General features: G+C 34.5%; 2 protein-coding genes, 2 long non-coding RNA genes, 1 other non-coding gene and 2 pseudogenes across 5 annotated transcripts; 3 read left to right on the forward strand and 4 right to left on the reverse strand.

Annotated features, from left to right (window-relative positions):
* The first annotated feature begins 1,619 nt into the window (after positions 1 to 1,619).
* LOC132616300 (small nucleolar RNA R71) lies at positions 1,620 to 1,726 on the forward strand. Its single transcript, XR_009573091.1, has one exon. It is a non-coding gene; the product is annotated as a small nucleolar RNA R71 (small nucleolar RNA).
* Positions 1,727 to 11,163: 9,437 nt separating this feature from the next.
* LOC132613756 (disease resistance protein RPP13-like) lies at positions 11,164 to 14,167 on the reverse strand (annotated as a pseudogene).
* Positions 14,168 to 17,083: 2,916 nt separating this feature from the next.
* Positions 17,084 to 21,569, forward strand: LOC132613758 (uncharacterized). Its single transcript, XR_009572093.1, has 2 exons — positions 17,084 to 20,558; positions 21,289 to 21,569. It is a non-coding gene; the product is annotated as an uncharacterized LOC132613758 (long non-coding RNA).
* Positions 21,570 to 27,092: 5,523 nt separating this feature from the next.
* On the reverse strand, positions 27,093 to 30,943 carry LOC132613820 (tetraketide alpha-pyrone reductase 1-like). Its single transcript, XM_060328079.1, has 5 exons — positions 30,630 to 30,943; positions 29,482 to 29,654; positions 29,175 to 29,363; positions 28,263 to 28,618; positions 27,093 to 27,373 (listed from the first exon to the last, which is right to left on the reverse strand). Exons 1-5 carry the CDS (start codon positions 30,910 to 30,912, stop codon positions 27,232 to 27,234), a joined length of 1,143 nt encoding a protein of 380 aa, XP_060184062.1. The 5' UTR covers positions 30,913 to 30,943; the 3' UTR covers positions 27,093 to 27,231.
* Positions 30,944 to 32,456: 1,513 nt separating this feature from the next.
* Positions 32,457 to 37,555, reverse strand: LOC132615289 (mitochondrial intermembrane space import and assembly protein 40 homolog). The gene is made up of 4 exons (XM_060329853.1): positions 37,311 to 37,555; positions 33,776 to 33,810; positions 33,558 to 33,683; positions 32,457 to 32,921 (listed from the first exon to the last, which is right to left on the reverse strand). Exons 1-4 carry the CDS (start codon positions 37,399 to 37,401, stop codon positions 32,712 to 32,714), a joined length of 462 nt encoding a protein of 153 aa, XP_060185836.1. The 5' UTR covers positions 37,402 to 37,555; the 3' UTR covers positions 32,457 to 32,711.
* Positions 37,556 to 39,330: 1,775 nt separating this feature from the next.
* LOC132614931 (uncharacterized) lies at positions 39,331 to 40,732 on the forward strand. The gene is made up of 3 exons (XR_009572508.1): positions 39,331 to 39,503; positions 40,009 to 40,050; positions 40,215 to 40,732. It is a non-coding gene; the product is annotated as an uncharacterized LOC132614931 (long non-coding RNA).
* Positions 40,733 to 71,353: 30,621 nt separating this feature from the next.
* The window catches only part of LOC132615594 (FRIGIDA-like protein 3), a 6,493-nt pseudogene continuing 5,757 nt past the window's right edge, over positions 71,354 to 72,089 (reverse strand).

Consider the following 72,089-nt stretch of genomic DNA (forward strand, 5'->3'; position numbering starts at 1 on the left):
CCCGATTTGAACCAGCACATCATCAACTACCCCCACTGGCCTTTTTATCGATCTGTTAGCCATTTGCAACCTCATGGTAGTTGGCCTTGGCATAGCTAGCCCCAATCTTTTAAAAATTTCTGAGGGCATAAGATTTATGCTAGCCCCGTTATCACACAAAGCCCTGACAAAATTCTGTTGCCCTATGGTGCATGGAATTGTGAATGCTCCAGGATCTTCTCTCTTTTGCACCGTGGTCTTGGAAAGAATGGTACTAACGCGGTGAGTGATACCCACAGTGTCGTGTTTCAATGACTTTTTCTTCTTTGTTAAGAGATCCTTCAAATACTTAGCAAAGCTAGGCATTTCTTGGACAACGTCTATGAAAGGAATGTTCATCGTCAACTTCTTGAGTTGATCATAAAACCGCAAGCACTTCTCATCTTCTGTTTTTCTCACTAGCCTTTGAGGAAAAGGCGGTGAAGATTTGAATAATTGGCTCAAGGGGCGAAGAGCACCGGAAAGTTTTGCCTTCCCCTTTTCCTGGTTTTCCACCGGTGCCTTGGGGTTATCAAGATTCTTCTCCTCTTCCGCTATAACAGGGACTTCCTCCTCTGTTTATTCCTCTACAATATCCTCAGGTGTATCAGGCTGCGCTTCTTTTTCAACAATTGGTTCCTGATCAATCACCTTTTTTATTAGCACCTTAAAGTATTTTTCCACTTCTGGTGCTAATAGCAAGTACATTATCCACAGAGTTCACTCCACTACCTTTTGGATTTGGAACTGTATCACTCGGTAGTTGTCCCCGTTGAGGAGTATGCACTTCTCGGGAAAGGTCTCTGAATTGCACTTCAAGCTTCTGAATGGAAGCTGAATGCGATAGTTGGACTTGAGACATTCCCTTGATTGTGCTTTCTGTTCTGTCTTGATTCATCAGCATTTTCTGCATCATACTCTTCAGTTCCGCAGAATCATTAGACATGTTGCCATCAGAGTTATTAGCTGAATTATCTCTCCACGGTTGGGAATTGGATGCTTTCCCCCTAGGTGGAATGTAGGGGTTGGAGCTTTTGTTGCTATAATTATAGTTATTGTAATTCCCTTGATTGGGATTGCCCTGATCATTTCTTCCATAATTATTCCCTTGGAATTGTTGTTGAGGCTTTTGCCATGGGTGATTACCAGGACCTTGATAGTTTTGCCGTTGATAACCCCCTTGCGAGTTATTGACATAATTCGCATCCTCATATTGTGGCTGCCCCTCTAGATAAGTTTCGTCAGAGACTTGGTACATTCCGGGAGCATGAGGTGGCATCTCGTCGACAACATTCACACCTTTGACTTCTTTCTCCATAAGCCTTTTCGATAATAAATCCACGGTGGTTTGCAATTGAGCGAATGCATGATCTCGCTTATGATTTTCTTTGGCCACCGCAGTAGCAGAGGGACTACCATATTATAGGACTTCGCTATCACTCGAACGCCAGGCTTGATTGTGGGTAGTAAGCTTGTTGAGCAACCTGGTGATGTTGACAAAGGATTTGTCCATGAAGCATCCCCCAGCTGCAGTGTTGACAGCAATTTGATTCATGGTATCTATCCCCTTGTAGAACTTCTCGGTGAGGATTGCATCCGGAAATCCATGAGTTGGAGATTGAGCTAGATAATATTTGAAACGCTCCCATGCTGCATATAGCTGTTCCCCCGGAAGTTGTTTAAACCCAAAGATCTTGTCCCGAAGCTCAGCCTTTTTGCTTGGTGGGAACCATTTTTTCAAAAATATATTGGCCAACTCGTTCCAAGTGTGAATAGTATTGTTGGGTAGCTATTCATACCATTCCCTCTCTTGGCCAACCAAGGAATATTTGAAAACACGTAACCGCAGTGCATCAGCAGGAACAACACCTTGGGATTGTTGAGAGCATACATGCAGGAAGTTCCTCAAGTGTCGGAGTGGACAATCCTCCGAAAAATTACGGAAATAGCCTTCAAGTTTCAATAGCTGATAGATAGAACTATCAATTTTGAAATTTGCATTTCCCGTTCTAGGCGGAACTACAGCTGAAGCATAATCAGCTTCGTCGATGAATTCCGCAAATACATTCTCATCCTCTTCTTCTTCTGGTGCAGGATGGTTCACTTGGATTCCCCCTTGGTTTCCTTGATTGTGATTGTCTTTCTGCCATGTTAACCTGGTTCACTAAAACAGCAAACGAGGTGTGATGGAATATAAAAAGTTTTAAAGAATAGTACACAACAATTAGTAATTTCTAAATCGTATTCCCCGGCAACGGCGCCAAAATTTGATACGCTCAAATTACACCTATTAATGGCGTAAAGCGGACGTTGTCAAATATAGTAACCCAAACAAGGTTGGGGTCGAATCCCACAGGGAATATGGAGAGAAAAGGTTACTAATCGTATGCAATACTAGTCTTTAAAAACTTTAATTATATTCCTGATAGTTTGAATTGGTTGTTGAATAATGTAATTGAATACTGTGATTTGAAATATAATTAATGCGAGAGAGAGACTAAGATTGTGTTCCCCAATTTGTTTAGATATTATGCTTCAGGTTTCAATGTGATATACTTCTAATGGTTGTTCTATGAATATGCACTTGGTCTCTTAAGAACTTCTTAATGTTTTCCAACAGTTAAGTCGTATTTCCTCTTCATGATTCTTCCGAATGTAAAAGAGTTGCAATCAAAGAATGACCAAAAATGCCAATTTAGACTTGTTCTCATCCCTAAGTTAGTCTATTAAACGAGGGTTAACGCCTCGAGTCATTGTCATTCAATCTTACCAATACTAACTTTCTTTCCCAAGAAAAGTTAATATAATGGCTTAGGATAATGCTTGCAATCATCACCCAACACTAAATCACAAAAACTGAATGAATACCAACAACCATTATGCATATATCAATAATAGAAATCCATTCACATAATATCCATCATGGGACTCACAACCTTAGCTTTAAAATTAGCTACTCATAATTTTGGATAACAAAGAAAGCTTACAAGTAAACATAATGAACTTACAATGCAAATACAAGATGGAATGAGAGTGAAGTTGTTGCTTTAAATGCTCCAACCACTTCTAAGATTTAAGACCTAAGGTTTGTGCCTCCAAAACAAATTTGAATTATGAAATAAAAACCCTACTTTAAGTATTTATAGAGCCAAAAATCGCACCAAGTTTCTGGACAAAAATGCCCTTACGCCGCATTGTTACGGACCGTAACTCAGGTTACGGTCCGTCCTTCATTTCGTCATTTGTCCACTTGTTGTTACGGCCACCATGCGACGGACCGTAACCTGTGTTACGGTCCATCCTTCTGAAGCGTAACTTGTGACAATTACTTGGCAACTATCTGAAATTTTGGCTGGTGTTACGGTGCTATGTTACGGACCGTAACACGACATCGTAACACTAATGGTTTCAATGAAAACTTTCTGGAAATTTGGCTGATGTTACGGTGATATGTTACGGACCGTAACACCACATCGTAACACTGATATTTTCCATGAAACCTTCTGGAAATTTAGGTCATGTTACGGTTCAATGGTACGAACCGTAACATGAGTTACGGATCCCGTTACGGTCCGTAACATGAGTTGCGGACCGTCATTTAGCTCCAATTTGTCCGTTTTTCAGCATTTCATCTCATTTCCGATCCTTAGTTAACCAACCCTATAAAACACAAAAATAACATAAGAAACAATGTAAAAACACTTAAAAACAAGCAGCATTTCTAGTTACAAAGGCATAAAATGTGCCGAAATTCACGGCACATCAAAAACTTAACTAGAAAATCGAACATGGGGCTTGTGGAAAAATATACAATGTGTGGAACCAAGAGATATGTTGTACAATGGTCCACAACCTAAATTTGTTTGGACGTCTTGATATTTTCGTCCACATTTTTATACTGAATTTAAAATTATACGAACCGATAGTGAAAGTAAATATTTATGCGACTAGAAGTAAACCATACTATCTTGTCTCTTAAGAAAAAAGAAAAAAAAAGGGAAAAAAAAATATTATCTTGGCTCTTTCGTTCTTTTTTTTTTTTTTTTCCTTTTAATAGAAGTATTGTCTTGTTCTAATCAATCAATTTTTTATAAGTTTCTACACCAATTGATATTGTTATAGACATTTCTCTCTCCGCGGACAATTAAAATTAATAAATGTCTATGTTTTTTTTGTTCATTATTATAGGTAATGACAAAAATGAAAGCTAAGGGAAAGGTACATTAGACCTCCTCGATAGAAGGGGAGGTGGCCTGGGGGAGGGATTACATAAAGATGACATTGATGATGGAGTTGAGGCTAAACGTAAAGACCATCAGGAAATCATCGACCCGTTGGCATTGATCTAGTGATTTGTTGAGGATATAATTAAGTAAAGAAAAATATATTTTCTTTGATGGTTTACGCAATTAGATTAGAGAGTCACGTACTTTTACGTGGTACTCCATCGGTCCCAATTTATGTGGCACTTTTGGCTTTTTGAAATTCTATTTGACTAAACTTTGAAACTAAATTGGATTAGATTAACTCAATATTTTAACATTAAAATTTATATATTTGAAAAGTACTATAAGTTGCAACTTTTCTCATATCAATTTGGTGAAAATATACATCTTAAAATGTTGGTCAAAGTTCATGCAGTTTGAATCTCGAGAAGCGAAAAGTGCCACATAAATTGAAATAGAGGGAGTATTAGAGCAGGCAAAAGTCGTGAATTCAAGTCTCAGCACCACATATGAAATTCACATGCTTGACCCATGAAAAAAAAATCAAGCCCATACATGAGAGAGCGAGTTGAGAATATAATTAAGTAAATAAAAGTGTATTATCTGTAACAACTAAAACTTTTAAATGAGTCGGTTACAATTCTACATTGTCTTGATGGCCCTAGTTCTTGTATGTTGAGTCTCGTTTCATCAATCTCCTACCTCCAACACTTATATGTTACTATTTAACTAGGAACTTTTTCCGTCCTTAATACTTACTTATAACAAATAACATAACAAACAACTAGATGGGGGCAAATAGCTTCATCTGTTTTCTAATTAAGTTAGTTATTCTGCTTTCTCGGTTCAAGTTACTCCCTCTATCCTATATTTATGTGATACTTTTCGCTTATTGAATTGAAAGTTCTTGATTATGACCTTGAATTTGGACATAGAATATTTAAGTTTTTTTAAAATAAAATTACATATTTGGAAACTACGTAGAAAGTATTATAAGTCACAATAATTAACACTTCAAAATATTTAAAAGGAATATGAATGGTGGTGAAAGAAGTTTTTGTTTGACTCTCAAAAACCAAATACCGTCACATAAGTTGGAAGGAAAGAGTATGTTTTTTTTAAAATGAAACAAAACTCTCAAAATACAAAATAGCAACTTATGGGCGGAAATTAATTTTTGTAAACTTATCTTAACTTTTAACTTCATGTTAGTTGCTCCAATCACGCTTAGACATTTTCATTAATCATTAGCACTTAAATTTTTTTCTTCAAGAAACACATTTTGATTTGATAATATTATTAATTTTGATATATATTTTTTCAAAAAATAATTTTCACTTAATTATCCAAAAGTCTGGCCTAATGAAAACAAATTTGAGGGAATTGAGGGATCGTCTCTAGTAATGGAAGGTCTAGGCAGGCTACTTTATATTATTAAGCGCCCTGTCCTATTACCCCATAAACTATTTTCTTTCGTAATTTTTTGCACCATTATTGCTGACATGGAGGTTGTGTGAACACTATCTCAATTATATTGGAGGTTGCCTCCCAAGTCATCTCCCTTTTCCCTTTTAATTTAATTACCTTGGTCAAATAGGATCAAAACCTTTTCCAAATGTTAAAATCTAGAAAAACTAATTAGTTTTAAAAAAAATATATATATATGGTAAAAGTGTTTTTTTTAAATGTGAAAAAACTGGATTTTTTAAAAAAATATAGAAAAACTAATTATTTTTTAAAAATGTGGAAAAATCGTTTCTTTAAACTAAACCTGTAAAACTAGATTTTTTTTTCATATATTAAAAAAAAACAGTTTTCCATATTTTTCTTCAAAAAAAAAAGTCAGATTTAAAAAAGTCCGGATTTTCCATATTTTTTTTTAAAAAGTTCAATTTTCCATATTTTAAAAATACATATTTTTGAATTAAAAAAATTAAGTTTTTCATCTAAAAAAAAACAATTTAGAAATGTGAAATTCAGGGGTGTGGCGATGCGGAGGAAAGTGAGGTTGCTATGGTGGCCACTACTAGCCAACTTCCGGCGGTGGTGGTACAGGTTGGATTGAATTCTACGGTTGTGCCGCCTTTGGGCAGTCAGGTATTAACAGCCCCACGAGAACAGTCACAAAAGGGGGAAACTATGCAGAAGAAGTCAGATGCGCAAGAGACCATTGAGAAACCATGGATTTCCTTGTTTGAAGGTAATAAAATGGCCTCAAAGGGTATAGAACTACAATATGTGCCACCCACCCACAAAGATGGCGTAAAGATTGCACAATTGGACAAGGCCGAACTAGAAGAAGAGATGAAAATTTGGAAAGCTGCGCTGATCTTGTACGTTATTGGTGACTCTCCCACAATAGCTGCTGTCAACAGATTACTCAACTCTCTGCGTAAGTATGCTCATCCTCCAAAGGTGTATTATCATAATAAGGGTTATTTCATGATAAAATTTCACTCCATCGAAGAAAGGGATGATGTAATGATGATTGGCCCTCACATGCTTAGCAATAAGCCTGTTATTGTGAAACCATGGACTCCACGGTTTAATTTCAATGATGAAGTGATGAAGATGATTCCACTTTGGGTTAAGTTTCCCAATTTGCCTCTGGATTGTTGGGGTCCCAAAACGCTTAGTAGAATAACAAGTACTTTAGGTACTCCAGTTTGCGCCGATGACTGCACATCTAAACTAGAAAGGATATCCTATGCTCGAGTACTTATCGAAATGTTTGCTACAATTTCGTTACCTAATGTAATTAAGGTAATGGATCCTCATGGTGAAGTGTTTGAACAAGAAGTGAAGTATGACTGGAGACCACAATACTGCCCACAATGTTGTCAAATAGGACACTTGTGTCAACCTTCTCCACCAAAATAGACCAATGCACCTCAAGCGTAACAACCAAAATAGAATAAAGGGCCCTAGGGAGGGAAGCAACCGAGAGCCATACCAAGGAAGCAATTGTGGCAAAATAAGGAAACTGATGGAAGTGTGGTCCAGAATCAAGATGTAAACAATGAAAAAGTTGTTGTGTCATCAAAAGAGACACCTACTGTAAATGGAGGTAGGAAGCAAACATCAGGAAAATCACCTAACAGGTCACCTGTGATGGTAGCTGGCAAGGTGCCTGAAACTAGTAGTAGTTTTAACCCATTGGTTGATGATGCTCTTCAATACATGATTCAGGATGCTTTTGCAAGAGCTGAAATGGGACAAAGTAGTAGAGGTGGTGTGGTTATAAGGATTCCTCCGTTAAATGTTTCCAAATGAAGGTTGCTACATGGAATGTGAGGGGGTTCAATAAGTTATTCAAGCATAAAGAGTATATAAAGATTAGGAATAAAGAGCAATTTGATTTAATTGCCATTGTGGAGCATAAGGTTAATATGAAAAAAATGAGCCCTATACTGACCAAGGTTGCCCCTGGGTGGGGATGGCATCATAATTATAATAATGATGGTTGAGGTAGGATTTGGCTTCTATGGAATATGGCCAACGTGAATGTCACAATCCTCCATACTGACCAACAATTTATTCACTGTATGGTTGAGAAGATTAATGGAGCTATTCGATTTGAATTCACTGCGGTCTATGGGTTGCACACTATTGATGATAGAAGAAGTTTATGGTCTGCTCTGGAAGTCCCGCAACCTTCAGTTCAAAATCCATGGTTTGTAATGGGTGATTTCAATAATCCAATGGCTTGGACTAGGGGATTCTAATACTGTTTTTTCCCATGCCAATATCAAAAATATACTTAGTTAAAACCATATTAATACTTTGGTTTCAGAGGCTGGTATCATTCTACATACAAGACAGGAGATTGAAGGGGAAGTACTCGCGTTTTATAAATAGCTCCTGGGAACTAATGCTAGAGAATTGCCTGCCATAGACCCTACCATAATGTCTAATGGCCCTACCCTGAAGAGAACTCAACAACTACAACTAATAGCTCAAATAACTCATGATGAAATTGTAGTTGCTCTGAAAGATATTGATGACCTAAAGGCCCCAGGTTGTGATGGGTTTAATGCATTCTTCTTCAAGAAAGCTTGGCGTATTATTGGATAAGAATTATCTGAGGCAGTGTTGGATGTGTTTAAAACAAAGAGGTTGTTCAAGGCCATCAATTGTACTTCTGTCACCCTTATTCCAAAGGTAACACATCCTTCCTCGATTAGAGAATTTAGACCCATATCTTGATGCACCATGCTATATAAATTAATCTCTAAAGTGCTCACAAAGAGATTACAAGGTGTTATGAGTTGCTTAATTGATGATAGTCAGGCTGCTTTTGTCCCAGGTAGAGTGATTACTGATAACATTTTGTTAAGACATGAGTGAGTAAAAGGATATGGTAGGAAAGGCATTTCACAGAGATGTATGCTTAAAATTGATTTGCAAAAAGCATATGACTCTGTCGAATGGGTATTTCTGAAACAAGTGCTTATTGCCTTGAACTTTCCTATAACATTTGTGGACTGGATCATGATGTGTATTCAGACTGTTTCGTATTCAATTATGATCAATGGCCAACCCACCATACTATTTGAAGCCAGGAAAGGTTTAAGCCAAGGTGGCCCATTATCACGATTCTTGTTTGTCATAGTGATGGAGTATTTTAGTAGATCTCTGAAACAACTGGGGCAGCAACCTTATTTTAAATTCCATCCTAAATGGAGTAGGCTCAATCTCATACCGCTAGGATTTGCAGATGATTTACTTCTTTTTTGTGGGGGGGATGTGAGTTCAATCCAATTGTTATTTGATAGATTCCAGGAATTCTCTAAAGCCTCAGGACTGAAAGCAAATCCCTCAAAGAGTTCTGTTTATTGTGGTGGTGTACCAAATGATGTGCAGCCTGGATATAGTAGGCTTCAGTAAAGGTACTCTCCCTTTTAGGTATTTGGGAATCCCCTTAAGTACTAAAAGAGTGTCTATAGTGCAATGTCAACCTCTGATGGATAAAATGCTCAATAGGATCAAGTCTTGGACTACCAGGTATCTGTCATATGCAGGGACAATACAATTGATTAAATCTGTCCTATTCTCTATTCAAGTTTTTGGGGTCAAATTTTTGTCTTACTAAAAAAAGTAGTCAAAGTGATTGAATCCACTTGTAGGAGTTTCCTTTGGACTGGGGGTACTGAACTGTCTAAGAAGGCTTTATTAGCTTGAGAAAGGCTTTGTTACCCCAAGTCAGCTGGTGGTTTGAATATTCTTGACATATCTACATGGAACAAAGCTGCAATTAGTAAATTACTTTGGAACATATGCACCAAAAAAGACAAACTTTGGGTTAGATGGATACATTGCTATTATGGGAGAAATAGGAATCTACTGGAGGATGTTCCCAAGCAAGCCTCTTGGATCATTCAAAAGATACTCAAAGCCAAAAAATATTTCATCCAAGCTGGCTACATGATGACAGAGGTGGAAGATATGCCAAACTGTTCAACCAAAATGATATATCATAGATTGAGAGGGCAGTTTCCAAAAGTAACATAGAGACGGTTGATTTGTAATAATTTTGGACTACCAAAATGGATATTTATACTCCAATTGGCTGCGCATGGAAGACTATCGACCAGAGACAGACTATGCAAATGGGGAGTGACAACTGAAACTGAGTGCCCCCTATGTGAACAGGATAATAAAAGCACATCACATCTCTTCTTTACGTGTGACTATTCTGCCCAGGTGTGGAGATTATTACTGAAATGGCTGAGCATTGCCAGAGCACCGATGAGTTGGACTGATGAGATACTATAGGCAACACAGATGGCACCGGGTAAATCACCAAGAGCTGAAGTGTATAGAATGATGCTGGCAGCTGCTGTATATCACATCTGGAGGGAAAAAAATGCAAGGGTTTTTCAGGATAAGAGGCAGCAACCTGGTCTTATTATCAAGAGGATCATTCAGGAGATTCATATCAAAGCAGGCAGAAGATTTCCTATTGCAAAATGGCTAGAACAGTACAATTTTTATAGGCTAGCTAGTCCTTTGACTCAATGTTATTTGTGTTTATTGCTCTGAGTTGGTATACTGGGACTCATGTCCAGTAACTAGCTCCTTTTTGTTCTTCAAACGTTCACTTTTGGTAATAAAAACTGTTAGTTGCCAAAAAAAAAAAAAAACCTTTGAACTGGTCAAATTTTAAGTAAAGAAATTATGAGATTTCTCAAATACTGCTTCTTGGAGTTATAAGAATAGACGGTTGCTTGTCCAATAATTCGTGGATTTCACATATTTGAAGTAAGAATAGAACTCCCACCTATGATAATCTTATAGTTATCAATATGTATGAAGTACGAATGAGTTAGATTGAATTGCGATATGACAACTTGTAAATTAAGTGTTTTCAGCCATATTTAATTGAGTTTTGGTGTCTAATTGAATATGTGGTGACATTAATCTAGTCACCATGAACAATATAGTTGAGGTTACCTGCATTGTGATTAATTTGCTGTTACTTGAATTGATTAAATCATGAAGTTGACAAGGGTAACTATAAACTAAGACAAGGGTTACTATAAACTAATGTGTTGCTTTATGAATTCATTTGATGAATTGATGAGTATTTTGGTTGGGAATTGAGTTAGTTGGCATCTAGACTTGAAATGTGATTTTATTCTTTCCATCATAAAAAAACATGCTTTGGAAGTTATATTGTTAACTTTGAGCATCTATGTTCGATGGATTTTAAAAAATTGAAGAAATTGCACAGTTTGCCCTTCAAATAGGCCGGTATTTAATTTTCGCCCTTAGCAATTGAAATTCTGCCTAGCGGGGCATAAGTTCTTTATGAAGACGGGACATAACTTATGGGATATTATGATACGAAATATAAATTTATTCCCAATGAAAAAGTTATTTGCCTTGAGGAGCAAAAATGAAAGACTAGCACAAAATAGGGGCAAAAGTGTAAATGACCAATTTTAATTTGTTTTCTCATCTCAAAGAAACCAATACAAGATACAAGAAAAAGAGATCAAAACAAATAGAAAACACTTCAACCAGCTCATCCTTCAAACACCTTGTTAATATCGATCAAGAGTGAAATCCCCATCTTCTTCTTCTTCTTCTTTGCTCTGTAAAACTCTAAACCTTCAACCTCTCCACGTCTTTCATTCTCTCGGGAATCGATACTAAGACCTTTGGACAGTAATCGATACGAAGACCTTTAATCAGAGGCATTGCACTTGTGGCTAAATGCCATCTTTCTAGATTCCAAAGACCTTCAAGATGAAGGAACTCCAGTTGACTGAAGCTGTTATCACTGCAGGTAATTTCTTTTCCTTCATAAGCTCCTACTAATTTGAGATCCCTTAGGTTTGGCAACATTCCCAGAATAGGCATCGGATCTTCCATGAGATTTGAGTACTGAAGGACCATCATTGTGATTGAATTTGGAAATGGGGGCAGTTTTTCTATTCTCCCATCTAACAACAATTTCTGTAGCTTTTTACAAGAACTAAGAAATTCTAAGGCTGGCAATGATTCACCATATTCACACAACAATTGGAGAGTGCTAAGGCTTTTCAAGCTGCTAATGTTGTTTAGGGAGTAAGATTTCTCAATACGAGACATGCTTAATTCTCGAAGATTGACTAAATCAACAGGGTCAACATCTTTCCACTGATCGCAACGAATGCCTTGAAGAACTTGAAGACTTATGAGTTTGTTTATATGTTTCAGAGGTTTTGAATATGGAGCAAGCTAAATGTCTTAGATTTACTAGGTCGGCTGTCTCGGGGGGTAGTTGGTGTGGATTTTGGACATCAAGTGTCTGTAAATTCTTGAGGTTGCCTATGGAGGAGGGAAGATAACTGATACCTCTCAATCTTAAGAACTTGAGGTGGTACAAACTTCCTATGGCATCAGGAACTACAGATGTATTGTAACCATGAGAATCCAAGTACAATACATATATATGTTGGAAACCATTACGGAAGTTTATAATACCCAACTCATAAAAATCTCTATCGAAGAACATAACTGACCTTAACTTCAAGTTAGAAAGATCAAGTGAGAGGTACCTTTGTGCTTGACCATGAACGGCATGTCTCAGACATAAGGGGGATATGGAGTGATTTTTTGGATCATAAATGTCAAAGAAGTTTACCTCCAATGCCTTTTTTACAGCAAGATCCCGAAGTAGATCATGAATCCTGCATTTAGTAACTTCTTCCCAAAATGTATCTGCCACTTGAACCAAGCTTCGTCTTATCAGCTCATTCAGGAAGCCTTCAGTGACATCCTCCATTCTCTCTTCTCCTCCTGGTATGAATCCCTCCGCCAGCCACAACCGCGTTATGTCTTCCGCAAGGATCACTTGATCTTCTGGAAAAATACCGAAGTAAAGAAAACACTGTTTGAGCACAGTTGGCAAATCGTTGTAGCTCAATGATAGTATGTAGGAGATTTCAACAGAGTCATCTTTAATATTCTGCCAAAGGTGGTCCTTCACCTTTTGCCATTGTTCTAGCCCCCTTTTATGAGAAAGTAGTCCACTTAATACAACAATTGCAAGAGGTAAGCCTTTACACTTGTCCACCATATCCTTAGCTAGCCTTTCCATTGTTGGGATCATTACCCGAACATCGAGTAGTTTCTTGCAAAAGAGGTCCCAACTCTCTTCTTGGTTAAGGTAACGGAGTTTATGGACAAAACCTTTGTTATCTGCTCTTTCGGCAACTTCCTCCTTCCGCGTGGTAATAATGACTCTGCTGCCATTCTTGCTATCCGGGAATGCTCTTTTCAGACTTTTCCAAGCTTCTCTATGCCATAAATCATCGACCACCACAAGGTATTTTTTCTCTTTCAGTAGATTCCGAAGGTGTCTTTCTAGATCTATCATGTCCGTCATCTTTTCCAACAGATCTAGAGTTTCCCTGTCACATCCTTGGATGGATTTGATGATATTCTTAAGGAGATCCATGGTGTTATACTCTTGAGAAATACATATCCAAGTGCGTATTGGGAAGCTAGAGACTATATTAGGACTATTGTAAAGGTTTCTCGCAAGAGTGGTCTTGCCTAGTCCGCCCATACCATAAATGGAGATGGCGCTTCGGTGAGGCTCTGCTTTGAGAAGTTCAGTTAGCAATCTTTCTACAACATCCTGAAAGCCAACAAAAATCTGATCTTGATCATCCACATAGGAGGTAGTCCTCCTCAATTCTCTAGCCTGAGCGGACTGATTGTTAGGCCTGTTACTTGGTCCTTCTCCTGCAATATTATCGATACTTCTGATATCATATGTCTTTCGTTTGCGGGAGATATCCTTGAGTCGCTTCTTGAGGGATTGGATCTGCTTGCTAACGTTGTAGAATTTGGCCTCCTTCCTGCATATGCAAGGGCAAGCCTTAAGACCACTGGCAGATTCATCATCTTCGCCTTTACCAGCCTCGAAACTGTAAGTCTCTAGTATAGCGACAGCGTCATTAGCAACAGAGTTGATATCAAACACCCATTGTTGAACTCTATGATCTCCAACTTGCTTTTCCTCTGCATCTTTGAGGAAAGACTGCATGAAGAGAAGCTCATTTCGCAGCCACTGCACTTCCTCTCTCAGACTTAAACGCAGGTTAACTTCCTGTATGAGGAAATCCCCCAGTTTTTGAACTGCATATGACACAAAGGCATCAACCATTTTCAAGAGTCTTGATATTTAGTATACTGAGAGCTGGAAAAAAAGGGACTGTATGGAAAATATTGGAAGAAAGCTGGAGAAAGAGAAACAGTAGAGATAAAACTAAGATCAAGTTGAAGAAACTGAAGCTGTTGATTGTGAGTTTGATAAGAGATGAATACTGTTTTTGTGTCAATGAATTGAGTGTTTAAGATGGTCCATTAATAATGTGATTAAAACATAAAAAATCGACAGATGAATATGGGGCTTGTGGAAAAATATATTTGGGGAAAAGTTAAAAGTAACAATTATATGTGTTGTACATTGGTCCACCACCTAATAATTCTGTTTGGACAATAATGTGGAAATGATAAAGAAAAATTAAAGCAATGAAAGTGAAATGTGTACCATTTGACACATTCAGAAAAAATAAATATACAAATATACAAAGATGGTATTGATGATAAGAGTTGAGGTAATGGTGAAGCTATCAGGAAATCATCGATCAGTTGGCATTGCTCTAGTCCGTTGATAATATCTATCTTCTATATAAAATAGGAGAGGCAAAAGCATGATGTGATGACAAGTGTCATCACCAGAAAATTCGTATGTAATAAATAAAATAAAAAAGACAACAAAAAATTAAAGTAAAGACAAGAACATTTTAAAAAATTACAGAAGCTTTTTTTTTTTTTTTTTGGTAAAGTAATAAAATTAATTAGTAAAACATCAAGAAGATGCAAGGTTATAGATGGGAAAAGTTGACAGGCTTGGCAAAAACCTGTAGAACAATCTAAAGATATCCTATCTCTACTGAAACTAGAGAAAAACAGAAGCTTCTTAAGAGCAAAAAGAAACTGCTTTGAGTTTGAAATTAAGAGAAACTGCTTTGTATTTTTTTTTTTTTTTTTTGCAACTGGTAACGTTGTATTCCTCAGCATTAAGGGTATGCTGGCCACCTCCAAAAAGTGAGTAACCAAAAGAAAGGAAAAAGACTTACAGAAAACCTAGTAAATCTACAATCTGATCTGTTTCCTCTATACAAAGTGGTTTACACCAAAAAAGTAAAGATACAATTTGAAACAATTTGTATTTTATCCGACGTTCATTACTTGGGAACCATTTTATCTGATTTGTCTTTTTCTGGGTGTTTGTCTTTTTCTTTTCTTTTTTCCAATTTCGTGCTTCAGTTACAGGGATTTCAATTTAGTTTTCGTGTAATATACTTATTCATGAGTTAATCCAAAGCTGTATTTGAGATCAATTAAGCAATCTCAAGCATTATTATTGAAAGCTAGGAGATTTGATTAGCAGATTTGGGAGGCATTGTGACTTTTTGGCTTTTATTACAATCAGGACGTTCATGTAAATTCTAATTTCTTGTTTCAACTGCAGATCATTTATGTAAATTAAGGACTACCAATGAAGTAAGTGTAAGATTGTCTTTGAAGTTCAAACATTTTCTGTCGTGATTTCCACTTTGAATTTCTGCAAAAGCTTCTGCCATGGTCCATATTTAACTGTCTCTTTATCCTAACAGTAAGGCTTTTTTATTATAAGTTCTAATTCCAATTAAAATCCTAATCGGTTGCAGTTTTCAAGTTTTAAACTGGTACAATTTGTTATACTATTGCAAATGAGTATTTGTGACCGAAAATTTGTTACAGCATGAGAATGTCACTAATTCTTATTGATGGCAATTTTATCCTTTGACTACTTTAATTTTTTCTTTTACCTTTTTCCTCTAAAAGAAAATCCCACATTCTCCAATATATATATATATTTTTTAATTCTTCTATTATTTTTTTTCTTCTAAAAGCAAGCTCCACATTCTCCAATATATATACTCCTATTTTTTTAATTCTTCTATTACTTTTTCTCCGCTAAAAGCGAATTCCACATTCTCCAATATAAAAAAAAAGTTTTAAGTCCTTCTTTACTTTTTTCCTCTAAAAGCAAATCCCACATTCTCATATATATATATAATTCTTCTATTACTTTTTTCTCTCTAAAAGCAAATTCCACATTCTTTAATATAAAAAAAAAAGTTTTAAATCCTTTTTTAACTTTTCTCTTCTCCAATATAAAAAAGCAACTTTGATTCTTCTGAACTTTTCACTTTTCATATGTTTTTTCCAAACTTTGAAATCCCATTCTATATCTAACCAAATTAATATGCTAACCGGCTTTATCATAACCATATATTGATACAAGATTCTATCCAAAGTTACCATTTCAGTTTTATATAGTTCTTCAGAAAGGGAGAGAAGTCACAAGAATGTAACTGCTGCAGATTAACAGTCTCTTCCCTATTTCTGATAGTGGTAGTTTTAGGGCAGACAAATTTGAGGCAGATACAACAGTAAATGGTGAGTTATCGCAATTGCATAATGACGCAAACGGAAGGAGGAGTTACCATTGTTTCTCGAAATACTCTCAAATCCTTGAAGGTTCTGCTTTTGATCCATTTCAATCTGTCCCTGAAATATTACGAAATGGAGGTAAGAATCCTTAGAGGTAGACTCTGTTTGATTACTGTTTTTGTGCTTTTCTTTACCTTGAGTTAAGTTCTGGATGAGAAGATACTGATATATTAGAGAAGTTGTATAGAGGTTTGTTGTTGATGATTATTAATCTCTTTTTCTGAATGAGTTTCTTATCTCTGGTGAAAAAAATAAGTTTTTTTATCTCTAGGTTTGTTTCTTTGCACATTGGCACTTTTACATAGTGCAGTGTGGTTGGATGGTTTTTTCTAGAGAAATAGTACAACAAATTGGGCTAAATCAAATCAGAGTTAGGCGGGAACTTCATATTCTTAACCTGACATTGTCCTTTATTCTTTTAGCTTTTCGATTTAATTAATGGTAGAAGACAAAACACAAACCAGGGTAAATTTTCATTTTTACATATAGACTATATCTTTCCATGGTCTATTGCTTATTTAGATTAACCGATTGCATAAATTCTACATTAAGATTTTGAAGCATCTGCATCTCTGATCAGCTGTTGCTTCTTCCAGTGCAGACCTGCAGAATGCGGTTTAGAGTGAAAAGTATGGATTGCCAGCTAAATTACGAGAATACATTTTCAAACTAGAGGTAGAGTCTTTGACGGCATGAATAAGCACTCAGGCCTGTGACAAAACTTAATTTGCGTCTTTTTAGGCTCAAAAGTTTGGCACAAGAATTTTGGTAAGGAACTTTTAATACCTCTGTTTCTTTGGGCAGTTTATACATATCAGAATTGAATACATTGATTAAAATCAGTCTTCTTTCTGTACAAAGGAAAAAATGCCAGACACTCTCTTTTACAGGAATTCTTTTCTTATTGAGTTTTTCATCTGACTTTGCATTTATATATAATGAGATTAATTAAGATGTGTGTTGTAGACACTATTGTTGGTCATCTATGCTTGAGGTATTAGATTCTTTGGCTTTTTATCTTAGTAATTTTCTAGGGAACATTTTTGAATAAGACACCTTGGCGTCAACAGAGATAGTCTTGATAGATTGCTGAGAGATGCATCTTTGCATATACAGTATAAGACACGGTTGTCGGGAATCATTTGATTCTTTACTTATTTGAGGCAGAATAGAATCGATGCATCTTTGCATACACAGTATAAGACACGGTTGTCGGGAATCATTTGATTCTTTACTTATTTGAGGCAGAATAGAATCGATGCATCTTTGCATATACAGTATAAGACACAGTTGTCGGGAATCATTTGATTCTTTACTTATTTGAGGCAGAATAGAATCTATCTTAAAAAGCATTCTAACAGGTTTTCGAGGATTAGATTGCCCAGATAGTAAAAGACAACACGACAAAACATATATTTGGTGAAGTAGTACTAATATGCGGAAGCAATGGGTGATGATCTCCAAAGGCTATAACTTGATGGCAACAGATTGCAGGGCAGCTTCATATGGAGTTATAACAACAAATATGGACAGTGGTGTTTTAGAAATGAGTTAATAATACTCTCTTGAAAAGTAGATGGCGCTTTTAGTGGCAACGACCAACGGAGGATCAAAAAAGCAAGAGATGGTTAGTGTTCTCTTCTGGTCTTTTACTGTACATGAAATTGTGATCTGCTGGACATATTCTTTCTATTTTCATTAACTGGGATTTGGTTTCTGTCTTTTGTGAAAAAACTGATCTGTGCCTTCGTCTTTAGTCTTTGTTACTTTGGAGTGGTACTTGGTGCTGTTTCTGAAATTGATGCAATCTTGATCTTAATTACTACCATGAAATGAATGTGACACAACATTCAAGTAGACGAAAGAGGGACCGAATAGGGCGCCATCTGGTAAGCTTAAAGCAGGGCCTTTATCGAAAACATTTAGACTATAACGCTATGTTCATCGGACGTGGGAGTTGTCCATGATGTTTTCCACCCAAAATGACTTCTTTCATATCAAACACACATCATTTCTTAATGACATCATTTTGATGCCACTCAAATTTAATTACTTTAAAGGTTAGATCACGTCAGGCGTAGAAGGCATGTAATTAAAATTGAGTCTGTAAATTAACTTCTAATGATTGATTATTTTGGCATGCATTGCGTCTCTGCTTTTGCAGTAAAATTGTGTCCTTTATAGTTTGCATCAGATGTTTGAGCTTGTGTGTGCAAAATCAGAAAAATAAGGGACTGCAATAAATCGACAAGGGATTCGTGAATTTTTTTTAAATCAAATTGCAGGAAATATACTAAAGCTAGTTAAATGAACTCCTCTGCTATGCGAGTATGAGTTAAAAACATCAAAATGTAGACAGCAGAGCACCATATACCATTTTTAATATCATAATTTAACATATGTATGACATATCTAATAAGTTTAAACTCTCATTGTAATGTATTGATACCAAACAGAAATATAATAACTTATTTAGAAGTAACTCTTTTTACTTAAAAGATCTCGATCAGATTATACAGCAGATCAAGACTGTCATTATTGCAGGTAAATTTTTCTTTCCATCTCTAGTACTTGTTAAATTGACTCCTTAGGTTTGGCAACATTTCCAGAGTAGGATTTGGATCTCGAGTGCTGAATACCGGCGGGCTAGCAGTCTGATGATATTTAGGGAGTAAGATTTCTCCTAATACCTTCCACAACTAATTCTTTAAGATTCGTTATAATCAGCATTTTTCCACTGATTGTACAAATGTATTTAAGTCTTTGTAGATTTGCTAATTCGCCAACTTGCAGAGTTTGTCCATATCGAGCAATTGATAGTCTTAAGTTAATCAAGTTAGTTCTCTGGGGAGATAATCAGATTCAGCAATAACATATTATATAAAGCATTCGTCTTAAATGTGAAAAACCAAGATAACATACCGGAGAACAAATAATTAAAAGATCACAAATTTTTTGCATAGAATCCCAAAAACAATTCTCTTCTAACCAAGTCCACACACTCAAAGGCCCAAAACAAAAGGAAATTAAACACCCACAAGTAAGCAAACCAATTATCCTTTCTCAATTTCCATCAAATTCAATGAAAGATTCAATATTTAAATTTCCTATTTTGCCAACTGAACTCATCACTGGAATACTCTCAAGGCTTCCTGTGAAAGCCCTCTTGCAGTTCAGCGTGTTTCAAAGTCTTGGCTTGCTTTAATCTCTAGCCCAGAATTTATCAAAACCCATCTTAGTGTATCTGCTAATAGCAAAGATTATACACACCACAGGCTTGTGTTGAGTGGTGTTGACGCCTTTTACAATCTCAAGGACTGTTCTCTTAGATCTTTACTTAGTAGTGACTCTGTGACTGAGGCATTTGACTTGGATTATCCCCAGAATAACCCTACCCCCAAGAAAATGTTTTGGTTGTGGGTTCGATCAATGGATTGATTTGTGTCGTCACTGGGGACACTGACTTGTTTCTATGGAATCCATCAATGAGAAAGTTCAAGAAATTGCCTGATGCTAGACCTATTGGTACACCTGTTTGTTCTAAATATGGTTTTGGATATGATGAGTCCCGTCATGATTATAAGGTAGTATTAGTTATGTTTTTATGATTGATGTAAGTTTGGATCCTGTTAAGGTCAAAATATATAGTCTAAAGAATGATTACTGGAGAACTTTTGTTGAGGATTTTCAAGGTGGAATGCGATCCACTCAGGCGGGTAAGTTTGCAAATGGGAAGCTTCATTGGGCTACGGATGATGATGACTGGAACATCATTTCTATTGATTCGGCTGATGAGAAATGGGGAAAGGTTGAGTAGTCCTGCTATGGAGAAGGATGTAGTCTTTTGCATCTGGCAGTGTTGAGAAGTGATCTTTATGTCTGCTGTAGTTATATGAGTAGTCACACAGATGTGTGGGTTATGAAAGAGTATGGGGTTAAAGAGTCTTGGATTGTATACCATCAAATATCTTAGTGATCTTGAGAATACTTATTTTTCTCGTTTGCTTCCTCCAACTCTTTGCATGTCAAAAAAAGGTGAAATATTGCTTGTAATTGGATTAACTCTCATGATACACAATCCAAAGGATGAATCGTCCAGATATACAAAGGTTTCTGAGGTTCTTAACTGTTTCGCAACAAACATCTACATTGAAAGCCTAGTTTGGCCCCTTTTACAAAACGAACAAAGCACACAACAAGAATGAAGGTTGCGAAAGCACAAACGAATGACAATGGTGTAGCTAATGACTAGTAAGTGTTCCACCTGATACATTTTTCTATTTCTTTGTCAAATATATAAAAGACATTTCATATTCTAGGAACTTCTTTACACTGCATATGCTTGGAGATTTTATTTTCCCTTTTCCTTTTTGCGTATTTCCATAAAATAATTTTGTGACGACAGTTATTTGGTTGTGGTGTTTGGTGTCTTCTGCTCTCAAAAGTAAATGACATTAGACATTGTTGATCTTTTTGAGCAATGTGTTAACGGGAAGTGTCGTCCCTCTAAGAGGTTTTGCAGCGGGTGAATTGAATTAGCAGTGGGTGACTGAATTGCATGTATTCTTTATTATTGATACTAGAGGAAAGGGACCTCTGCCTTTTGTTTTGGTAGATTAGATTAGACAGAGAACTTTCTTTAGCTCTAAGACTAGGGATCCAAGGAATTGGTGGGAATCCTGAAGAAAGAAAATCCCACTCTTAGAACATTTTGGTGGTTTTCCTTGTTGCTTACGTCTAAACCGTTTTTACCTGTCATATGACATATCATGGGGTGCTTGGTTAACTGATATATACCTTTTGAGATTTTAAGAAATGAAAGCTGATGTTAAGAACAATTAATCTATCCTCTGCTGACTGCATGAGCCAAAATGACGAAGCATGGTTTTTCCGTGTCCTCAACGTTTATTCTTTGTTCCATGAGCATTGAGAGTGACTTCTCTATGTTCGCTAATTGCATATCCCACTTTGTCATCTGTAGGTTGAATGCAGACGAAGCTCAGAACAAGCTTTTCCTTCCCTTGAATATCTGTTGTATGTAGTATCTTGAGAATGTTGTGGCACAAGGTTGAACAAGCTTCTACAATGCTTGATTTCTTTTGTATGCAGTATCTTGAGATTGATTTTTAACTACAAGCAGATCTTCCCTCTGCTACTTATATGTGTTGATGATGCTACTTATGATTTCTTCAACTTGTAATGAATATCCAGTGATACATGGTGAAAGGAAGGACATTATAAAAGCTGTTGGTAATTTGCTGATATAGTATCCAGTTTTGGAGGTTTTCTTGTTGCTAATATCTTACTGTTATTACTTCGACTCTATCTTCCATTATTTTAGTTGTACAATCAGTGGCTGTATCTTCCTTCACTTCAGCATTAGTGTTGGCATTAGCAAAAAGGTTGAATGAGGAGAAAGCATTTAGCTGCTATTATCACGAGAGTAGATTGGGAATACCTGTGAACACGGAATTCTAGGAGAAATAGATCGGGTATGAAGCTTTATTTAATGGGATCCTGTCGGCTCTAGAGTATATGAAAGTGCAAATATTTGTCATCTTTGTCATTTCAAACTGGAAGGTTCCCCATATAATGAATTCTCTTATCTTGTTCTTGATAGAGCTAATTATATCAAAGTTGTCTTTTCAAGAAAAAAAAAAGTTGTCTTTTCAAGAATCTTCATACATTCTGTTTGAATCTTTCATGATATTAATAGTTCAAAAAGAACTAGGTGCTGGGTTTAGGTTGTGTATCACAAAGTAAGAGATGAAAAGCATTGTCAAAGTAAAACTCCACTTCGTTATGGTGTCAACTATTTGTTGTGGCATTGTGAAAATCTGATTCAAGCTATGGTGTCAACTATATGTTGTGGCACTGTGGAAATTTAATTCATGTTAAGAGCAACTAATTCATGGTATCAACTATTTGTTGTGGCATAGTTTTTCTCCGTTCTTAATGTTCATTGAATATTCTCTTATTTCCTTGTGCATAGACAAAGACTTATGTGTGTTCGCAAATTGCGTATCTCACTTTGTTGTTGTAGCATGAACGCGTCGTGACAAAGTTGAACAAGATTCTCCTTCTCTTGAATTTCTGGTGTATGCAGTATCTCGAGATTGTTGTGACAAAATGTTGAACAAGCTTCTCCTTGTTTACAATATCTTGATATGATCACAAGTTGATCTCGATCGCCCAGCTACTTACATATATGATGATTTGTTCAAATTGTAATGTCATGATTTATTATGTATAAAAATAATATTTAAAAGGGTGTAATAATATTTGTATTAGTTATACATAGATTGATAACACTATCAATACTATCAATACAGGATGAAATAATACATGTGAAGCCATGTTCAAATCATCCCAAGAGGGAAACCAGGTTCTTGCTGGGCATGTGAAGCCATAGTAGAAGCTTCGGACAATGTCAAGGATGAAGTATTGGGGGTTTTCTAAAACTAGATATAGGTTAATGGGTCGAAAGAAGGCCAATTTTGAATTATTTCCAATAAGTTTAGGCATTTTTGAACCTTTCACTTTATTTTTCAAGGCATAAGGCTTTGGATTAAGGTTAGGTTAAGTAAAACACATTGTTACTTTTTATTCATTTTCACCCTCAAATTTGCTCTAAAAATTTAATTCTCCCTCAACTTTGAACAATAGACATTCTCCTCCGTTAAAGCAAAGTTGAGGGAGAGTTTGATTTAGTTTGGGGAATAGGGTCAAAAAGATTCCTCCATTTTGTTTTAATGGCTAAAAATATCTTTCATTATAATGTTAGGTCATTTATGCCCTTCCGTTATGAAAGTTAACAAATATACCCTTCATTTGACGGAAATCCCTAAATTAATTCAAATAACCCGATTTTATAAAAAATAACTCACTCTCATATTTTACCCGTTCCAACCTGCCTCCTAAAATAACCAAGTCTTCCTTCTCTCATAATTTCTTCTCCAGCAACTCCATCTCCGACCAACAACTTCTCCCATTCCCTTTCCCACCACCGACGGCTGCCGCCACATCTCCACTGCCCGTTATCGCCACTACAACGCCAAACTAAAACATCAATGTGGCTGTAGCCGTCGGTGGTGGGAAAGGGAATGGGAGAAGTGGTTGGTCGGAGATGGAATTCGCCAGAGTTGCTGGAGGAGAAAATATGAGAGAAGGAATACTTGGTTATTTTCAGAGGCGGGTTGGGACGGGTAAATATGAGATTGGGTTATTTTTAATGAAATAGGGTTATTTGAATCAATTTGGGATTTATGTCAAATGAAGAATATATTTGTTAACTTTCGAGAGGGGCATAAATGATCCAAAATTATAACGGAAGATATTTTTAGCCATTAAAATAAAGTAGAGGGATATTTTTGATCCTTTTTCCTTTGGTTTATGTCCAGATATTAGAGCCTATTTGGCCAAGAAAGTTTTTCACTTTTTTCCGAAAAATAATTTCACTTTATTTAGAAGTTAACGTTTGGTCATGCAAAATCCTAAATACAACGTTTGGTCATGAAAATCCTAAAAATAACTAAAACACCTAAAAACTTGTTTTTGCCTTTTTCACTTTCAGTATATTCAAAACAACCAAATTTTTTGCAAAAACTATAATCAAATACTTCATTTTCAACTTCAACTTTAAAATACCAAATAAAGTGAAAAATATTTGATTTTCATGGCCAAACGCCTGCTAAATTAGCAAATACTTTTGGATAATTGGGATTCTTATGCAAAATCTCTAAAAATAAAATAAAATAGTAGGGCAATATTCTCACCTCTTCTAAATCTTATGATTATGAACCACAAATATAATGAACCCTTTCCCAAACACCACCAACTCAAAACAATTCACAGTAGCCGTCACCCATTCCATAATACAAAACTCAACAACAATGGTGAAAATCAATGAAGACAAGGTACTTAAAGCAGTAAACGCTCTTCTCAAATGGAAAAAATTTCAATCCAGTAAAACCCAAAACCCACAATCATATCAAGAAGATGAAGAAGAAACACAATTAGTAGATGATAATTTCATTTACCTTCAATTAACTCTCAAGAAAATCCCACCAAAAGAACTCACTAACCCTCACAAAATCACTCTTTGTCACCCCATTTCAACATTCTCCAATATTTGTCTCATCATTAATGACAATCCCAAAAAACCCCACAACTCAAAATCCAATCTTGATGGACCCCAACACTCAAAAACCAAACTTGATGTACCCCACAATTCAAGAACCAATCTTGATGTTGAAACAGCTCAAAAAAAGATCAAACCTTTAGAAATACCAATTACAAAAGTTTTCAAGTTATCCAAGTTGAAAGTTGAATATAATTCTTTTGAGGCTAAAAGGGATTTGTATGAGTCATATGAACTGTTTTTAGCTGATAAAAGAGTGGTTAATTTGCTTCCAGGTTTATTAGGGAAGCAATTTTATAAAAAGAAAAGGAAAGTACCTGTGCCTGTTGAGTTAAAGGGGAATAGTAATTGGAAAGAGGAGATAGAAAGAGCGCTTTCGTCGACTTTGTTGTGTTTAGGGAATGGGACATGTAGTGTTTTGAAAGTTGGGAGAAATGGGATGGAGAGTAGTGAAGTTATGGAGAATGTTTTAGCGGCTATTGATGGAATTATTGAGTTTGTTCCGAAAAAATTGGGTGGTGTTAGAGCTTTTCATTTGAAGTTTTCGGATTCATTGGCATTGCCTATTTATGAGGATTTGCCTGATCAAAGAGAAAATAATGAGAAGAAAAAGAAGTAAAGAAAGTGAAGATTTTCCAACTAGAAGTCTGACGCATAGGCTGGATCACAATCAAATGTTATGTTTTGTGGTAAATTTGGATGAAATGTTTCCATTTTTATTCTTACTAGGCAGTGAATACAACAATGTGTTATTTTCCATATTGCTGTCCTTTTATTGTCTGATTTGATCTAGTGTTGTTTCAAGTGGGAAATTCTATTGTTATATTTTTTGGTAGCTTATCAGTGTAATTCAGTTCAATTTATGATAAAAGTGAGAGTTTCAATCATCACGTGCTCAAAAGGCCATTGTTTCATACTTTTCTACTCATTGCGATCATGCGAGAATGTTTTGTTGGGTTTGTTCCGAAAAAATTGGGTGGTCTTAGAGCTTTTCATTTGATGTTTTCGGATTCATTGGCATTGCCTGTTTATGAAGCTTTGCCTGATCAAAGGGAAAATACAGAGAAGAAAAAGAAGTAGAGAAAGTGAAAGCTTAGCTCAACAATCAAATGTTATATTTGGTGGTAAATTTTGATGAAGTGTTTCCATTTTTATTCTTACTAGGCAGTGAATACATCAATGTGTTCTTTTTTATTGTCTGATTTTATCAATTGTTGTTTCAACTGGGAAATTCTAAGGTTATATTTCTTGGTAGCTTATCAGTGTAGTCGGTTTAATTTATGATAAAAGTGAGAGTTTCCATTATCATGCGCTTCAAAGGCCAGTTGTTTCATCCTCTTTTATTTCTACTCATTGCGATCATGCGAGAATGTTTGAGCTGCATTAAAGGAATTGTTGGGTTTGTTCCGAAAAAAAATGGGTGGTCTTAGACCGTTTCGTTTGATGGTTTCGGATTCGTTGACATTGCCTGTTTATGAAGCTTTGCCTGATCAAAGAGAAAATGCTGAGAAGAAAAAGCAGAGAAAGTGAGATCTTGGCTCTTCAAAAAAAAATTCCAGTGCGTAAGTAATTAACGCATTGGCTCATAATCAAATGCTATGTTTTGTGGTAAATTTGGATGAAGTGTGTTCCATTTTTGTTCTTACTAGGCAGTGAATACTACAGTGTGTTCTTTTTTCCTTTTGCTGCAGTCCTTGTATTGTCTGATTTGATCTAGTGTTGTTTCAAGTGGGAAATCTCTTAGTAGCTTATCAGTGTAGGCGGTTCAATTTATGATAAAAGTGAGAGTTTCAATCAATCATGTGCTCAAAAGGACAGTTGTTTCATCCTTTTCTATTTTAGCTACTTATGTGTATTATACGTGCAACTGTAATAATATAGAAAGAGCATGCTCGTCGACTTTGTTGTGTTTAGGGAGTGGGACTTGTAGTGTTTTGAAAATTGGGAGACTAGGACTGGAAAATGGTGAACTTATGGAGAATGTTTTAGCTGCCATTGAAGAAATTGTTGAGTTTGTTCTGAAAAAATTGGGTGATGTTAGAGCTTTTCATTTGAAGTTTTCTGATTTATTGGCATTGCCTGTCTATGAGGGTAAGTAATCGACGCATAGGCTCACAATCAAATGTTACCCTTTTTTTTTTTTTGGTAAATTTGGATTAAGTGTTTTCGTTTTTAATCTTATTACTAGGTAGTGAATACAGCAATGTGTTCTTTTTCCTTTTGCTGTCCTTTTATTGTCTGGTTTGATCTAGTGTTGTTTCATAGTGAGAAATTCTAATGTTATATTTTTTGGTAGCTTATCAGTGTAGTCGGTTCAATTTATGATAAAAGCGAGAGTTTCAATCATCATGCGCTTCAAAGGCCAATGTTTCATACTTTTCTATTTTATCTAGTTGTTTTGTATTATACGTGCAACTATTTCTAATCACTGGGATCATGCGAGAATTTTGCTCTAATATCTTGAGCAGTCATAAACTTTAGCTGATTCCTGATCACTCGTTTTTTTAGGTTTACAAAACTTAAAGCGTTGATAAGTTTGGTTTTGGATTCTGCATAGGACAGCTATATCTGTTATGGCATTTTATATGTGGATTGTGTACGTGCTTGTTTTATGTCATAAATGCTAAGCAACAGCAGCACAGGTGTTATGCTAGGACAAGTTTCATTTTAATAATATGGTGATGAGGTAATCATTGGTATAGGCAACAAAGGATCAGAACATGAGATGCAAAAAATAAAACATCCAAGGTTCATTACAGAGCTTTTATGCAGAAATGGTGTATCTTAGATGGAAGAAATAAGGCCTCTCTCTTTGAGGAATGCGATGCAATCATCAAACATCTCTTCAATGGACTTGAATTTCATTCCTAAGCCCTCCAGCTTCGAAGTGTTGAATTCATAGGGAGGTCGATCCAATTCCTTAAACCTGAAATAGCAGTGTTGGCAAATGGGAATCTTCATCAAAGAGGTACTGCATTTCTTTCTAGTTTCTATTACTATATGATTTTAGCAGAGGTAATGAATAAAGATGTAGCTGTAGATATTTCTAGGTCACAGAGACGGATCCAAGAACTAAAAGCAGTAAAGTGCACCTTTTTTCTTACTATACTCACATACATACATAGGTTTTAGTTTTTCACTTCTGTATGTATAGTAGCGTATGCAGGATTTTGTGCAAGTGTTATAGTCCTACTAACTGAACTTGACTTGTACATGGCGTTGTGACTTGAGCTTTAGGGGTTTTAAGGAGTTACTTCATGTTCTAAATTAGTGTTTACTTTGTTGTATTTTGAAGTGGTGCTAACTACCTAAACCAAATGTTTATCTAAAATATTATACAGTGAAATTTTAGCAAAGCAATTTCTGATGACTGTTCCTGCTATAATCCACCACTACATAAGTCAGACCTCTCTGTAACAGTCATCCTCTATAACAACATTTCACTATAACAACCATGCTTTTGTGGAACTGATCTATTTCATGTTGGTCTTGGTCACTACCCAGTGTAATCCCACAATAGTGGGGTCTGGGGAGGGTAAGATGTACGCAGCCTTACCCCTACCTGGGTAGGGAGGCTGTTTCCGATTGACCCTCGGCAACCCTCCTCCTTTATCCGGGCTTGGGACTTATGTTATGAAATATATTCTCTATAACAGCATTTCGCTATCGCAGCCAAAAAGTATCAGAACAAACGATGTTGTTATAGAGAAGATGTTATAGAGTTTTGACTGTATGTAACTTGCGTTTGAGACAATAGGTTCAAATGCACCCACAGCTTATGTAATGGATCTGCCTCTTCTCGGGATTATACTAACCTTTTAGGAATAGGCAAAGACGGGTAGCGCTCTGATAGAACCGAGACAAGTTGATTGTTGTCAAGAACTTTTGAGCTGCAAAGGAACCTCCCATGAGCACTTGGATGCTCATAAACAAGTATATGAGAGAGAGCTACATCATCTATGTGAACGTAACCCATTCTTCCATGGAATTCAAACTTATCTGTCTGTCCTTTAAGCAAACCAAGAACATCATTTGCTGTTGAACACAAATCTGGAGGCAAACTTGGCCCAATGATGAAAGAGGGAAGTAGTGTCACAAGATCAATGTTGTTTTTTTCACAGAATTCCCAAGCAGCCTTCTCAGCTAGGGTCTTTGATAGTACATACCAAATCTTGCATGGAAAGAGTAAAATGGTGAGATCCTGAGATCATTGTTTATATTTCCCATCTGAATGTTTTCCTCGAAAATACATAGGTTGCTAACTTATTTTCTGGTGTTTGATGAGTAAACAGAAAAAGTTGTCTGAATAGCATTTACATAATTTAGGCAAACACAACGAGGGTGGAAATGGGATTGGTGGGTGTGGAGGTGGGGGTGGGGAAGGGCAAAGGGGAAACGGGCGTGGGAGGTAGATCAATGTGAAATGCCATTTATGAAACTTATTTTTCCTAATTTTACAAGGGAAGTCATTTTCTGACTTTTAAGAAACTTGTTTTCCTAGAGGAAATGTTGACCAACCAAACATAGAAAATTTCCTCCATTCTGAACACACCCTTAAAGTTTTAACTGATACTCTCACTATCAAACTATCTTTTCAACTACTGCTTTAGTACACACTTCCGTATGTAAAGTCAAACTAATATTTAAACTTCATACTCAATCAAATATCAAACGGAATGGACCGAGTATTTTATAGGAAATGTTAATAGCAGAACAGATGTATATACCTCAAATTTTTTGCAGAATTCGACAGAGCTCCAAGATGATTCATCCAAGGGTATGTTAGGGTCAATGTCATCTCTTACCCTTGCTGTCGAAGAAGAGGAAGTCAAAACCACACGTCTCAGTCTTGCATTTTTCTTACAGGATCTTAGCACATTTAAGGTACCATCTACTGCAGGATTCAAGATTTCAACCTGCAGCATGCAAAATTAGTTACTTGAAGGTCATTCACTCCGTTCAATTTTATATGGTACTCTTTTTTTCAGTCAAATATTGTCATATAAAATGGAACGGATAGAAGATTTTGGATACCGTGGCATCAAAAGTAGGCTTTCCCAAGACAGGTGAGGCAGTATGAAAAACACCTTCACAACCCATAATGGCATCATCAAAGCTGCCTTCATCAGTTAGGTTAGCCTTCACCAGACGGAGTCTCTCCTTTGCTCCTTGTAGCTTCCATAGATGTCCTACTTTCTTCTGGTTCCCTGATTTATTGACATAAAAACTTCATTACCATGAAATAGATGAATGGATGAATCTCCATTACTAGTAACTATATTACAAGAATTCATTTATGTATACGTATCCCTTTAGGGGCAGAGCTATTGCTGCTTGTCTAACGAGCAGAGCACACCAGCAGCGTGCATCGCGTGATTCTAATGTGTTGTTTGCACTTGACTGGATGGGCAATTGACTGGAATATATATTTGATTCGCCCCACCTACTTATCTTGGTTGACAACATTAAAGAGAAAGCGATAGTTTTGTGTAACATGCTATGGTCTCATCACCCTTACGAGGTAGTGATGCGTTTCACGTGCTCTAAGCCAGACCTGTGTGTGGTTAGGAAGATTGGCCACAGAGTGGTACAACCCTACCCTACCACCTATAGGACGGCTGCCCGAAAAGGAACCCTTATTCATGGGGAGTCTATTGACCTGTATAGATAGATCAATTTTTTATCAGTGTATATATACTGCATATTGTATCCCCTTGAAAGGTATAAATTATATTTTGACTCTCCCCAGTGAGTATTTTCACTTATGATTGTGTGTATCTATTCGATGTCAATACAAATGTATGCAGGGGCAGAGCTACATGTTATGAAGGGAAAAGAAAAAGGGATGTCAAGTGACTGATGGATTTGGACCATCCACCTCTAACTGTAGAAAGGTAGGAGCTCACCAAATTAGCCACCCTCAATCCCACGAGGGGAGTTCAACTGAACCCCTTTAGTCAAAAAATTTCCTTACGCAGATAAGGTAAAGGAACAAAACTTATATATATAGGGAAGCTTTAGCATAGCAGCATAGGTGGTTCAAAAATTGCTTTAGGTCGCAGGTTTGAATCCTCATTATGGTATTCCTGCGTTCTTTTGAGTCCCTTCGTTAGAATTTCTGATTTCACCACTGAATGTGACATAGACTAGTAATGAGATGAGAGTACGAGTAGTCAATGTACCTGGATCTCTAACTGTGCCAATGACATGATAACCAGACAAGAGAAGACGTTTGATCAACCATGAAGCTACAAAACCAGATGCACCTGTCACACATACTTTTCCCTTGTAATTATTGGTGTTTTCTTCTACTACTATATTTTTATCCTCTTTTATTTCCATGTTTTTCAACTTCTTGGTAGCACCAAGTTCATGTATTGGTGTGTATATATAGGGAAAAGTTGGGCTTTCTTGAAGTTGGTTTAAAGAAGGTGAATCATTAATTTTCTGTGGCTTTTTTGGCATTCACCACCTGCATTAGTTTTTTTTTTTTTTAAACTAGTAAAATCCCCAACACCCTATTGCCGCTTTAGATTAATACTAGTATTAATCAAATTGTCTTTGTGTGATTAAGAGTTGTAAGCAAATTATCTTTGTGTGATTAAGAGTCCTAAGCAAATTATCTTTGTGATTAAGAGTTGTATGCGAATTGTTTTTGTGTGATTAAGAGTTTATTTGTACTCGTAGAAAGTTTCATGGCTTAAATTTTCTTCTAGAAAACATTAAAAAATAACTTATATATTTTACACGGTGATTAATTTGTCCAATAAATCTTACCAGATGTGCCTTAAGACGGAAGCGTATTATTAGAATTTAAACTTAATGAGTTCAACCTTGAAGATTCTTGACACCGAATTTATTGTACTATTATAATTATGGGTTCAAATATAATATTTGTCGAGATTTTAGTAGTAATATTTTATTACATATATTTTTATATTCAATATTGAAAATTATGACCGCTGGCCAAAAGGTTACAGACTACATATGCCTCAGCGTAATGACTCACACTTGGTTTGGTGAATTGCATAAAATTATCTTGGTATAAATTTTTGGTATTGTTTATCCACTTGTGCTAGGTCTTTTAAGTCCTACACCGCTAATCTTGATATTTAATTTAATACACTAATTGATGTATTATTTTATACCTAAATATAACTGAGAATAACTATACATGGACTAAACATCCAAATACAAAATTACCTTTTATATTTTCTTAAATCTATCATCAACACTCTTTCGATTCTAAATTTTTTTAAAAACAAACTCATATTTAGCTAGTTACGCTATACATCACATTTTTGGTATAAAGAATCAAACGCCTGATAAAAGTATCTCTGCCGCGAGTAATATTTTTAAGACAACTATTACAAGAATGTAAAGGAAGCTTTTCAATTCAATCTTCATTCTCTTAAAAAAATAAAGCTCTCCTTGGTGCTAGTTTCTCCCTGTTATGTTTCTATCACGAGAAAGACGCATCAAAGAGGTATCCCCAAGAGAACATCAGGTCGTATGACAAGAAGACTGCACTGTTATTTTTTTTTTAATAATATAATTTATTTGTAAGATTACGGCAATGTATCTAGTAGCGATTCATACATATACTTGGAATTTTAAAATATTACTATATGTGCTTAAAATGGTATAATTATCTCGGAAAGTCACCTCAACTCAATGCTAACATCCAACTATGATAGAACTATCCCAAATACATGTTCCAGGATAAAAGCAGCTTAACGAAAGATAATTCCTCATTCTCCTCCAATACTAGTACATCCCTTGTTCTAAATTTAAGGACCTTCCCCATTACGATCGGATCTAGCCTGGAAAGTACGAGTACGGCAAATTCAAATCCAAACTCCGAGTTGAAAAATTCACTAAACGTGTCCATATAATAAATTTCAAATCCTAAATTCACCTCTGATCCCTGTACTTCTAAGTGGTCAAATTTGAACCTAAAACTTCTATTTACCTCCCGCAGAAATTATGGAAGAGACTTTTGAGTAAAATTTTCCATAAAATAGCAATTCATAACATTGAAAAGTTAGTATCACATGAAAACTTGAACCAATCCAAACTTCCCTTCGAAGCTATAGCCTAGTCTCTATAGTTCCATTTTACTAAACTTCAAAAGTTTGATCCTGTAAATGTCAAAGGAAAAGAAATCTTTTGCAATACACTGCTACTTAGTGTATTAGAATATTATGCCACCAGAGCTTCCTCGAATCAAAGAACTGAAAAAACAAAAGAAAACGATGAGCCTTCTAGAGCTTATTACGGTTAGTCCCCTTTGATTCTACAGACCAAATAGGAGGGATGATTCTATATTCTTGTTTTGGTGTTTCCTCCTTCTGGACTTCATCTTTGTTGCTCACATCATCATCATTGTCCTCAAGGACATCCTTCGAAAAAGCATTAGGACTTGCCTTGATACAGCTTTGAAGAGCGACAAACGGACTAACGCACTCAGAGCCCTACAGTGGGAAATTCAGAAATTTCAACATGTTAAAAGGAAGAAAATGGAAAATACAAACTCATCTTCTATTCCCTTTCTGTTCAAAAAGACGGTGTTTGAGCATTTCTTTTTCAATGTCCTGTATGAATGAAAGGAAGACGACAAAGGTTCCTGATCATATTTATTACATTTACATCCTAGTCAATTTACTGCAAGGAACCAATCTTTGATGCCTGGTTTTGTCTAATGACATTTATACTAGTATTTTGTTCTAGAGTATGGAGAAAGCAAAACTGAAATCCTCTCAAGCAGAAAAAAGAAAAGCAGCCTCTAGAAACATATTATCTATAATTTGATCTACCTTTTCGAAAAAAACAAGAAAGGAAAAAGAAAAAACACATAATATTAATCTTCCTCTCACAATATAGAACACATAAATAGGTACAACTCTAGCTGAATAACCTAACCAATGTTTACCATGTTACAACTTATGTGGGCACTTAATAAGCTGAACTTCATACAGGAATATCAGCTCCGAGGCAAGAAAAAAAAAAAAAAAAATGAAACAAGATATGACATCTCTCCACAGGAGATGAGCAAGAAAGACCAATAATATAAATTACAAAAAGAAAAAGGAGCATATAAATGCAGTTACCTTTTCTTCAGCTGTGCTCTTGAGGAAACAGAGGAAAGCGTCTGAAAACTGGTCACCGCAGGGGCCACCCCGTAAATGAGCAATGCAAGGGCATTCTAGGGCTTTCCGAGCTTTCTCGTCAATTGACTAAAAGTAGAGTTTCAGTTTCTTGAGCATAGATAAGTAACAAATTTCAACTTTTATTGAGTAAGTTTATGATCCGAAAAAACTGAACCAACCTCATCCTCACCATCTTCACCATATGCTGCAGCTTCTACAAGAGAGGGGATAAAAATTTGTGATGTGTTCTATAAATTCTTGCACCAGGTATTCTTGTTATTTCTCAATAATTTTAGATGAAAATGAGAAATGCAGAGTCCTAGGAACCTTTCAACTTAAATATGGTCCCAGCATCTTAAGCAGTAGTCAGTCAATACTTATTACACGGCTCAAGTCTTCAAAAATAGCAACTACTTCCACTACAGATTAAGTATGCCTGTTGATGTTATACAAATAGATGAATAGATAACTGTAATTATTGGATCTAAAGACAATGCGTCTGAGAGGAATTTGAGATAACAACAGACACTCAGAGAGACATACAGATAATAGCAGAGAAAGTTGCAAAAAAAGAAACTACAGTGAGAAATAATGTTTATTAAAAGCCGTAGCTTTCTCTCTCTCTCTCTCTCTCTCTCTCTCTCTCTCTCTTTTTGTTTTTTTGAGAATGGTAACAAACAATAGCTTTGTCACTTAAAACAATGAAGTGATGCGAAGCAAGGGATCATCGCTTCATGGTGAAACTACGCTCTTCAGATAAGTGTGCGCTTCAAGCAATGATGTGCAACGTGATCCTAGTGAGAAATGGTATATTCTTAGAATTTCAAGTTTATGGAGTAGGTTCAATATTGAAATATCATATATCAGAAATAGAAATTTGATTATTACAGTGCTAAATTCACGTATGTATGGTATTTTTAATTTTTCGTAAATTGCACGCTTCACTTTAAAAAAGTGTGCGCTTTACTTCTCTCTTTTCCTTTCAAGCTCCATGGATCTTGTTGCTTTTTTGCGCTCTTCGCTTCTGACAAGCTGGTGAGAAAACAATACGTGCAAAAATGCAGTGATAGCTAATCACGTCGGAAGTTAAATCAGAGCTCTTATCAGTTCCCAACCCAGAAAATAGTAAAATATTTGCAATCGATCAACTTTGCCTCAATCCCAAAATAGTTGAGCTCGGTTATAACATCACGTATCAATACACGAAAAACATATAGTATTATATAAGCAAAAACAAAACCAAAGATTCCTTAATGAGTGTTAAGATGAAGGACTTTCAGCCTAACTCGACCCCAAAAATTAGTTCATGAGGTGAGGATTGTTCAAGACCCTCTAGGAGACAAACAACCCATCCCTCAACCAATGTGGGACACTTAACACCTTGGCACGCCTAGAACTAGCAATTGGAAGCATGGATAACATAAGATAGGGGCCTAATATGGAGAGACACGAGAATAAGAATAGGTCTGGCTCTAATACCATGTTAGGAAGATGGGCCTTGGGCCTAACTCAACCTCAAAAGCTAGAACATAAACTAACGATTGCTCAAGACTATATAAGGAGACAAACAACTTATCCCTCAACCAATGTGGGACACTTGATAATGGGTAACAGGAAAACTGCATTCTAGATTATCTTCTCTTAAATATCCCCCACCTTTATCTGGTGGCAGCAACGCATAGGAAACCGCACCCTGTTTCCCTCACCACCGAAGGTGAATCTGGTGTGGTGTTTTTTCTTTCTTTTTTTTTTTTTTTTTTTTTTGGTAACTAACTTTTTATTAATCATCAAAGCGAATGGTCACAAAACCATAGCATCCCTAACACAGGTTGCTATCTAAGGAGAAAAAAACTCAAAGATTACAGCAGAGATACAAGGCAGCTTAGAAAGTCATCTGCTGTAACCTAGATCTAATTCCCACAGGACCTCTCACACAACATACATACGCTATCTCTCTTGCTACTACATTCCATGCTTATTCTTATCTTCAAAAGTTTCTTTCCATCCACACAGCATGCACGTTTCAGTGTAGACTAATTTGAGAGTTTGAGCAGCTTGTGACTTGCCCTTTGTCTTGCTGAGCACCCATTTCAAATGATTCTCCCAATTAGCAGCAGCATAATAATCCTCTTCAATCCAGGAAAGAAGTTTCATCCATAGACACTTTGAGTAGTCACAATGCACAAATATATAATCTCGAGTTTCTAAGTGAACACGGCAGAGTTTGCACTTCAGATCCACATCCAGTCCCCATTGTGAATCTAGATTTTTAAGTACATGGGTACAGAGAAACACTATACCTACTACGTCTTTCTCATAGTCGATACAAACTTATTATACTTATATACTTTTGAATAACTTAAACTATACATGAGTATACCAGCTAGTTGGGATTAAGATTATCGTCTTTACTACCCTCACATTCAGTGGCAGAGGAAGGAAGGAAGGAGATTCAATTCATCCGAAAACTATACAACATGTATAGGCTAAAAACAATTCTGTTATACATATATTAAATTTTTGAATCCCCTTAACATAAGAAAAATACAAGTTCATACTCAAGGTGAGGCATTTTTGGATTTTTTTGAATGCTCTGCCACTACTCACATCAAGTCTGTTTGGTAGAGATATAGCGTAGTGATAGGTGGGAGATTTAGAGAATCTAAAGTTTTAGATCCCTAATTACATACTCCCTCTGTTTCAATCTATGTGAACTTGTTTCCTTTTTAGTCCGTACCAAAATGAATGACCTCTTTCCTAATTTGCAAATAAATTCACTTTATGAATGATTTACAACCACACAAATATTCAAGACTTATTTTGAACCACAATTTTCAAAAGTCTTCCCTCTTTCTTAAATGTCGTGTCCAGTCAAATGGGTTCACATAAATTGAAACGGAGGGAGTATTATCTAGCATTGGAGTTAAATGGACTAGAACAAGACTCAATAGATAGAGAGGATTCATATAGTCGGCCCAAAAGGTTTGGGATTGAAGTAGTTATCGTTGTTCTAATTGTAAAATACATACCTTCACTACTATACATTCGCCCATGCCCACCACCCGGGGGGGAGGGAGTGGAGTTTACACTGTATATATAAGGTTAAACTTATTTCTTATTGTATATATATATCTAGTAGATTTTGAATCCGCTTAACTTCTTCCTATGTCTACGCCTTTATATTTTTTAACCCCTTTAATGAAATTCCCGACTCCACCTCAGTCACCACCGGCCTCCTCAACTCCTCTCCAAACCCCAATAGAAGGAAAAAAGTTTTTTTTGAATGTAAATAATTTTATTAACAATGGGAAACCCTGTATACAAGCTGTATACCAAAGGAAGAACCTATTACCGACACCAAAATATGGTTCTCAAGAAGAGATTCAATCCGCTATACAAATAGGGACCTCGTAAGTACACCAAAAGGTAACTAGAGACAAAACTCTCCTATGCAATTTTTACAAAGTTAAGAACTTGTAAGTCCTTATAGTGCAGTTACTAAGCCATACTAGTCTTTGAATCTTGATTCTTGAAAAGGGAGCAAAAATACATCCAAAAGCTTTAAAAAAATAAATTTTAAAAAAAGAGTAAAAGGGAAAATTGAGGATAAAGTTGAGAACTTGGAAGTCCTTATAATGCAATTACTAAGCCATACAGTTCTTTGAATCTTGATTCTTGAAAAAAGCAAAAAAAAAAAAAAAAATGGAGGAGTACCAGCAATCAAAGAATCAAGAGAACGTGGTTGAGAATCATTATTAACACTTTGAGATTGATTGTCAGTGACATCACTTTGCACTTGTCCCATTTTTTCCCTTAACAATTGATGAAACTGCTGAGTCTTTGACTCTTCGGCCTTTTGTTGATACGACAATATAGAAATTTGGGGTGTGCTCGGTAATAACGGAGAATGTTTTTTAAGAAGATATTTTTTCGAATATAAGTGATTTTTTTATTTATTTGTTTTGTGTTTGTTATGCAAATTGAAAAATATTGTTTTGAAAACATTTGGTTATATATAAAGCAAAACACTTTTTTTTTTAATTCGGAGGTGGGGTAGGGGCTGGGGGCAGGTTTGGCGTAGGGGGTGGGTATGTGGCATAGGCAGGTAGGGGTGCGTGGATAGTATCAAGTAGTTGAGAATATATTGGTGTGTTATATTGGTTCGAGAAAATATTTTTAAAATACCAAATAAAGAAAAACAGGAATCACTTTCCATTATACCAAACACACCCTTTATAAGTTTTTTTTCTTTTTTCCAGTGAACCTATTTTTGGAAAATTAAAAAAAAAGTCATGGTGTGTTTACACCAAATTAAATTTACACATCAGTTCCTATTTTTGTCACATGTGTTCCTCACCGTCGTTTGGTATGTTGGACAAGCATAAGGGAAAATGACTTAATAATACTACTTAAGACTCTATATTACAAAATATAAAAATACTTTTTCTTATTTATAAAACATACCTACAAAATTATAAAATATACCAGATCTAAAAAAATTAAAAGCTAAGCCCACCACCCCCCCTTTCCCTATTCTCTGTTTCAACATGTCCGCCCCACACTTCCCTTCCCCTTCTGCGTTCTGTCTCCTCCGAGAACTCCACCACCCCACCCTTCTCTTCCCTTCTCCCAGTTCTCTGTGTCTGTTAGAATATATATTGATGACTCCGGCTGCATATCTAAAGAACACAGATCTGAAAAAACATCAATTACGTCATTTTTGTCAAAGACTTTTGATTTGGTTGATGACCCTTCATTGGATTCGGTTATTTCTTAGGGTAGCAGTGAGAAAGCTTTTTAATTGCATCACTACGTGAGATTTGAAGCGTGATTTTTTTCAAATTTCTATTAAAGTTGTATGATAATTGTATGCTGACTTTGTATGAAAATTGTAAATTAAGTTTTTTATGTTGTCGTTGTTGTATAAATTTATATGAATATTGGATAAAATTTGTATACAATGTTATTGTAGTTGTTTTAAATTTCCTAAAATCTAACATGAACTTAACAAAATTTACACAGTTATATACATATTTCATACAGTTTTCACATATGAAAAATGTGAAAATTCTAAGCCTTGAGCGAGATATACACATTTCATGCAGTTTTCATACACAAAAATTTGAGCGAACTTAAGCCTTGAGCGAGATATACACATTTCATACAGTTTTCATACACAAAATATTGAGCGAAATCTTTAAGCCTTGAGCGAGATATATACATTTCATACAGTTTTCATACACAAAATTTTGAGCGAAAATTTTCGTATATGTTTTGTAAGAAATCTATCGTCATATTTTGTAAACTGAAAAGTATCGTCATATTTTGTAAATATACTCTATTCTTATGTATATATAGGTTATTGTAGGGGTGGGCATAAACACCGAAAATCGAAAAACCGGACCGAACCGAATTAGTTCGGTTTTTCGGTTTCGGTTTTTTCGATTTTTCGGTTCGGTTTCAATTTTTTTAATTTTTTGGTTCGGTGTTCGGTTCGATATTCGGTTCCGGTTCACCGGTTCTTCAGTATTCGGTTAAACCGAAAATTTCACAAATAAATTTTTCTCCCCTACTTCAGTTCAGATCACTAATCACTTAGCTGGTATGGTTAGCCCACACCACTCTATAGGCCCATTTTGTGAAATATCCAAGCCCATCCTACTGACCCAAATTAGTATTACCACTTTACCATGTTACCAGGACCAGCAATCTAATTCTATCCAATAATCCTAATTCCTAAGTCCAACTCGTCTGCTGACTCTCCTCTAACTCTAACGCTAACTTCAACCCTAATGCCTCCTCTCATCTCCTCTCCTTCTCACGCCTAACTTAGCAGTCCTCACATGATCCACACTGCTCTGTCCAAGTTCCAACGGCGGCGGGAGTTCTCAGGCACCTTACACCAAGGTAATTTCATTTTCTCCTTATAATTTCTTTGTTTGATTGTTCTTTCCTTTTCATAAGTTTGAACCTTAATTTCTTTTTTCACCGAACTCTAGCTAGTTTTAGATAAAGAATCACTGAATTTGTAAGTATTGGGTTGGATTTGTTTTAAATTCTTTTCCTTTTCAGTAAAGTTTAAATCTTTATTATGGGTGTTAAATTTTCTTAAATTATCAGTGGGTATCTTTAGAATTGTAAAGAAAAGAAGAAGATAACATCTGTTCTTGTAGTTTTAGAGCTCTATTTTTTTTTCTTCGAAACTGCAAAGAATTCCCAAAAGAGGTTAATTTGTACGTCCCTTTGTTATTTGCTTTACTTCTACTTAATAGTTAATAGCCTTATTAGCAAGAAAAGAGTGCTGAAACTAAAGTAATACAGTATGATTTTTTTTTTGTCAAATCTTTTTTTTTAGTCAACAATAATTTTATTGACAGGGACTACCTCCTGTTTCTTTCATTAATTGGTGCAGGGACTATTTGCTTTCCTTTATCCCCTTTCAGGGCATCTTTAGGTAAGATGGATGGTATTCTTCACTGAACTTATCTTGTAATAATTACTTTAATGACTTTTATGGTCTAAAAGTGGTAATTGTTGCTAACTTGCTATAGAGCTACTGATTTGATCTGATCTCCTTTTTCTTCTTTCTTTTGGTGACCAAATGCCATGTTTGTGTAGCCATCAGTTGAATTTAGTGATGGCTACTGTTTTTTGTATTAGTGATGGATCAGCAGCCAATCCATGGAACCTATGCAGTATGCAGCAAGTGCAAGAAGCTAAATGTGTTGTAAGGATAATTCCTATTTGGGCTGCAGCAATTGTATACCATATTGCAATAATTCAGCAGCTTGAGTATTTGTTGAACTGCTTATCACTGTGGGCTGCTGCTACTGATTTTTGTATCTACGACTGCTACTGATTTTTGTGCCAACTTGGCTGCTGCCTGCTACTGATTTTCGCTGCTGCTACTTACTTGGCTGCTGCTATTTTTCCTTGGCTGCTGCTATCTGCTACTTATTTTTCCTGTTTCGTGACATCTCAAAACATGAAACAATTGTATATAGTATTGTCTGCTACGACCAATCAATCAAGTATCCCAGTCTCCAACAAGTAGAAAACCGAATTAGAAAAACCGAAACCGAACCGAACCGAACTTCAAAAAACCGAACCGAACCGAATTAATTCGGTACGGTGTTCGGTGTCCACTTTCAAAAAATCAAAACCGAAAAAATCGAACCGAAATTTGAAAAATCGAACCGAAGAACCGAACGCCCACCCCACCCCTAGGTTATTCTCCCTAAATAGTTTGTATGTTGAACAAGCATAAATAGTTTAATTTACACATTAGTTCCTATTTTTGTCATATGGGTTACTAAGAGTCGTTTGGTATGTTGGACAAATATAAATAGTTTTGTGATAAAAAAAATTAGGGAAAGAACACCAATACCCACTACCAACAAAATAATGAGCAATTTGCCGGATTTCCCTTCTGTGGGGGTGGTCTTTAATTTTCGCCCCTCAAATTTGGTGGTCTTTAATTTTGCCCTCTATCTTTGCAAATTCTGCCTTAAAAGACCACCAATTTGAAGGGTAAAAATTAAAGACCACCACAAATGAAGGGTAATCTGTGCAAAAAAATAAAAAATAAAAAAATAATTATCTTTTCATACCCCAGAACTATTTACCCTTTCTACGTAGCTTTTGAAGATCATTGTCTATTTTTTTCTTTTTTATTTCTGTACTTATTATCTTTTTTTCTTCTTTTCTCCTTTTTTCTCTCTTTTTTTCAGTTTTTGTTCATTGATTTTTTTCAAATTATATTATTCTTTATTTTCTTTTGTTCACCATAATCTAATTTCATATTTAATTTTAGCTCCTTTCTTTTTTCTTTTTTTTCTATTTTCTTTTTTTATTTCGTTATGTTTTGTTCCTTTTTAATTTATTTAATTCTTTTTTCTTTTTTTATTTTTTCTCCATAGTCTAATTTCATTCACTTGTTTTCAGTTTTCTTTTATTTCTTTTCTTTTCTTCGGCATCTAATTTCATTCACTTTTTTTTCTTTTAGTTCTTTTTAAATTCCCGGTGATTTTCTTTCACTTTATCTCTTTTTTTTTTTTTTTCAAATTAATTTTTTCCTTATTTTTTTATTTTTTTCATAATCTAATTCTATAAACCTTTTGGCTCCTTTATTTTGTTCTCTTTTTTTTATATCAATAAAAAAGAGATCCGATATAGTACATTTATTTATTATTATTTTTTTTCTATATCTCAAAAACGACTTATTATAGCATATAGTATACCAAATCAGTGTCAGTTAAAGTATATTGTTGCAGTATGCTATGATATTCACATGGTATATGTCTATACTGATAGAGTATTTAGATTGCGGATTTATTTCTTCATGAACACCCTTCAGTCCTCTATGATACTCACATGGTATGTGTCATATACTGACAGGGTATCATAGAGGACTGAGGAGTATTTTTTAAGGAATAAATCGTCGATCTAGATAATCTGTCAGGATAGATACATATTATATGGGTATCATCTATGACAGATTTATCCACTACTCAGTCCTCTATGATGCACACATGGTATCATATACTGACAGTGTATCATAGACGATAGATTTATTCCAACATTACACGGTCTTTTATGATGCCTACATGGTATATATATCATATACTAACAGAGTATCGTAGAGATCTGGTTCATTCTTCATGAAAAACACTCTTCAATCCTTTGTGATATTCATATGGTATAGTCATATACTAACAGGGTATTATAAAGAATTGGTTCATTCGTTGAAGAAACACAACTCAATCTTCTATGATACCCACATGGTATGTAACATATACTGAGATTCATTCCTTCAAGAAAAATACAACTCAATCCTCTATGATACCCACATGTTATATATCGTATACTAACAAGATATCATAGATGACAGATTCATTCCTTAAAAAAAAGAGCTCAATCATCAATGATACTAACTTGGTATATATCATTTACTGACATGGTATCATAGACAACAGATCTATTCCAATATTACTGAGTCCTTTATGATGGCCACATAGTATATATCATATATTGACAGGGCATCATAGAGATCTGGTTCATTCTTCATGAATAACACTTTCCAATCCTATATGATAATCATATGGTATATTCATATACTGACAGGATATCATAGAGAATTGGTTCATTCCGTGAAGAAAACACAACTCAATCTTCTGTGATACCCACATGTTATATAACATATACCGACAAGGCATCATAGAAGGATGATTCATTCTTTTAAGAAAAACACAACTTAATCCTCTATGATACCCATAAGGTATATATCGTATGCTAACAGGGTATATGAATGACTGGCCCTACATGATATATCATACACTGACAAGATATCATAGAAGGCTGATTCATTCCTTCAAAAAAATGCTCAGTCATCAATGATACCCACTTGGCATATATATCATATATTGACATGGTATCATAAACGAAGGTTCATTTCTTAAACAGACTTTTATGATACCTACATGATATATATTATATACTGACAAGGTATCATAAATGACTGATTCATTCCTTCAAAAAATGCTTCTAAGTCCTTTATGATAATCACATGGTACATATCATGTATTTAAAAGGTATCATAAAGTACAAATTCATTCCTTCAAAAGAAAAAAATTATAAAATAAGTTCAACAAAAAGATGTTAAGCTTAATTTTAATATTTTAGTTCTAAATCTTTATAGCAAGTTAATTTTTGCAATAAATTATAAAAAATAGATTTATATTTTAGATATAAGTTTTATTTTTAGTAGCAAAATAAAAAAATTATACGAATATGCTTTCCATTTTTTTATATTTTAATAAATAATAGTGACTTTAGTTTTTTTTTTAATTATTTCTTTTTGTAGTCTAATTAAATAATTTTTCTATATTCTTATTGATCTAAAAATGGTTAATTAATATTTTATTCTTTGTATTTTATTTATCTTTGACAAGGGAAAAAAAGGGGAAAAAAGAGAGAAAGAAACAAAATAAAGAAAAGACAAAAACCAAGTAGTACGAAGTAGCGAATCGAGGCCGGCAATATTATCGGCAATTCTTTAGGAGTGGCACACGGGTAATTTTATATAGGTGTGTGGGTAGTTCAGTTATTAAATTCTATGGGGGGCATAGAAGGGTAAATATTTTACCTTTTATGGGTATTTTGTGTTGTTTTCTTTAAAAAATTAGAGTCTTATCCCATGTTTGGTTACTAATCCAAGATAAGTTATATCAGAATTAGAAACAGTATCGAGATTAGTTATCCCTTCGAGATGGTAGAATAATAGTCCGGAATAAATTATCCCTAGATAAAACAATGAAAAAATAACCCCTAAGGTCCCTTAAACCATTTTTCTGCTCAATAAGGTGGATAAAACAATGAAAAAATAACCCCTAAGGTCCCTCAAACCATTTTTCTACTCAATAAGGTTGCGGATATTTTTGTAAACAAACAATTTCTTTTCAGAAATTATGCAATTCATGTTATTTTTAGTATAACAAACCAAACAGTCGAAAAGAAATAATATCAGGATAATTAATCCCATCATAACTAATCGCAGTATAACTTGTCTTCAAACCAAACGATCCTGGAGTTTTAGATGTCTTATTCCGTCCTTGATTTATATATTTAGTTCCAATAAGTCCATTGAAGAGTGAATCGAACTTCTTTTTATTGAGATTTTTTCAAGTTTTTGCTTCATTCGGATCTTAATTCAACTAAGAATAATATCTTGATATTTAGATCAAGATAAACGAACTTACTGAGCTGGACAAATTCAGTGACAACCACGATTCAAATGACAATACAATAAGTCAATTCAACGCGATTATTGTGGTTTGGATAGATTTTACCTACTTTTTACATAATTTTATGTTCATTCAACATATAAAATGACAACTTATTGAGCAATAAAATAGAGTCACAAGAGATGCCTTACGGCATACAACTTATGAATTTAAAGAGAAAAATAACAAAATTTTAGGAGTACAAATTTTCCATCTCCCCACCTTTATTACAAGTTTTCTTCCAAGTTTGTTTTTGTCACTTCTGCAACTCTTCTCCCTCCCTCTACAAGGCTCTCTCTTCTGGCACACCTTCTCCATTCTCTCATTGTTGTTTTCCATACCTTTCCTTTGTGCCCTCTGCGTGGGCTAGTGGAGGTGGTGAATGGACAGGATAAAAGGATATTTGCCTAAACTTATAAGCTGGTCAAATTGACTCATAAATACTTTTTTATTTATTAGTTTCTGGATACGTGCGTTACACGTATGTCTCATATCAATCAATACATACTTTTTAAATCTGTACATACCATATTAACATATGTGGATAATGAGTAACTAAAATCAAAAGGGGTAAAGTACAAGCTCAAATCGACGAATAATCAATGAATATCGAATAACTTGATTATTGATCACAAAATTATTAAATATCGTTTGAACTTGCAAAATTAAATAACTAAATTTAGCTATGGAGTAGATCCAAATATACTATAGTTGTAATGCAAAAGTACCTTTCTACTATAATCTAAGTGAGATATATTTTAATTTTCTTTTTAAAAAAGCGAGCAACTTCAACTGATAATAGGGTATAATTATAGTTCTTAATAATGTAACATACTATAATTATAAGACGTAAGAACTGTTAATTTTTTATGATAGAGTAATCGGAGTAATATGTTAGAAGGATAATACCACCAAAGTCAGCCTGAATAGCAATGGTCAATCTAACACATTCCAAAAAATAAAGTGCAAAAAAGCAAATGAAGTTAATTTGAGGGAAGAAGGCCCTTTGGGATTCGTATACGTTACTGTCTGCGTGCCCTCCGTTTTTTACTCATTTCAAAACCACTTGGATGCTATTGATAAATTGGATACTTTTCTGCAATTTGAAATAGGAATTTTTACTCATTATAGCTTCTTTTAAGACCTAATTATTAATATTAACTATCCTTTTATTTAATTATATTTAGTAGCTAATTAATTTTTCTAAATTACAAATGGTAGCTATATAAAAAATACATACCCAAACACATATATCTTTCTTTTTTTCTAATCACTACCCATTTCAGATTTTTTATTTCTCAAAACCCTAAAAAATCTCTCTTCCCTTCTCTCAACCACCACACCATGGCCACGCCTCTCTCTCTTCTCCCTCTCCCTCTCCCTCTCCCTCTCCCTCTGTGCTTAACCCTCTCTCTCTCCGCCGCCCCTCTCTCTCTTCTCCCTCTCCCTCTGTGCTCACCCCCCTCTCTCTCTCTTTTCACTCTATCCAGTGAGACGATGGCACAGATCTGGCCGTTTGTATTGTTGGTGGTGGCGGCAATGACACTGGTTTTGAGATAGCAGCGGAGAAGATGACGTGGAGAGAGATTAGGGTTTTACTGGTGGTGGAAAGATTAGGGGTTTTTTGGTGGTGATGGTGTCTCAGATTTGGGTTTTTGATGGTGGTGGTGTCTCAGATTAGGATTTTGATGGTGGTGGAGAGATTAGGGTTTTGATGGTGATAGTGTCTCAGATCTGGCCGTGTGTATCTGTTAAAAGCTAAATACAAATACATTAAAAAAATCTACATCTCACAAATACACTATGTTTGAATGTATTTGTCTTTGTATTTTTTTTAGTGTATTTTGTTAATAGCCAAACACACTATTTTTGAATGTATTTGTCATGCATTTGAATTTTTTTCTCTTGCATCTGAATGTATTTGTTGAAATCCATTCAAATACACGAAAATTTGAATATATTTGGCCTCATATGTAGCTGGAATGTACATAATGTATTTGAAATACATCAAAAAAACCACTGAAATACATCAAAAAAAAAAATCAGTAAAATACATAAAAAAAAAATAATCACTGAAATACATCAAAGCAAAAAAAGAAATCACTAAAATATATCAAAAAAATATATTAATATCTAATTTAATAGCTCCACCGTTAAAGGCTAAAATCAAGGATCTTGTTTTTTTTTTACCATGTTCTCATGTATTTGTTAGCAATAAATACACGCGAAAACATATACTATTTTGCTAAAATGTAGCTACAAATGGTAATATTTAAAAGGATAGCTACAAATAGTAGGAAGCTACAATAAGGTAGTCATTTGAGTAAGTTTGCCTTTGAAATATACTTGATGTTATAGATATTCACTTATATTTATTCTAAGCCTAGAATTGTCTCAAGATACCTTATAGTATTTAATGTTATCTTCACCGTTTAACTTAAGCATTCAAAAATCATAGAAACCCAAAACCAACAAGGATAGATTTGAAATCAAACCCACAAACATATAGTATGTGTTTCTGGATTTGATTTCAAAATTAATCCCAATGCCTTAGTCTTGGAAATGGATACCCAAAATATTCCAAAACTCAAAATACTTTAGTTCATGACGTTTTAAAATGGGTTCGGCCAAATTTATCCAAATACAATTCTAAAATTTATATGAAGCTCCTCTGTGATTGCATTTTGAGAAACAAAGTTGTTGCAAACTGTACCTTCAATTCTACTATCCCTCCGAAGCAGAGTCGAACTTATGTATATAATTTGGGTCACGTGAACACATGGTCACTCGACATATTATGTGTATAATTCTGATAATATATCTTATATTAACTGAAGGAACACATGGTCAAACCAGGCTAATTGGAGCACTTGCTAGGGGCTATGTTCATATCCTCAAGGTCTCGGGATCAAACCTAGCTCCTGCATGTTTTTATTTTTTTGCTTTTATTTTCTAAAGCAGCCTTTTAACCTATCGTTTTTCTTCTATAATTCTAATTACCCAAAAGCGATGATTTTTTTTACCTTTATTTCTAATTTACCAAGTCCAAAAGACAAAAAAAAATCAAAAACCCCATGGCACTAAGCTGCAATGATGAAAAACAACTTACTTCATAAAAAAATGTAATTAATTATCTTTTGCTCGTCAAGTTGATGTCACTATGAAATTGTATATCTTATCTTAAAAGCAATGAGTTTAATTGTATATCTTATCTTAAAAGCAACGGTGAACCCATCCTCTTGAAATCCTGGATTCGCCTCTACTTAGAAGGGGACAAAAAAAAGAAGATACTTTAACAAAAAGCAAAGGATAGCCAGTAAAAGAAGCAAAACAATGTTTGATTAAAGGAAAACGAATTATTAATAATCTTGAAAACAGGTATCTAGTGGATTTAGTCAAGGTGAACACAAGCTAGCCCGGATACTACGGTTAAAAAAAAAAAATCTTGACTCAAATTTTTAGCAAAATTGAGAAGTCTCAAGTTTTATGTGTCCCAAATTTATTGTGCATAATAAAAATAACAAACAAGCTAGCTTGTGATGAATAATTATTGTTAAATTGTAAGTATTACATTTACATGCTATACAAGCAACTATATATAATAGTTGGCAGTAAGCACAAATTGAATTTGTATAACACGAAACAAAATAATTTAATTACCTGTACATCACTGCATGCTAAGAGAGAAGCTTGATCAATAGAAGGTCTTCATGGAAAGGAATTTTTTTAGCATAAAAAAATAAAAGGATAACAATGATGCAATGACTTGACTCTACTTTTATAAAGTATAAAAAAGAATATTAAAAGACTATACATGAATATAGAATTTTAACGGGGGAAGCTCAAAAGCTCAAATAAATGAAAGAAATATGAAATGAAGATATTTAAAATTTTAAAACGTTTTGCACAACAACCGCCGACCATAATGAATGGAAGATAAAATAATTGTTTCCACTTAGCTGGTTTTTCATTGGAGCTTTAATTATTCATTAGTTGAAGGAAACTTTGTGAAGGGTAAAATGGTCCATTAATTTTTAATGGGCATTTTCATAATTCAACTTTGGACTTAGAATCTGCCCGCTTTTAATATAATATGATATACACGATTGACAAACACACAAAGTGCTTAGGTCAAGTCCTTATAAACCAAAAACTATATAATGGCCATTCTTATGATTTTCCAGCTTATAAGAATTTATAGTTTGACCAAATTTAAGTTTGCACGTTTAAAGTTCATTGCATAAATGATTTTTCATCTCATTGCAAAAATGAAATATAGCAATGCAAATTAAATGTACTTATAACAGTGTTCAATCATCAGAAATAAAATTTACAAAAAAATTGGTTAAGGGGTGTGATTCTATCGCTGTGAGCTCTTGGGGAACATTAACTTGTTATTCCTAAAGTAACTTTTATCAGCTGAGTGATGACCCTTACACTCACGTTGAATCACTAAGGCCGACGAATCAAGTAACAAACAAGTCATAATTAACCAACTCGTTTAAACTTGATACTAAATTATGAATTTTTTCCACATCCATAAAAAAATTGTTAAAATTGATAGGCGATTGAGTGAAAAAGGAATTGTGTTTCCACTCAGAATCTAAAAGACAGGTGGACCAAGTGTAGGGGTCAAGCTGGACCGAAGCTTTACCAAAATTGATTTATCATCATATTTTGAGATATAAGACGAGTTCCAAAATTTAAGGTGTCCAAGCTTTAAAAACCTCACTTTTTTACATTTCGTAAAGCATCTCAAATTGGGATAGTGACTCCCAAGAAGCTGAAAATTCAAGTACTCCAATAGTGGTGAATCTAGGATCAAGTCTTCAATTAGATAAAAGTGAATCATGGTAAACTTGATAAGAGGATATGTCTTGATAACATTTATACAACACTCAAGGTATGTTCCTTTATGAAACTCTTGGCTCAGTTCGACCCCCTAAAATTTTACTTTTTTAGTTTTTATGTATTTTATATTTTGTGTTATATGTTTTTTCGCAAAAGGGCCAATAATGCCCTTATACTATTCAAAAAGGTCAAAATATACACTTCATCCACCTATTTTGCTAAACATATGCCTCCGCTCACTTGTTTGGCTCAAGATGACCCTTAAAACTAACATCTCTCTTTATTATTATTTTTATCATTTATTTATTACGTGGTGCCTCCCTATTGGTCAAAATTAAAATCCTACCCCCATCACATTTTTTCCCTTAAATCAAATCACCCCGACCCACCATACCTGCCCCACGACCTAATTCCTAGTAAAAAAACCATCAGCACATCAAAACCAACATCCCTTTACACTCAAATCTAATTCGTTTCTTTGCCTTCACTTTCAGTTAGATCCCTTTGCTAGTTATGTGTACGTGCTTTGCTCTTGTACCCTTATCAATGAGGCCGAAACATAAAAAATACAATTTTAATTATTAGATTCTAATAACAATCTCTTCATATCTTCTAAAGTTAAATTGTTTGACCTTAATGTACAATTGTTAAATGTTCTTGTATAAGTCTTCCAGAATCTGACATTGAGTTAAAAGATTATCACTATTTGTGGTACGTGGGTAATGAGAGAATTTATATCCAATTCTACTATTTGTTAGAACATGTTTTATTCTTTTGTACACTAATTTTAGGGTACGCGCGTTGCACGTGTATTCTATGGAAAAAAATAATTAATAAATTGTAGTTTGTATCACAATTTCATCACTACATCGAAAGCTTTTATAAATAAGGAAAAAGAATTATAGATTATACAAATTGATGCCAAATATATGCAGCCACCACTTAAATGGGGAATACGTATGCTATTACATTGCGCAATCAATTAAAAAATGTAGACAGGGAGAATGATTTATGTATTATGGTAATTGATGTCTATTATACAACAGTCAGTTATACGCTTAGAAATAGTGCTCTTTCATTTGTCCCAATTTATATGGTACATTTTTCTTTTTAATATGTCCTAAATAGAATGTCACATTTTACCTTTATTAAATCGTTTACAGTCACACAAATTTTTATAATTTATTTTAGACCACAAGTTTCAAAAGCTTTTCTTATTTCTCAAATGTTATGCCAAGTTAAACCCTGCCACATAAAATAGGATGGAGGTAATATTACATTGCCCCATGGTATTCAGAATAACCGCATATCTTTATGAACCTGAAAAGTGAATAATTTAGTTAGTCATTTATTTATAAGTTGTGATTATAGATGATAAGATATGTTGTTGTATCTTACTTGATATCTATTTAGAGATGATGATTTTGGTGTCTAAAAAACATAGACGTACTGAGATTTTCTTTCTATGAATTCTAATTAAATGTCTTCTAGTGAAAGCCCGCCTATCAATATTTCGCGCGGAAAAAGGTATATCGCTCTAGGACTATATACTTTTATAACAAGATATGCCAACCAAAATGTCATAAATAAAAAGGCACAATACATAAACGGACCCTTAAATTTGGCCTCAGCTGGCAAATATGCCCTCCAACTTTGGGTGTGCACAAGTAGGCACCTCAACTTGTATAAAGTTGAACATGTAAACACAAATGCTGATGTGACACATAACTTTTCGAGGTGTACTTTATACAAGTTGGGGTGTCTAGATGACCATTTTGTAAATTAAAACATTCAACTGGCAAAGTGGAGGCAAGTTGAGGTGCCTACTTGTGCACACCCAAAGTTGGAGGGTGGCTAAGTTTGAGAGTCTATTTATGTATTATGCCTAATAAGAATATATACCAGACTGTTAGCGATAAGCAACTAAACTCATTTACCTTAAAATGGCATGAATAACAACACTAACGTATGACTTTGGTAGTTTTCCTCCGCCTATGGTACCAATAACAAAAACTTTATGACCAACAAAAAATTCTTTTGAATTTGATGCAATAATAGGGTAAGGTCCAGGTCAATAATCTAAGAAGAGCTATGTTTAGCTCTGTGAATACATCAACAAAAACAACAGGAAATGAGTCTTCGATATTGATTGAAATCTTCAGTGAAACTGACCTTGATAGAATGTCACGGGGTCATTGGCACAAATGTCCTTATTTTGGACTGGTGTTTAATTTTTGAGATAGGAGGGACAAAAATTAACGACCAGTCGGTTTGAAGGACAATTCATGCAAAAAAATGATTATTTTACGGCGTGACTCATCCAATATCATTGATTATAGATACATATAAAGTTTTAATATTTTTCAACTGAAATTAAGTCACCTATACATAGCTAAGTATTTTTCTTAATTAGATCACCAACATTATTTTATTACATTACTATAAAGTTAATATTAACTTATACTATTCAATCACCTTTAATTGACCCTTCCGATACCTATAATTATATGTATAGATAGAAATTTTATATGTTTGAACCATTAATTAAGTTACTATTCAAAGTTAAAAAAATAAATATTTCACTTCATTTTTTGTAATCACGTTTTGAGTTTAATGTGTTTTTTAATTAACTAGTAAATCTAACCGCGCTTCGCGCGGGTTAATTAGACTTTCAAATATAGTTTTTTTTTTCTTTTTCAAAATTTTGATTGGTCTTCAAAGTCAAATATTTCAAGCTTTACCAAATATTACTAACGGTTAGTTTACATGTTTTTCTATGATTTTCCGTCACTTAAGAAATATTTTTGGTCTTCTAGAAATACTTGTGTTATGTAAAGTGAAACATTATCTTTAATTTCTTTTAAAAAAATATAAAGAGAGAAGAATTTTATGAAAAATCGATCTGTTTCTGGCACATATATAACAATTTTAAAATATAGTTATTTCTAATCCATCTAATACATTTATATAAGTTTTTATCTGCAAGCATCTTTTTCTAATTTTTGTCCTATACTTGTTTAAACCTTTAACTTTTTTCTTTCTTCATTTTCTTTCTTTTCCTTTCTTACTTCGCCGCTCAAGTTTTATTTTTCTTTCTTCTTTAACTTCCTAATAATAAAGATAAGTAACCAAAAAGATAATATTCTCAAGTCTCGTCATAAACTATAAAAGAATATATAAAAAAGTAGTACAAAAAGCACTTTATAGAATATGAAAAAGTATATATATTATCACACAATAATTATTCATTTTATTTTGACAATATAAAGAGAATCAACGTAGCCAGGAACAGGAAAAGAGAACAAATTATTAAGAATAAGAAAAGAACCAACAAAATATTCATAAATTAATTTAACATTTTTTTTATGAGTGAATATTTAAGTATAACATTTTCTTTAAAAAAATCCTAATATTAATCCGAAGCGCGTCTTCTTCCTGCTGGTAGTCACTTTCTTCTTTTTCAATTTCGTTTTATTATATGCTTTTGGATCTTTCAATTGCCACACGTATTATGAATTATGTTTTGCTGATGAAAAAAAAAGTTGGCTATGATTGTTGGGTGCAACGATGAAAATACATCATTTATGAATTTTAATTTCACAGCAAATGCTAGGCAAATCATCATTTCTCGTTAAAATTTAAGTTTTGACCTCTATTTTTTGAATCGTTAAGTTTCAAATAGCTTTCAAAATTACACTGTGTCAATTTCTGAATAGATCTAATCGTATTTCCAAACAGATCTAATAGGAAAATAAATTATGTTTTGTAACACAAATTAAATTTAAGTAAGCAGTAGTAAAAAAATTATGAATTTAGAGAGTGAATATAATTACCTTAGAAGAAATGCATCCAACGTTAAGGTATATACCTCCAAGTGCACCAGACTCGTCAATACATATGATAAATTAAGCAAATACTTAAATAAATGGAATTCAAAAGTAAATTTTCAACGAAAACGTTGCCATACCTTTGCATCGTAAGGAAATGGTCCATTTGAATATGATGGCAAGACTGCACATGCATGAACCTCACAAGACAATTTGTGATTCTATAAAGGAAAAAAGAGAGTAAAATACAGTGAGTATGCAAAGTAAAAATCAACATTCTTCTTTTGGATTCGATATCGAGAATTAACGTGCGATAAGACTCCAAAAATAAACCACTTCCTGTACATAATCTATAATCTTGTCCTAGTTACACAAAATAGTTGAAACTGAAGTAAACAATCTGCTCGAATAACTACTAATACTCGACTATACATATACATAGAGAAAGCAAACAAAAACTTGTGAAACTTAGACTTTCTTGCACAATATAAAACTACAGAATTGAGGCATGGCAATGGCATATGAATGGACATTAATTTGTATTAATTATCCAATTTAATTGGAGATTTAAACAGTTGTTGGCCATGAACAGCAAAGTGAGCAAAAACAGTCGAATAGGAAGATCAAAAAGCATTGGCATTAATATGTATTAATTGCTTAGTTTAATTAGAGAATAAAGATGATTATGGAGGGGCAAAGACTTTTAGGCCTTTTAATATAAGCTAAATTAATTGAATGGAGGAGGAAAAATTGTCAAGAAAATGAGAAAAAAGATAAATAGAATCCTTGGCCAAAGAGAGGTGCCACATCACTCTCTTATTGCCTAGCTTTATTATATATATAGATTGTGCAAGATATCAAAATATACAAAAGATAAATAATAAAAAGAAAGAACATAGTAATTGAAGGCAACTCTGTATGTATTTAATTAATGGGGAATTCTTAGTAGCTAGGTTGGTTGGTTACCTGAACTTTCACCTTGTTGATGAGGATTCGATTCCCCACAAATTAATCCCCTGCCCCTTCCCCATTTCTTATAAAAAATTAAAAAAAAAGTATGTATTTAACTGATGGAAAACTCCAAGTTTGAGCTCATGCAACAAAAATAATGAAATCATTTATCCTACATAACTATTAGCTAGTATTAGTCAAATATTAAACTGATACTAATAAAAAAGAAGAAAAAATTCAACAAATAGTTCCAAACAATAGAGGTAAACGAATAAGAGCACATCTAAACAATAGGAAAGAAAATTAAATAGCAAAACATTCCTAACGATGATGAGATAAAAAATGGAATAGACATTCATATAGATGAATCTGAATCTGTTACAGTAACCCAACAAAGGGGCTTCTATTGATAGGAGCCTTTACTGGTGACTTCGAATGGAACTAGCGACTAGAGACTCCAATCCCGACCTCGAATAATAACCACAAAACTTGACTATTTTTGCTCAAATTTGGTGTTTTGATGGCTGTTTCAGTGACTATTTACTAGTGGATGAGGGTGCTTTAATGGTGGAAAAGGACATTTGGGAGATGTTAGAGTTTAAGGGGTGATGTTGTGGGGTTTGTGGATGGCTTTGCTGGGTTTACGGGGTGGTTTAGGACTGGTTTTGGATCTGTTTTTTGGGAGCTTTTCGGTGGTATTTTTGGGTGGTTAAAATGGATTCTATGTGGTTGGTTCTTGGCATTGACAAATACATCACATAGAAGGTAAGGAGCCACAACATATTCCAACGCAGTGGCCGCTTGTGTCAAAAAGGGGCAAGCCTTGAAATCCTGGGGCCGAGCCAACAGTCGTTTGTAAAACAGGATGCTGTATTTTAACCGCTCTAGATAACGCATACCTATCCAGACCCGAAATCACACTAGGTAAGTATGATTTCGATAGTACTCCATCGGCTGCGGCACCAACTCCGAAAACGTTTTCACCGCTATAAACCTTTTTTGACGATGAAATTATAGGGTTAATGTTCAGGTCATGATATATCCTAAGGACGACAATATTTATATTTGGAAATGCATACACTAGAACAACATGATTGCTTATTGAACCCCCGGCCTCACATTTTTAGAGTTAGTCACCGCGATTGATTTGGCACCAATGAAGAAGTGGTGGCACGCAAGAAAGTGTGTTTTAGTAACAACTGTGCCACTACAACACTTGACATTTCCATACTTTTTTATGTAAACACTAACAATGGAAATTTTCACACAATTGTATAAATTTCTTGAATCGTCACAAATAGCTTCAGTACACATTAATCGTTTGAAAAGTTTAAACATTGTTAGACGCTTAAAGAATGTTAAATGTTTAGGTGGGAAGTCTATATTATATATTATGTTAAAATTTGGGTTGACAAATTTGAAGAAGATTAAATGTTTGGGTGGGTAAATTTTGAACCATTTATATTCATTGGTTACCTGTGCGTGATTCAGTTGGAGTTAATTTTCTCACGTTTTATTATTCTATTACAGTTACTATTATTATTATTATTATTATTATTTACTATTATTATTATTTTATCATTTTAGCACATTTTACCGGTTTACGCACTCACATCGCATTTATCTTCGCCTAATTAAATAATAATTTTATTTACTGTGGATTTTCGAAATATTATTGCACGGCTATTACAACGCCATTTTTATTATCTGAGCACTAATAATTGCATATTTTATATTAAGTAATATTTTAACACAAGTTATTTAAATAAGTCTTTTATTTAAATGTAGTAGCCAATCAACTCATATTATTTTCGGATCAATTCACAATACCAGTCCACATTTTAATTTACCTGGTATCATTTTAATTTACCAGCCCAACTTAATTCACCCCAGGCCAAATAATTAACCAACACTTCGGACTAGCCCATTCATTTAATACCAGTCCAATAATGACCAGCCCACATTTTTCAGATCAGCCCACAACCCAAATCCTACCCAGTCCAAAAAATGGACCCGACCCGTTTCTTAATTGAAGAAAACAGGTAGGGTTCCTCCCCCCCCCCCTTTTTTATTTTCCTCCGCCGCTCCCTTCGCTCCTCTCTCTCTCTTCTCATTCATCATCTTCGTCTCTCCCTTTCCCTTTCCTCCTCCCTTCTCCCTCTTCCTCGCACCCCGCTCCTCTCCACTTACCCCTGTCCCCCACCACCGCCGTTTCCTTTTCATCGTCACCCCACCACGCCGCACTTAACTCCAACCACGCCGCTCCCCCCATTTCCGATTGTCTCCCCTCACGTTCCACCCCACCTCGTTTTGTCCCCCCCCCCGCTCCTCTCTCTCTCTCTCCTTCTTCATCAGAAACCCTAAACCCACCCTATAAATAATTGTGGAGTGGAATCGATTAAGGGGGACGGTGGGGATTCAGAAAATTCCCCAAGAATTGAAACCTTAAAATCGTTGAAATCCCCCTAAGAACAAGTCGTTTTTTTTACGGCAGAAATCCTCTAGAAATTAAAGGAAATTCGGAGAAATCGCAGAAATTTCCCATATAAGACATTAATTCTTTAGCTGTACTGTTCGATATCAAGTCAAAATCCACACCTTTTGTTCTGTTTCGTCCTTAGCATCTGTCTAGATTCGAAGGGTATGCAAATTCGGGGTTTTTAGTGTTTTGAAATAGATTTGAAGTGTTCGAGGTGGATCGAAAACTCGAAGCCTCATTTCGCTGCACCCGAAGAAGGTAAATACTCCTCCTTTTATTTAATTTTGGCAATTATTGCGTTTAGCATGTGCGTTGGTCAGTTATTATATGTTCATTTCAGTTCTCTGTTTGATGTATATGTGTCGATAGCTATGTCCTTTCAGTCTTATGTTAGCTTTGCTTAGTCTCTTAAGATGAGTTAGCTTAGTTAATCTGTATGTACTAGGTGTTTGTTAAAATGGGATTTGCAAATGATTTATGCACAGTGAGATATCATGTGATCCCCCTTTCTTCATCTCTGTTCATCTATGCTTAATAAAGTGGTCCCGAAATCCTTCGAATTGTTTCACACTTGGATGTTGGTTTGATTAACAGTTAGCTTTGATTCAGCCCCTGCATTTCTTTAAAAAATCTTACTCTATCTACGTTCCGTGTGCATCACATTGTATGTCATTATCCACATCATGTCTTCATTCATGAAGCTCCTATTTCCTGTTAATGACATAGCCATGTTCCATGACTCACCACATGATTCCCTGTAGTTCAAGATTTCTTCTTCCCGTATGCTTGAAAGACTTTCCTGTTTGTTTAACTAATATACATTTGGTTAAGTATAATTTCCCTGTGATATATATATGTGTTTTGTAACTTATAATCAGTTGTTTAAAGGGGGGCAGTTAGTGGTTATGTTTGAGTAGCAGATAAATTTGAATCATTCAAATTCCTATGAATTGTGGTTATTTGGTGTTTGCTATGAAATATTACTACTTTGATAAGATAAAATGACCATCATGTTTACACACATATTGCTGTCCTGTATGCTGCAATGATTTTCGACTATACTTGTTTAATTTCTTTTCTTACTGCTTGTTCAATAACTGTTAAGTAGTTATAGGCAGTCCTGATTAATTTAAAATCACTAAATCATTACTCCAATTGATAAATGTCTTGTGAAATATTGAAGTGCTCTCCCCTGCCATTTTGAAATCCTGTAGCTTTCAGCTAGCTTTAATTAGTGTCATCTCTGTCTGGAACCTATGATTTTGAATAGGTTTTACTTTCACAAACTAATCTCAGGCATGCTAATTCTGTGTTTGCTACTGCTTATGTTCTGTAATTATATATTTCATTTGACTCCTTTAAATAGTATGAATATGGAAAAGGATCATATCCTTTACTAACCTGTAAGCAACTAGTTAATATCATATAAATCTCAAATGGTTAGCCTGTGATTTTTCCTGTCTACCTACCTATTGGGGTGTTTCTCATTATGTACTCTTGCTTTGCAATGTGCAAGATGTTTGATTATGTATATTTATGCATATTATTAATATAGTTTCACTGAAGCACATTAATGAGGAGGGTAGTTAAATCATATTAAGGAGTTTGAATGCTTCAATTTTCAATTTCCAGTAATTCACTTGGCTCAATGCATTATTAAAAAAAATGATACTCAGTGCTTGGCTCGGTTGGTTGTGAAGTATACAGATTGTAAAAATGTTTAGTTTCTTCCTTAGTTTTATTTTAGTTTGTGATGAAATCCATTGAAGTTTGATCATGGCAACTGAGTATCTAAAATGATCAGTCCTAAAATATGAACTGCAATGTATTGGCAGACCCCTGCTACTTACCCCTTCCCTCTTTGCTATTATGCTACTGCTGTATGATATACATGGGTTATACACAGTGTATACACCATCTGTTTGAAGGTACATCTTACGTGTTTGATATTCTTCATTTGATCATATTCTAATCCTCTTTCTTTCCATTTTTATGCATGACCGCCTCGCACGAGTCTGAGGGACTCGATTTCATCCGCTTTCGGCGTTGGGCTAAAAGCCCAATACAGCTTTCCTCTTGTGTCATTGATGTGGCGTGATTTTATGCCACAATCGATGCTTTTTAACTATAAGTTTTACTTGTTTTTAAGCAAGTCTATGTCATTTTACGTAGTTTTTGTCATGTTTCAGGTAATACGAGGTCCCTAGAGCCTAAGTGTGGAAAACAAGCAAAAAAGTTGCAAAACTGGAATTTACTGGAGGTTCTGGAAAATATCGTGGAAAAATACTCTGCGCGATCGCGTAGAGTACCCACGCGATCGCGCCCACGCGGGAAATGTACTCCACGCGATCGCGCAAAGAACCCACGCGATCGCGGTAAAAAAAAAAAAAAAAAAAGAGAAATTACTCTACGCGATCGCGCCACATCACCACGCGATCGCGCCACATCACCACGCGATCGCGCAGAGGCGCGTTTTCAGTTTTCAAAACAGAGTAAAGAAAGGAAAAACGGTAGAAACCCATCATTTCCTTCACTTTTTCTCGAAAATTCTCTCAATTTTCTCTCAAATTCAACTTCAATTTTTAAGAAGAATTCTTCAACTTGCAACCACAAGGTATGTGATTCTTTCATTGTCTTGATCCTAGGGTTGTTTTTATCATCTTTCCATGTTAGAAATTGTGAAAGAAAAATTTTCTTCCACTTGTTTAAGCTTGAATATATGATAAAATTGTTGAATTTCTTGTTATATAAATGGTTGTTTGTTGTTGAGTGATGTGAGTTGAGAGATGGGTGCTGATATATGAAAAAAAAAAAATGGGGCAAAATACGTGCTTAAAATCATTGAATTGAAGCCCCAAAAATGATGCCCATAACCTGTTTGTGAAAATGTTTCTGAGAATCTGAAATGACTCAGCGCGATCGCGCTGATAATAGACGCGATCGCGCTGAATAAATGGCTCAAATTTGCGCGATCGCGCCAGTTCCTTGCGCGATAGTGCTAAAGGAATATCTCAAATTGGCGCGATCGCGCTGAAGGAAAAATGGCAGTGCCCAAACAGAATGCTCGCGCAGAGCTGCTCAAAACTTGGGGGACCAATTTCCTTAACCCAACTCCTCATTATACATCATTGTAGGTGTTCATATGCGTTGTGTTTGTTTTGTAGGTACTTAAACTTTAAAAAATTCCTGAACAAAATGATGAGCATTCTGAGGAGTGTATGCGGCGCACAACATGAAGAGGAGGAAAATGAGGACGATTTTGTCCTGCCAGAGCCCAGCAGTTTTGATAACGTCCAAATCCACCCTATTAATTAGAATGGGCACGGTCGTATGCAAGTATATTTACCCAACTATGAGTCGGGGTCGAATCCCACAGAGAACAATATGTAGGCGATTAGGAAAAGTAGGAATTTTCACCAACTACGCTAAAGCCAAACGATGGATAATATTTTGGTTTTGTTTGAGAGAAAATTATAACTAATGCAAAAATGTAAACTAACCTAGAAAGCAAGTAAAATGATCAATGGCCACAAGCATGGATACAAGGGAGACTGCGCTCAAGTAACGATCCAATGTATTTCATGATTTACAAACAATGGTGAATTTATATTACTTAGCCTCGGATAATGACTCTAAATTAGCTTCTTCCGAAGACTAACTAGACTACCTAATTGAATATCCCTAAAGCAATTAGGAGCATTAAGAACACCCGAATATGGCTACAAGTGGTGTCGCCTATTCCTAGGTCGATTTCCATTAGATTAGGGTTAACGCCCCAAATTCTTGTTAATTAATCTTTCCCAATCCCGAGTTTGCCTCTTCTAAGTTTAAACCGAAATAAATGGGCAAGTCTTAGGGTTAGCTACTCCCTTAAGAATCATTCAAAATGAGATTAATTAAAGAAACAATAACTCACTTCATTAGGAATAAAATCATTCAACACATAAGCAAAACAAGAGATTCAATCCAAACTTTAATCAAGAATATTTCCATAAACGAAATTCAAGTATTGAAATGAAATACTACACACATAAATATTTAATACCAAACAAGAAATTGAAGAAAGGATTAAGAATATCTCATTAAAGTGCTTCCAATCTTCTCCTCCAATGTATTGGTGTGAAACCCTAGTCTCCAAGGACTTGTGTTGAGCCAAAGATAATCTGATATTTTGCCCTAGTTTTCTATTTATATGAACTGGGATGGAAGAAATCGTCAAAATCCGAGTTCTGGTCGAAATTGCCGAAAATCCTTCATCGCGATCGCGCCATGTGTCTGCGCGATCGCGTGGATGACGTCAGCTTCCACTGCTCCCTTCATCGCGATCGCGTGTCGATACTGTGCGATCGCGTGGAATTAACAACGCGCGTAGGCGCGATCGCGTTAAATTCCAGCGCGATCGCGTGGAGTACATTTCCCGCGTGGGCGCGATCGCGTGGGTACTCTGCGCGATCGCGCAGAGTATTTTTCCACGATATTTTCCAGAACCTCCAGTAAATTCCAGTTTTGCAACTTTTTTGCTTGTTTTCCACACTTAGGCTCTAGGGACCTCGTATTACCTGAAACATGACAAAAACTACGTAAAATGACATAGACTTGCTTAAAAACAAGTAAAACTTATAGTTAAAAAGCATCGATTGTGGCATAAAATCACGCCACATCAGTCATCCCACCTGCAGCAAAGTAAAAAAATAGATTCTGGGCCAAGCCCAACTCCCATATCAACAGCAATCCGAATGGGCTGAGCCCATTTAGCCTTATTTATGATTTTGTTTTATATATATATATATATATTTTTTTTTTAAACTTGTATATTATTTGACTAACACTCCTCATATTTTGTTTTCTCTTAGCTTAGGTGATCTATTGGAAATTAGTATGGATAATCTAGTAATGGGTAGTTAGCTTAAAAAAGACTAATAATCAATCCTACGAGTTTATTCTCTCCTCTATGTCAAAATTACTTATAATGTCTAATATTATTTCATTGAGAATAACGGACTTGCGAAAAGCACGACTATATATATTTCGAGTCAAGAGGAACATTATTTCATTCTTATTATTTTAGGGATTTCAAAATGTTGCTAATAGTACAAGTACAAAATTCAAGTATAAAGAGTTCTTCGTGTTCGAATCAATCATCAGATCTTAGCGAAACACGATTAATAAGTAAAAATGAAAGTAAAGGGAACTTTCATTAGCTATTTTCGTATTTTTTTACTCTTTAAAATCAATCAATATTCCGGCATTTCAATTACTCATTAGACATCGCACAAACTCACATTTGTTTCTACTTATATACTTTATGCATCTTATTTAAAAATAGTATTATTATTATTAATCTTTGCAACATTTATAAGTTTATTTCTTTTTTAAAAAGGCATTTCAGATTTTATTTTTTCCATGCGAACCACATTTTTACAAATCTTTCTAAAAATAGCATTTTATTTAATGTCTTAGTCGTATCATAAGTTTTAAATAGCAGTCGAAGCCTCATTTTCATGCAAATTATCATATTTTCTATCGGTCTCGTTCTAAATAACATATCTTATCTAAAGCCTTAGCAACCTTTATAAATATTATTCTAAATAAAATTATTACTTTTTTCTTAAACTTTAGCAACATTTCTTAAACCCTTTTTCTTTCCTCAAAATTTAAAGCACCTTATATTTAACCTTAATTAATTAACCCAAGTTGGTCGGATAACCGTAAGTTAACGGATTCTAAAGGATGCCTAACCCCTTCCCTTTAGGATAATATAGAGCCCTTACCTAGAATCACACTGGTTAAGCAGACTATTAATTGAGGTTTAGTTTAACTTTCCCTTAGTTAACATCTAGGTGTCCTAATTCACCGTTAAATTAATTAGGTGGCGACTCCTCAAACAAAATAAATGGGAATCACCAATACGTCGTACCTTCAAATCCGAACTCGGGTTAAAAGGGGGTGTGACATGGTGGTCTATTGGTGTAATAGCAATCATTTCTTTTATCGGTTACATTTATAACTTAATAAGTAGAGAAATAAATAGGAACTGTTTTCTAGAAGATCCCAGCTTTGGCATTTTGGTGGTTTTCCTTTTCTTTTCTCGATTTTGTATACTTTCCAGGTAAAGCGGTGTAATAGGCCCTAACTTATTCTGTTTTACTGTTTCTCCTTGTAATCTTTCAAAACAGACTGCTGCCTTACAAACAGTGATGCACATGTGGCTGGCGGCTCGGAAGATGGCTATATTTACTTCTGGGATCTGATTGATGCGTCAGTTGTGTCCAGCTTCCGAGCGCATGATTTAGTGGTAAAGTATTTATGCATCTAGCAGACTAGCTACACAATATGATCAATAACCTGGAGGATCCCCAATAGCTATTTAATCCCAAACCTGATTAGTTAGGAAATACCAATTTAATCTCCTGATTTGGGTTTATTCTATTCTTTTGCGCTATTTACTTCTGTTACACCAGATAGCCTTCTATCTCACCTTCATCGTAATCATGCACTTCTAGTAAAATTTGTAGAGCCCATTAGAAGATTACTGTTTCTTTAGATAATTCAAATCACAGTATAATATTGTCTGAGATTAGCTTAAATGGAAATATATGATCGGTGAGGATTCATAACCAGTCCAAACTTGAGTTTGGGATTGAGGCATAGTTGTAGTTGTTGTTGTAATTGCTCAAACCACCAAAGCACCTTCCAATAACATCCCAGTTGTTTCAAAATATAAACTTTGTCACTAGCTAAAGAGAAGAGGAAGTCATTTGTAGTTTTTTCTTATTTTTTGTAATGGATTTAGGAGTTCAAAAGTTTAAAATAATTGAGTAAGGCAATTATTGAAATTTTGACAAGAGCCTATTTAGTCTGCTTCAGTAAGATATTGTTGACGATTTAGATATTTCTACTCAAGCTATTCTTACCGAAACAGGTAAAAGTGTTCAACATTCTAAGGTAGACCACCCACTAAGAAAAGAATAGAGAAGGGTCAAATTTAAAAAAAAAGGAAAAAGGCTTTAGAGATAGAAGTTTTTACTTTTTGTTTGTTTCCAATGTTCTTTATCCAATATGTGCTTGCAGATAGGCCTCTAAATCTATTTGCCCCTACATATAGCCCTCAGTTAGCTCCATTTCAAACTGTTAGCATTCTTATGAAACAGTATTCAGTTGCAGCATGCTGTGTATTATGGACTGACTGTATTATGGATTGTGTTAGCCTCTTCTTACTTTCCTTTGGAATTGTTTTCTGGTTGACAAGTAAATAAGTTGTTATAGTCTAAAAATGGTACAAACCCACATACTGAAGCAAAAAGAAAATCCCTTCTGGCCAACGACGAAATATAATCATGCATTACTGCTCTCTTAACCTTTTCACTAGTCTAGTATATTCAAGTTCAGTCTGATGATTTATTGATCCCATGGTAGAAGCTTTCTGACCTAAAGAAGAAAAATTAATGGTAACTTTGTGCATAAGATTTTCAGGTGTTACATGTTCACTCATCTATCAAGTGCTCCAACATGCATAGGAATGATACAAAACTTAACAAATAGGGGATAATTTTAATGTATGAAGAGATCAAATAGTTGCTTCTCCCTTGCAGGTAACTAGCGTAAGTTATCACCCGAAAGAAAGCTGCATGATAACTTCTTCTGTAGATAGCACAGTCCGAGTTTGGAAAGCATGAGATAGGGAATCAAAAGGCATCTGATCTTTTCCTGATAAGCATACACGAAGGTTGTGTGCTCGAATCAAACCAACAGTCTACGAGAGAATACCGCTCACTCAGTCGAGCATGAGAATCATGGCAAAGCTAATACCTCAATGTTTTGTGGATGTTTACCAATGTTGAAGTAGTTTAATGTTGTTTTGATGTTTGCGAAGGTTGAAGTAGCTTAATTAATGTCTCTTGTGAATGTTTGATTGACGTTTTTATTCAACTTTAAAGTAGTTTCGAATTGAATTTGATGTTTTGGTGGTTGTAATATATGTGTTGTAATAGTAGCTTATTGCTTTATGTATTTATAGTAGTTTGGTGTATTGTTGGCAGCTATTTGAGTTCGTTTTAGTTGAAAGTAAAATTATTTTCATCTTGACAGGGAGGCAGCTGGAATAACAGGTAGGTGCTACAATTTTTTTTTGCAGAATATCGACCTCATGAGGTCGGTTTTCTGGAAAATTTTCCCAGAAATTGCAAATTACCGACCTCATGAGGTCGGTTTTCTGCAAAATTATTCAACATATGGCTAATTACCGACCTCATGAGGTCGGTAAAGTTTTTAGCCGGGTATTAATTAAATAAATTACCGACCTCATGAGGTCGGTTTTATGCAAAATATATCATATATTCATATAAATTACCGACCTGAGGAGGTCGGTAAACTCATATGATTATATAATTAATATAATTTACCGACCTAATGAGGTCGATATTTTATTTAATTAATACTCGGCAAAAAAACATTACCGACCTCATGAGGTCGGTTTTTTGCGACCTCATGAGGTCGGTAATAATTCCGACCCACTATTTTCCGACCTGATTTTGAGGTCGGTTTTTGGCCAAAACCGACCTCATGAGGTCAGAAATAGCCATTTTTTTAGGTCGGTAAAACCTGTTTTTTTAGTAGTGCAAACCAAATGACCCCTACTGTTTCAATACAAAATTCAGTCAATCTTTATGGTTACGTATACTGATCCCATCTCATTGAAGCCTTCATATCATATCTCTACACAGGAGTATCAAAGATTACCTTAATAAAACGGAACAAAGAAAATACTCTAGAATCAAATATCACATACGTAGTTAGTAAAGAAAAAGTTAAAATTAAAAACACAGATTAATTTTATAATTAGAAAATACTGTAAATTTAATAGGAAGGCATAAATTGCCGCCGGCATCTAGTTTTAGCCAAAAAGGTGAGCGGAGGGGTATTATTGAAAAAATTGATGGATAAAGGGTATATTTACACCTTACGTATAGTGCAGGATAGACAAACTTACTGAGGTGGACAATTTAGTGACAACCATGATTCAAATGGCAATATAATAACTTAATTCAACGCAATTATCGTGTTTAGATAAATCTACCTATATTTTATATAATCTTATATTTATTCAACATAAAAAATGACAACTGATCTATATCTATATATAATATAAAACTAGGCATAGACAAGATGATGTGGCACCTCTCTATGCCCACCATTAATATTTATCTTTTTTCTCATTCTTTTAACATTTTTTTCATCATTTTTCTCATTGACTATATTTAAAAGCCTATGTTAAAACAATATAAATTATATCAAATAATAAATGAAAATAATGAAGAGTGGTAGCGTGGACGTTACTTACAAAATGAAGACCCAAAATGATACGTAATAAAGTGTCTTGGATGAATTCATCTTGCAATAAAGAATTTAATTCCTAAAATTCCTTTTCTGCTTTCTATTTCTTCCTGAATGACTCTTAGAATTCAATCCACGTTTTTATTCATCCAATCGGTATAATTCTTAATTTCAGTTTTCAATTGTGCATAAATGATACAATAAATTAAGAAGAACAACTATAAAAGGATGAGAAATACAGAAATAGGGACAGTCCATTGCTGTGGTGAGGCTAATGTTCAAAAATTGTTAGACACTTACAGGGATTTTTTTGTTCCTCTATTTTTGAAATTTTCTTTCATTTTTCAAATTCGGCCGACTAATGAGTAGTGTTTAGATGTGCAGGATATAAAAGAGGAGAGAACTCAACACGATAAAATAACAGTGATTTTAACGGGGGAAAAAAGACAGCATGCGGCCATGAATGTTATTATATGTTTAATTGTTTTTAGGTGAGACTCCAAGTAAACCTATTCTTCTAGATAATTCAGTTTTACTATTTCTATTAGCAATGTGATTGATGCTATGGAAATAGCAGGTTTCAATCTAACAAGAGAGATGCAGTCAGAGATAATGCAAACTGATGGAGGCAAACGAGAAATGATAAAGATATGAATAGTCTTTTGGCAATTTGTGCCTAATGATGAAGCATAAACATAGAAAGATTGCAGAAACATAATTTTGATTTGGTTTGTAATAATTTAATTAATTGTTGAAAAATAGCTATGGATTGAAGTTACAAATTACTTTATTTAGATTACGTGAGAAAAAACTAACAATTATCTTTAGTTTTTGCAAAGATCTACTTTTGGTTATGAATAAAATTTATGTTTCTTCTTTTTCAATAAAATTTTCAAAATATGAAATTGCTAATTCTTATAGATATCTTTTCGCGCGGGCTAGTGTATAAAATTATACTAAAGCAACCATGCAGGTCTATAACATTATATAAATTCTTACTAACCTTTTTTCACTTTTGTTTTTAAATCATCCAAATGCTTTTCCAATTTGTGTGTTAAATCATCCAAATGAAAATAAATTAGGAATTATATCAGAATAATAATCTATGCACTAAACGTCAAATCAAGAAAAGCTTTTAAAAATTTGTGCAACTATTTTCTTTTTCTTTCTTTGACAATCCATACCAAAAGTCATACATCAGAGTAATAAACCATGTAGTTTGATTTTTAAAGAGATCGAACCTTGGCAGTATAATTTTTGTCTTAGTGCATCAAGAAGAGAAAGAAATTTATTATAATCCCCTGGAATAAAATTGACTATTTCTTACTATCATCCAAGTGATTAGTGATTAGTGATTTCACTTGTGTGCAATTTTTTTCTTTAGCACGTTTGAGATACATTTTCCAAAGAAGTAAAATAATCGCAGCCTCATAATATTCTATTTTGGATAAATTTCCAGTAACACTTCTTTCTATAATTGAACAAATAAGAAGGCTAGACCACTTTGTTACCCCCGGAATTTCGACACTTTGTTCATTGACAATTTAGAATTGTAGAATGACTAAAAAAGGGCATATTAGAAATAAAAAGTAAAAGTCTATCAAAGTACAACACATCTTGCAGCTATATACAGAACGAGTGTATATGTCTGCGCAAATTAGAAAAAAAACGATGAAATTTGGAAATCAGCTTTCTTTTCATATTTAATGGAGATAGTTTAAATTGAAATAAATCTATATATGCATATTTTTATTAGAGTTAAAGCTTAGATGGACAATATGTAAAATTAGAAACTTTTTTTAATAATATATATGTATGTAACTATAGCCTTTTAATCGTTGACTAATACTTATTGAAAAACGGTACACAGACATATTTCGATATATCACACGCATATTTCTATACATACCTGATACATATATACATTGATTTCTACAACTCTTCATTAGATAGTAAAACTTTTGTTCTTTAATTTTTTTTTTTATTCTATTCAAACAATAGAAAACATAATACTCCCTCTGTTTCAATTTATATGAATCTATTTCCTTTTTAGTACGTGCCAAATGAATGACCTCTTTCCTAATTTGGAAACAAATTCACTTTATGAATGATTTCCAGCCACACAAATATTCAAGACTTATTTTAAACCACAAGTTTCAAAAGTCTTTCCTCTTCCTTAAATGTCGTTCTCAGTCAAATAGGTTCACATAAATTGAAACGGAGAGAGTATAAAATATAAAACCTATAAATATGAAGAAAAATGGGAAACATGACATCCTAAGTCGTGGTGTCTTCTCTTATTTGTTTTCCATTCTCATTTTTATAAAATTGTTTTTCTATACTCTTTAATAAACCCCGTTTCTCTCATACTCCATAAATGCTATAAATGAAAGATCAAGTAACACAATTGAGGGGAAAAAGTAGATGAAATCTAGTAAAGGAAGTAAAAAGTAGAAATTTTATTTTACATTACTGACCATTTTATAGTTTTATAAAGTTCTCGGATAATAGTTCTCTCAATTGGGGAATATAAGTCACACTAACTTTATAGGGAAAAATTATGTAAAATAAAATTTCTCGTCTTCGCTTCCTATTTAAATGCTGAAGTTCGTAAATAATATGAAGTATGTATTAAGTTTTGGCAATAAAGCACTAAAATTATCTCTCTTTAATTAACATATTTGAAAGATAGAACTTTATTAATTATCGAAATATTGATTGTAAGTTATTTTTGAATGCATGGATGGACAGTGAGTAAAATGCACTTACCATCCTCATCACAAAAAAAATGCACTTACCATTCATAGGGGCTTCATATAAAAAATGTCTTTTAAAACTCGTTTTTTAGCTTATTCCCTTCGGTAAGAAAAACGAGTAATGGTAAATCAAATGTTTTTGTCTAAATTACCTTAAATACATGAGGCCTGGCAGTTGGGAGTAATAGAGTATTATAACTCTTCATCTTTAATCACCGTTCCCACACCCCTGTTCCGCGTTCAAACAGCGGCAAGTCTCTTGCTAACAGATATATAGTCACCTGTCTGACGCCTAACTTATTGTATACCACAATTCTGGCGACTTTCCCTGGCAGAAAAAAGAAAAAGAAAAAAACAGAGTCTACGAAAAGTTACAGAGCCACATTGAAATAAGGTTTAATTAACTGCTAGTACTGATCAACAATAAATATGCAAAAGGGGAAAAAGACATCGTTCAAAAATTCTATCAAACGGCAAAAACGCCTGTCTTTTCAATTTCTCCATTTGAGGGTATCGTATATAGAGAGACTTAAAGAACGCGTGACGATGGAGGTTGACACTGACAGGATGATCATCGACTTGCAAGTTCGCTACATTCTACTGCCCCTTTGAAGGCGCTAACAAATTATAAAAGTCACATCTTTAGATTTCACTTAATCCTTTTTCTGCTTATTCAAAATAGAGAAATAAAGAGTAACAAATCTTAATTTAAGATTAATTAGTAAAAAGGGAAGTGTATATGAAAGTTACACTACAACAAAAGAGGCTTTTAGTGGCAATATATTTTTCTTTTAGCGACAATAGTTTTTGCCACAAAAACATTTACCAGCAATTGGTTAATGACATTAGATCCAAGGTCGCTAAAGCGTTTAGTATCATTTATTGTTAGGGCTAAAGTTTGGTATTGCTGGTAATAATTGATTCTAGAATATAATTAGCGGCAATTAAGTTATTGCTGCAAATTAATTGCCGCTAAAAGCATATTTTGTTGTAGTGTTAAAATCAAATTGGTATCGCGCATGTAATGATAATCAACAACCTTCAAGACGGAAGTGTGACTTTCAGAGTCAAACCTTGTAAATGCTAATCTCCATTGCAAACCTAAAATAATTCGCAGCAATTTCAATCCATGAATAGAATGATATTATGTATAAAAATGTAACATAAAAGTGTGTATGCAAAGATGTTAAGAAAAGAGTGACATGGAGAAAGTTTTAACCTGAATTTTGAGGGGAGATGGTTAAAAGTTGCTTTCACTGATCCAATTTAAATGAATATTAAATGGGGCAATAAGTAACCATTTACATAGGAAGAGGAAATTGTCAAGCAAACGGACCGGATGCACCTCTTCGTTAATGAGGCAACGGTTCATTGTTTAAATGAGTGTCTTTTTTTTTTTTTTTTTTTGGGCTTTTACTATGAATTGAAGTAAAGAATGATGGGAGTAACATCCAAAAAATAAGGAAAAAGATAAATCAAAATCCTGGCTCAGGAGAGTGCCACATCACCGGAATCATGTTCCGGCTTTATATAGATTGAGAAAATTAAAATAATGGGAGAGTTTAAGCTTGTGAATAACCTTTATTAAAAAAATAATATGTACATTAATTGAAAACTCAATGTAGAGAATAAATTTCTTACCATCAAACAGTCAAATCAGGGTATCTTAAGGTAATATGTCAAATTCCCAAAAAATAATTACAGAAATTCAAGAACACAATTGATATTAGAGTCTATAATGCCTTGATAAATTTACTTTCGGTTTTCCAACCCCAGGTCCTAAAACAGAATGAAACAAAACAGAAGAGAATACGATCAATTGATAATCATAATTACATGTTGATGAATCAATAAAAATCAAAACAAAGTAAATAAAATTATTACATCTCCCAAATAGGATCAGATATAGAAAAACAAAACTGCATCTGAAAGTAATTATTATCAGAAAAAATATCATATATTTGAATTACCCGAGCAAATAAGATTACATCAAAATAATGATATTCCAAGCCAAAAAGTTACAAAAAGATAAAAGGATAATATTCCAAACCTGGCATAAGAAATACTATTTTGTCTCTGAATAACTTTTCACCTTACTATCATAGTACTATGAAAATGAGGTACCTTTTATTTTCCATGTACATACACTATTTCATTTTATAATTTGAAAGATTTTGATTTTCCATCCAAACGTTAATATTCGAAGCTTTGGATATTTGGAGTTCTTTAGTGAGAAAAACACAGTCCGAAGTCTTCGATTGTATAGAGTACAAAGAGCTTAATTTCCAATGATAATCCAACAGGCTTTTCAAAATGTGATTGCAAGAATCAAAACATATTTCCAACACCCATCACAGAGAAATTTGATGGGACAACAAAAAAAAAAAAAAACTTCTAAAGTGAAGCAACACACAATTGCATCTACCCTTCTAACTTTTAATAACTATAGCGTCCAAACCCGCTTGTCCGCATTTAGATAGTTGCACCAAGTACATACTATCTTCCACCAGCATATTATTATTCAATTTCTAACCTAATATAACACAGTTTCTTCTAATAATAAGATAGAGGACAATGGGAGGGGTTGTCGGTTGCCGCCATTGGCATCAGCTACCATCAAATTTCTAGTCCAGGTCAATGGTAACACCATTTTACCACTTCTGTTGATGAGCTTATGTTATGCAGAAACTTATGTTCAGATTCTCCCTAACTTCTAGGATAAAAATTAAGCATCACAGATAATGAAATACTGGGAAAAGATCGGTGCTTAGTCAAGCCAAAAATATTATTATGGGTTGCAAATTATCAGGATAGTCATCTACTATGTCTTCGCAAGAAAACCCTGTTACTACAAACAAATGCTCGTTACTAGTCTGTCTATTACACGTAGGGTTGGTGTGCTGTTGGCGTTCCGCTGCCAGCATAATTGACATAACTAGATGGAACAGAAGGTGTATAAAAACGTGCATTAATTCTCTCATCTGCTGTTGGCAATGTGGCGCCTGCATAACTGCCATAACTGGATGGCGGGGGAGCTGTATAAGTATTTGCAGTAATGCCCTCATCAGCTGGACAATAATATGATGTCTGCTCATGGGATTGCTGGGGATATGCGGCTTGACTTGGAGGTCGATAATCATGAGATGTACTGACATAAGCGTACTTATTGGGCAATCCTGAATAAGTTGCTCTCTCAACAAAAGCAGAGGGGACCTGTCTGCTTGGATTATTAGCAATCGCAATTAAAGCAGACACGGGCTGTCTGCTAGGAACGTTAGCATGTCTGGTAGATCCATACGGTTGTGGTCTCTTGAATTTCTGGTGTTTACCTGATCCAGAATGTCTTTTCTTATCATTAGACTTGTCTTTGTCATTAGAAATGGCTTTCTCCAGCTGAGCAACCCTTCTCTGTAGTGGCTCAAGCCGATATTCTGCAAGAGAGTTTGCTAAATAAGAGATAAGATATGTCAAACTTCCCTTTTGCCTCTCTTTTTTCATTTTTGATACACAAGTTA

The sequence above is a fragment of the Lycium barbarum genome, chromosome 10 (assembly GCF_019175385.1).
Source record: "Lycium barbarum isolate Lr01 chromosome 10, ASM1917538v2, whole genome shotgun sequence".
In the NCBI taxonomy this organism is placed as follows: Eukaryota; Viridiplantae; Streptophyta; class Magnoliopsida; order Solanales; family Solanaceae; genus Lycium; species Lycium barbarum.

What these genes read in the sequence shown, in the direction of transcription:
- LOC132613820 (XM_060328079.1), bottom strand. Translation starts at nt 30,912, where the DNA reads ATGCCAAAAAAGCCACAGAAAATTAATGATTCACCTTCTTTAAACCAA. An exon ending in AATTCTGCAAAAAATTTGAG is followed by an intron (nt 28,619 to 29,174) that starts GTATATACATCT and finishes TTTCCATGCAAG; the next exon opens with ATTTGGTATGTACTATCAAA. An exon ending in TCTTTGCCTATTCCTAAAAG is followed by an intron (nt 27,374 to 28,262) that starts GTTAGTATAATC and finishes CTGCTATTTCAG; the next exon opens with GTTTAAGGAATTGGATCGAC.
- LOC132615289 (XM_060329853.1), bottom strand. Translation starts at nt 37,401, where the DNA reads ATGGGACAAGTGCAAAGTGATGTCACTGACAATCAATCTCAAAGTGTT. An exon ending in TCTTGATTCTTTGATTGCTG is followed by an intron (nt 33,811 to 37,310) that starts GTACTCCTCCAT and finishes CCTCTCTTGTAG; the next exon opens with AAGCTGCAGCATATGGTGAA. An exon ending in GTGAAGATGGTGAGGATGAG is followed by an intron (nt 33,684 to 33,775) that starts GTTGGTTCAGTT and finishes CTCTACTTTTAG; the next exon opens with TCAATTGACGAGAAAGCTCG.